This window comes from Entelurus aequoreus, linkage group LG09 (genome assembly GCF_033978785.1).
Source record: "Entelurus aequoreus isolate RoL-2023_Sb linkage group LG09, RoL_Eaeq_v1.1, whole genome shotgun sequence".
Taxonomy (NCBI): Eukaryota; Metazoa; Chordata; class Actinopteri; order Syngnathiformes; family Syngnathidae; genus Entelurus; species Entelurus aequoreus.
Genome location: NC_084739.1, coordinates 55,451,098 through 55,523,186, shown reverse-complemented (window position 1 = coordinate 55,523,186; position 72,089 = coordinate 55,451,098). Strand labels below are relative to the sequence as shown.

At 38.7% G+C, this 72,089-nt stretch overlaps 3 protein-coding genes across 6 annotated transcripts; 2 read left to right on the top strand and 1 right to left on the bottom strand.

Moving 5' to 3' along the window:
* The first annotated feature begins 1,850 nt into the window (after positions 1 to 1,850).
* sdhaf4 (succinate dehydrogenase complex assembly factor 4) lies at positions 1,851 to 5,493 on the top strand. Its single transcript, XM_062057754.1, has 3 exons — positions 1,851 to 2,042; positions 2,182 to 2,298; positions 4,969 to 5,493. Exons 1-3 carry the CDS (start codon positions 1,964 to 1,966, stop codon positions 5,076 to 5,078), a joined length of 306 nt encoding a protein of 101 aa, XP_061913738.1. The 5' UTR covers positions 1,851 to 1,963; the 3' UTR covers positions 5,079 to 5,493.
* A 651-nt stretch (positions 5,494 to 6,144) lies between these two features.
* On the top strand, positions 6,145 to 20,283 carry LOC133657524 (centrosomal protein of 68 kDa-like). 4 transcript variants are annotated; one of them, XM_062058964.1, is made up of 8 exons: positions 6,145 to 6,369; positions 8,527 to 8,813; positions 10,849 to 11,997; positions 13,982 to 14,156; positions 14,238 to 14,407; positions 16,782 to 16,895; positions 18,132 to 18,219; positions 18,364 to 20,283. In XM_062058964.1, exons 2-8 carry the CDS (start codon positions 8,538 to 8,540, stop codon positions 18,588 to 18,590), a joined length of 2,199 nt encoding a protein of 732 aa, XP_061914948.1. In that variant the 5' UTR covers positions 6,145 to 6,369; positions 8,527 to 8,537; the 3' UTR covers positions 18,591 to 20,283. The 4 variants fall into 4 exon arrangements, with proteins under 4 accessions (XP_061914948.1, XP_061914947.1, XP_061914950.1 ...); XM_062058963.1 differs by having other exon boundaries at positions 6,145 to 6,374; positions 18,364 to 20,282; XM_062058966.1 differs by having other exon boundaries at positions 6,145 to 6,374; positions 18,132 to 18,180; positions 18,284 to 18,549.
* A 13,251-nt stretch (positions 20,284 to 33,534) lies between these two features.
* Positions 33,535 to 62,025, bottom strand: LOC133657523 (ras-related protein ORAB-1-like). Its single transcript, XM_062058961.1, has 6 exons — positions 61,631 to 62,025; positions 50,370 to 50,442; positions 49,944 to 50,039; positions 47,081 to 47,176; positions 40,041 to 40,172; positions 33,535 to 35,039 (listed from the first exon to the last, which is right to left on the bottom strand). The coding sequence occupies exons 1-6, from the start codon at positions 61,642 to 61,644 to the stop codon at positions 34,839 to 34,841; spliced, it is 612 nt and encodes a 203-aa protein (XP_061914945.1). The 5' UTR covers positions 61,645 to 62,025; the 3' UTR covers positions 33,535 to 34,838.
* Between the last annotated feature and the right edge of the window lie 10,064 nt (positions 62,026 to 72,089).

The following is a 72,089-nucleotide window of genomic DNA, read 5'->3' as shown; positions in this document are numbered from 1 at the left end:
GCGCTCCGCACGAAACAGCTCCCCTTTGAGAAAATATTGGGTTTAAATTATTTTTTTTACATAAAAACAAATATATATATATATATATATATATACATATATATATATATATATATATATATATATATATATATATATATATATATATATATATATATATATATATATATATATATATATATATATATATATATATAACAGCCCTCGGTAGGTTTTTATGTAAAAAATAAAACAATTTAAATAAAAATAAAAAATACAAAATACAAAATACAAATAAATAAAAATACATATATGTATATGTATATATATATATATATATATATATATATATACATATATATATATATATATATATATATATATATATATATATATATATATATATATATATATATATATATATATATATATATATAATAGCGTCGGCATAACAACAACCACATCAGCCACCGAAACCACCAAATTGCTACGGAAATTCTAGGACAAGCTCTCTACAGCCAAAGTGACTAGTGACGTCATTTCCAACAACTCACACCATTGGTTATCTGTTGTTTTTTCACATTATGCGAAGTATCCATTTAGTGGCAAAAAGAGACACACGTCTACTGTAAGAATATTAAGGTTGGTTTGCAATTGTATGGGTGAGGGCGGACCTACGTCACTTCCGCCTACCAATCCCCTAGCAACCGGGAATTCGTTGAAAACAAACCAGCTCACAGCGAACACAGCATTGACAGAAAAAGCATTTAACGAGCGTTGTGGCTTGGAAGTCGGCGTTAAATCCTTCATTTACGCATTTTTACTTATTCGCATATCGTGTGAAAAAACGAAAATGTATTATTTGCGTCAGACTCGTTTCAGTGAACTTTAAAGCTGCTCAGGCTTAGCTTAGCTTGCTAGTTAGCTTAGCCTGCGCGCTACTAAGAAAGAGACGCGGAAGATCAAGTGTTAGTGTATAAAATATTGAGAGATTTGAGGGCTACATGTATTGTTTAAGTACAACTGTTTTTCGCCAGGTGTTCTTTGGCCGCCCTGGCTTACGTTTTCCCGGTGGTGTCCATCTTAACGCTGCCTTTGGTATCCTCTCGTTGTCCGGTTTTCGAAAATAGCTAGCTAGGCTATAGACTATATAGTATATACCGCATGTTATTTTTGTACAACAACAACTTCAGCTGTCGAACGTTATAAGGTAAAAATTCAACAAGTACAACATTAGCACGGACGGTATAGCCAAGTTGTGGTTAAGAAGGTGGATTTTTGTTCCTTATATTTACCAGAAACGAAGTGATCCGAACACACGACCCGGGACTTTGGGGGACTCCGGTGAGAACCGTCCTCGTTTTCCCAGTGTAAAGCTGCGAGCCATTTGTCTCGTCTCTGTGGGCTTTTATCACGCTTTGGCAGAACAAAATACAACCTTTTTGTTTTCCCTGTTTCCAGTTGTGGTTAGCACAACCAAAAACAACAGTTTTTCAGCATTTTGGAGGCAGAATGACGGGTTTAACCAGCGTAGGTCGACAGGTTAAAGAGTAATGGCAACGGTTTGTTTTCAACGCCAGTCTCGTTGCTATGGCTCGAAGAACCCGTATGTAGCTCAGTTGCCCGGATGTCGGCCCTCACCCATATGTTGACAATCATTGTGTGTTATACTGGTCAAGTAATATCCACAGCACTGAGACTTCCGAAGACAACACACATGTTATCGATAAAGGTACGTAAAGATAATACATATCCGATATTGTATGAAATGTATCAAATAATAGAGTTGCATTGCGTGTAAATCAGACATATATGACTCGGTTTCCAATTTATCTCGGTAACCGCACACATTTTGTCCCTGACAGCGTACCTTACATGTTTCTAAGATGGCGGCCGATGTACGCATGCGCAGTAGGGGTTCTTGACAGCTCGAAGAACTGTCTTAGCTTGGAGGAGAATTGTTACTTTTTTAACCTAACATCAAATGTCTCGCTTGTCGTTCTGTGTTTTCAGCTGCAAACATTTACTTTCGAAGAGTCCAGTCTACGAACCAGCCTTAACAGGTTGGTTGTTTTACTGTTTTAGTTAACAAGATAACCTTACATAATTTGGACGTTTTGCTTAAGTCCTACAGACTACACTGTGAAAGTCTGCAATGACGATTGACTGTTGATTGATTGCCTTATTTGGGGTTCTGTTCAGGGCGGTTCCGGGCTGGCAGTGGGTTAGCAAAAGACAGAGAACCCCTAAAGAAAGCTAAAACTCCCCAAGGGCGATTGGATAACAACGAAGAAGAGAAGACCAAGGATGTTCTGGAAAGTAAGAACTGTTTTACTTAGTTGGTGAGAAAAAAAACTCCCATACGTGTTTTGGATCCGTGAATGCATTCCTGACATCGTATTTTGTTTAGTAGTTATATTTGCTGTGCTAAACATTTGATTTTATTCATTAAGGTATTGCATTTAAGATTATAATAAAATAATATTATTATACATGCTTTTATGACACAATAATAACAACATATTATCCAGAAAAAAATATTTAATATATAATAAAAAATATTTACAGGACTGCAGCTGTCCATTATTTTTCTAATCGAGATAATCTGATAAAACACATTTATGCACCCTCCCCCCCCAACCCCCTCCACAACCCACCCCCCGGATTGTAAATAATGTAAATAATTCAATGTATATACTGATCTGATGATTAACTTGTGTGATGACTGTATTATGCTGATAGTATATATTTGTACCATGAATTGATTAACGTGGACCCCAACAAGTTGAAAAACTTATTCGGGTGTTACCATTTAGTGGTCAATTGTATGGAATTTGTACTGTACTGTGCAATCTACTAATAAAAGTTTCAATCAATCAATCAAAACCATCCATCCATTTTCTACCTTTGGGATTGCGGGGGGTGCTGGAACCTATCGCATCTGCATTCGGGCGGAAGGTGGGGTACACCTTATCCTATTTTTTAAAACCAACCTTTCTTACCCATCCAGTGTTTATACATTTGGGATCCCCATAAGTTTATAAAAAAAAAAGTTGCCTCTTCCAAACTTCAAAATGAGCTGGTTGGAATTTGATACTCCATCCATCCATTTTCTACCGCGTGTCCTTTACGGGGTCGCGGGAGTGCTGAAGCCTATCACAGCTGCAGGAATTTGAGACTTAAGTGACATATTTTGGCTTTGTTACATCGGCGATTACAGCTTTGCGGGAGTTGGCCATTTTTTTTCAGTTGCAGTCAATAAGTTCCTTCTTTTTCTTTAACTTTTTGTTGTGTGGCAGACTAACTCGTAAATGCACAACTGCATGCGAAAATCCTCCGCTGTTGCTATTTCTAATGAAAAGTAACGTATAGTTCTAACTTTTAACTGTCAGTAGACTCATGGATGCACAAAAAACTACAACATGGCTGACGGGGCGGAGACGCAGTCAAAGGGGGCTTGACTTGAGAGGGCTATGGCATATAAATAAGAATGCAAAATGGCACATTCTGAAGAGTCAGAAAGCGGCTTGAAGATGGCCTTTAAAACAAAAAACAATGACCAAAGCCCCACCATTACATCTTATGTAGACAACAAGGAAGTGTTTAAACTTAGAAAGAAATCATGATATAACCCCTTTAATCATTCAATGCATATTTTAGGGAAAATAGGTAAAACATTTATTCTGCTTGACATAACCTTAATTCATGTTTTCTTTATAGTATCGTCATACAGTAGAATTTGTATTTATTGTTGAAAATATTACAATTAATTTTAAATTAATCATTGAATTTACGGTGTATTTCTTTTTAAATATGTATTTATTTATTTTTTAAGTATAACGTATTAAATGTAAATTGTATATACAATTTTAGGGTGACCTTGTATTTGATTTCTTTGTTTTTTATATATATATATATATATATATATATATATGTATGTATGTGTATATATATATATATATATATATATATATATATATATGTATGTGTATATATATATATATATATATATATATATATGTATGTGTATATATATATATATATATATATATATGTATGTGTATATATATATATATATGTGTGTATATATATATATATATATATATATATATATATATATATATATATATATATATATATATATATATATATATATATATATTATATATATATATATATATATATATGTTTTATGATTGTTACAACAATTGTGTAATAAATTATTTTATTTATTTATTTAAAACATGTTTTTTTGCTTGATTCATTTTTAAACTAAACCTATTTTTGTGTAATGCATATTATATGTGGCTATTACATGTCCAGACTTTAAGGAAACCCCATATTTAATATTTTCATTATTTGTTAAAATGTTTTATCCTCATCTAATTGTAAATAGATCTGGGGTCAGAGTGGGTTGTCCAGTAATGAGAAAGTTCCCAGTTTGAATCCTATTTCCTCCATCCCAGTCACTCCTGTTGTGTCCTTAGGCAGGGCACTACACCCACATTGCCCTGTGGGTTGCCCACATAGGGAAGCTTGACTGACTGAGAAGCTAAACCACGACGAACCAGATTCGGTTGCCGGGTGCTACACGATGGCTGCCACTGCTCCTAAAGAGAGGATGGGTTGAATACAGAGACACAATTTTGCTGTACATACGTTGTACATGTGACAATATATATAGTCTTATTCTCTTCTAATTCATTTTGAAATTATAATTGAATTAATATAAAAAAAAAGTATTTCTTGATTGATAAAGTAATTAAACCTTTTCTGCATAGTGTGTTATATACGTGTATCTTATATGTCCACACTTTGTGGACACCCATCCATCCATTTCTAGTGCTTGTTCTTTTCGGAGTCGCACCCTGTATTTAACTTCTTTCTTTATTTTTTGTGTTATTTTATCATCTTTTGTTTGTAAGTTTGTAAACTCTGAAAGTAGATACAATTCTGAAGGAAAGTCTAATTTGCCACTGTCACCCCCAGGATTCCAAGATGATGTGAACCCTGTGACAAAGGAAAAAGGAGGTCCCCGGGGTCCAGAGCCCACTCGTTATGGAGACTGGGAGAGAAAGGGCCGCTGTGTGGACTTCTAGTTGACTAATGCATGATGCATCTGAAATATATTTAATATATAAATATTTAATTATCCCCTGATGTTAAGTTGTGCTTCAGGTGAGTAAGATGGTTGTGCTGAAAACTCATCTTTGTAAACCTGTCCACATGTTTGAATGTTAAGACAAACTATAAAAAAAAGATGACATCCTGGCCTGTTTGAGTTATTATTCCATTGTTTATTCATTAAAATCTGTTTCATAAAATTGATCGATAAAGGTTGCTTGAAAGATAGTCAAATTATAACTATTGTTAGAGAAAGTGTGTCTTGATTGAAATAATGATCCCCACTTCAGATTGACACTGTCAGATATGTTTTTATATGGTCAACTTGGGGGAAACAAAAATTGTATCGTATAAAAAAACAAAATGTCAATAAATATAAACACCTATTTTTTCTTTTTTTAAATTTCTGTTAGAACACATTTGTATTATCTAATTTAAGTGTATTAATCATATTCTTAAATTGATATATATGTTTTTATAAATGAAATGAAACTGAGGTATATGTATTGTGTGTATATTTAATGAAATAAACTGCCTGTAGGTCTGTAATAGTTAACATTATTATTAGTGTCCTTAGTTCAACATTTCAACGTGTTATTGTTCGATTACGCTTTTTTGCTTTTTTACTTTGGACAGCCCTGCACTGTATCTAAACAGTTACATAATTTATAATAGTATTTGCTAGTAATGGCCTAAACGGACAGTACATATTCTATAATAGTGCAAATACTTTCGAGACCGTGATTCAAAATTGATTCGTTATTTATGATTTTAAAAAATGTGCACTTGCCAGAAATTAACGCTAGAGGGAAGTAAAGCACCACTTGTATGCTGCGTAAGCTTCAAGCGCCGACTGAAATATTTGTATTTTTCAGCATTTGTGACCGGCGAAGTCTACAAACTATATTTGGCCTACATCCAACGGCTGTAAACGACATTTAAGAGGACAATTTGTCCATAAAATGAATGGACGGTTGATAATTTATGTATTTACAATCGTATTCGATGAATGTCGCTATAGAAAAGAAGAGGTTCGTGTAAATTTAGGACAACACGTAAACGCAGCACGCCCGAAGCAAGGGGGCTGAACAACAATGGCGAGGCCTCGTTGCAAAAAATGTAGGTTTCAAGCCAAAACACATTGACAACTGGCGAAAGGGACTCCCTTCAGCCAAGAGTGCTTCATTCATCTTACTTTTCACTCCTTATCTTTTGGACTCAACTTCCGGCGTCGCGACGTACTTCCGTGGACGTACAGAAGAAAAGGTCTGGTGAGTAGTGACGTCAAACTAAACTGCATTGTTTCTTGTGGAGAGTATCTTGTACGTTTCATTTCACCACAACGATACAAACTACTTAATGTAAATGTTGTATTCATCATTTGTGGAGATTTTTAGAATTGTCGTTGATTTACATGTTGTGGTTATAGTTTTATGTTAGTTAGTTAGTCTGGTCTGCCATGCCACATCACATGTAATGTCTTCTCATGAATAATGATTGACATAGAGATACTGCTATGGTTACCCGGGTAGCACACGTTACTGCTTGTTGCCATGGTTACACAGGTAGCTATTGTTACTGCTTGTTGCTATAGTTACACAGCCACCCTTCTTACTAATCGTTGCACAGGTATAGGGATGTGGCTGGATTTTCAATGTAGAGTCCCCGGTAGTGATTTGAGTGGGTCCCTGGGAAAATTCAACGAGTCCCCAATTTTTGATGATGATTTTATTTAATATTTAGAATGCAATTTTAAAAAAAATCTGTCATCATGTCTTTTAGGATGATTGTGAACAATAGGCAACATTCCAAAAAAAGTGCAGTTTCCCTTTAAAAGCAAGAACAGGCAAAGTGCTGATGAAAATAAATTATAATTCTTTATGTAAACAAAGAAGAGTCAAAATCGCACCAATTACAACAAAACATAATTACTTTGCAAACCGAGCCAGATATTCATGTTTGGTTTTACTCGCTGTGTTTTTCTCTTCCTGTTGCTCAGCAGTGGTCGCACAGTCATGTGCCTCTTCGTTTCAGTCCGGAAAAACATGAGCGAGGATGTCACCAACTATTATCGTCAAATGAATCTTTCAGCGACAATGTTTATAAATTATTTTTGTCAACATCGTCAACGAATGTTTGCATACCTACAACTCTAGTTACTGTGATGTTAAACTCATCCATCCATCCATTTTCTACCACTTGTCCCTTTTGGGTTTGCGGGGGGTGCTGGAGCTTATCTCAGCTGCATTTGGGCGGAAGGCGGGGTACACCCTGGACAAGTCGCCACCTCATCACAGGGCCAACACAGATAGACAATGTATTGTTATTGATGGAGAAACTGTGGCGCGTCACTGGGATGCAAGGAGAGTGAGTTGACAGCGTCCTTTCAGATATTATGTGTCAGGGACGCAGGACGCATACTTAGCAACATCAAACCAGGTACCACTTCTTACACTGAAACTCAGTTACATACGCCAAAATTAACAGTAGTTTCCAAACCAAAAAACAAAGAAAGTTTTCTTTGCCTCATTTCCTTGATAAATGAATGCAGACTCAGCAACCTAAAACATGTTCTTTACGGTCATACCGTACATTAATATAATTTATAAGTAATGTAGTGTCCCGACAGAAGCTCATAGAGACAATCTTTTTTAACTTTATTGTTGACCTCAACATGCCAACCGCAGCTTTCATAACATCGCTAGAACTGCAATGCTAGGATAGCTAGTAGCCACAACAACAACAACAACAACAACAACACTACACTACACAAAGTTGCATTCACTACACAAAGTTGCATTCACAAACTCCCGGAATTATGAGCATCAACATTACAACATTTAAGTAATATTTTTTATATTACTTCAATTATTAGTTATATTTCACTATGTATGTAAAGCGCTTTGAGTCACTAGAGAAAAGCGCCATATATATATAATTCACTTCACTTCACATTTTGCATGTTCTCTATGCTGTGTATTTCTGCACTAATTATGACAATTTGTTGTAAATTGTATTTTTATTTTGGAATGTATCACTTAGTTATCATTTCATTGCTATATTGTGTATGGAGACACATAATTCGCCGCTAGCCGCTTGTCATCCGAAGGTACAAAAATAAACACAGTGTCAGCCAGAGAGGATCAGCAGTTCTCGGCATTAATCGACAAAGGTGATCACATACTTTTTAACCAAAATTGGCCTATATAGGCCTATAGACTGACACATCCCTACTTGTCATTGTGAAAAATATAGACATTAGTAAAACAAATATGTTATTTTAAATCACTAATGGTAACTTAAACTAGCCATTGGTGTTCTTGGTCTATTTTTAATTAAAAATGTTACTTTGAGTAAACAGAAAAAAAGCATCCCTTTTTTTAAATTATAGCATCTCTTTCTTTTGTATTCATGCCATTTCAGGACCCTCCTAGATGCCATTCTGTCCGATAAACCCAGATGGATGTAGCCCGTGGAAGATGCATGCTGCAGAAAATAAACCAGGGAAAACCCTGAACCGAACAACAGAAGCCAATACAAGGGATGAGAAAGCCAAACAATGGGAGAAAGTGCTGACACGTAGAAATGTTACAAAGGCGCCGACTTCCAGGTGTCTGAATGACAGGTGTTATGTGATCAGAAAGCCTCTGTTCTCCATCGAACAACCATCCATTTTAAAGAAGACTCTTCAAAACAAGCACACACAGAAGGCAAGTATTCTGTCTTTGTTGTTTTTAAGTTTCTTAATTTCTTAAAAATAAAGATCAAACATATTTTCAAAGGAAAAAGAATACTCTGTCGGTATTCCACTGTACAGTACATTTGTGCAGGTACATTCTTTCTTTTTAGGGATCTTAAGAATTACCAATACAACCCATATAATATTATCATCATCATCATCATCATCATCAGCAGCCGTTGTCAGTCCACTGCTGGACGAAAGCCTCAGCATGTTTCTGCCATAGTGAACGATCTCTCTTGGCGTACTCTTCATGCTGGTTATTAGCCTACACCTTCCACGCTGGCTTGGTGCGGGTTGGAAGGGGTATTTTATATCAGAGATCCTTCTCCTAGACTAATTGCCTTACTGGGCTGTTGAACTTAGTCTGTCCTGTTGGTTGTCCGCGCCCCAATTACCCAGGGACCCGCTCAGCTTTATGGCGCTGACCGCCCGCCAGTCACAAGAGAAGGTGCAAACGGTTCTTTGTGTGCATTTTATAGACGTTAGTTGGGACTCACTAACCCCACACACAACCTCCCATCTCATGCCTGGATGTAGTTTAACGTCATACCCAGGACGTATATATTATAATATTATAGTTTCTTATATCCCAAATTAAAGGTATAAGAATAACAAACAAAGGCTGCCAAGTCCAGCCTTAACTTGCTTACAGGAAAAACAGGTTGATAAAACGTGTCTAAAAATGTAATTTTCAAACGGGAATCATTTAAACAAAATCAAATGTTATTTCAGCCATTACCAGGCGACTAAATGCAAAAGCACATCCTCTCAAGGGACATACTATTAACGAAGCTTGCTATAAAAGCTGTATATTACTACACCGAACTACAAAAGTATATACATACAGAAGTTTTCTAATACAAAGTAGCGTATAGGTCGAACTTAAATCAGTCAGTAGACTCGATATGGAAGCGCTAAAATTCCATTATGGCTGGTGGGGAGAAGACTTGATGGGGAGAAGACTCAGTTGAAGTGGAGGCACATAAATAGGACCGCCCACAAAACGGCGCAATCTGAAGCGACGATCAGAAAGCGGCTGAAAGATAGTCTGTAAAACATAATCTACGCAAAATTTTGACCAAAAAAACAACATTACATGTTATGTAGCTCACAAGGAAGTGTTTAAATGTAGAAAACATAAAATATGACCCCAGTGGAGAATGCTTTGCAGTCAGAATTTTTTTTTCACTTAAGCACATGGAAGAATAGGGTCTTTAGCTCAGTTGGAAATTAAAGTGCAATAGGGAATTGCACATAGTCACGATAAAGTGCAACAAATGATTACAAATAGCCAATAAACATGGTAAATAACTGTAAAATATTGTAAAGAATTAAGATTGCGTAAAAAAGTATAAACATTTGCAAACTGTATAGTACATGGCATTTTTAATACAACGCACAATTGATTATTACATCATTAATTACAATAAGTGAAGTAAAGTGCTAACGTGTCTGATTTTAAATGACCTTTATTGGCTTATATACAGTATATCGTCTTAAGTTGTATGTTACACTTCGTTGGGATCATAATTGCCCCCTTGTTTGGACATTAGCAACTCCTTTAGGTGAAATTTAAATGTAGCAAAACTGTTCAAATCTCTAATAGTGGTTGGCAAAGTATTCCAAAAGTTTCTGTCTCTGTAAGAGAGAGCAATTTGTCCAAAAGTTGTTTTTCTCTCTTGTATATGTTGCATTCCACCCTAGATGTGGCCCTAGTGGCCCAGGATAGTAAATAACTGTGTACTCATCATTAAACATTAAATTCATTAAAATGTTGTATTGCTGGCTAAGTAGTTTCGTGGTTTGCATTTTGTACCCTTACTGTACCGATAATTAACCGTAATGTGACCTTAATTCCAAGGTACATGCCAAACCATAAGGATTCTGTACAGCCCTAGTTTTTTATTTCTAAGCTCACTACTTGACATTCTCTGTGACCGGAAGTTATTAAATTGGGCTTCATACCTGAAATGTAATTTTCTCTGTATTTTATTTTGCCCTAGGAGAAATATGCATGTTTAGGTTACAAGAAAATGGATGAAGATCAGCATTCCACCAACACAAATTACCAGACTATGTCAGGAGAGGACCCAGTGAACTACAGCTTCTGTCCCAGCAATACCTCCGTTTATTCAACTTTGAAAGCAACGCACGGCTCACCGCTGGCTATCTCAGAGCTCAGAGGCTGCACTGAACACGAAGAACCTTCCTCTTCTCCACCTATTTTCCCTAGAAGAAGACCAACTAAGTGCAGCTTCTCCAGCTCCTTCCTTGAGTTCCAGAAAATGCAGCGTCCTCTAATGCCGCAAATGGCGTCTACTGGTCACAACCCCACCTACACACCACGCTCTATGTCTTACTCCAACAGAGGCCAAACAGAGCTCAAAAGACCTTCTTCAGAAGTGTGGTCAAGTAGACAAGATATGTCCTTATATGAAGCAAACTATTGGGACTGTGCTATCCCTAAATCTGTGCACCCAATCTCAAATAGGCAGACTGCAGACTGGGATCCAAACAGGGAGTACCAAGCCCTCCTCGACTACACCTACCCTCTCAGGCCTGGACAGGTGGACAGTGAGTGGGATAACTTTGACCGCCACAGAGGTTCTCTCCAACAAACAGACCTGAACTTGCAGGATTCTGGAATTGAACTGGACAACTGTTGTAGCTTTACCAGCCTGTCTGGATTGAATTTAAGCCCAAGCAGCAACATACAAACAAAAATGTGGAAGACGCTGAGTGGTGATCAGAAAATCGGTTCCTCAGATCTGCACTCATATACGCAATCTGCTGGGGTGTCTTTGGACAGTTTGGACTTTGGTGCGAGCAAAGACTTAGTGAATTATCACCAGGATGGAGGTCAGCTTCAATATTCACAACCCTCATACACCAGTGCTTTAATCCGTACAACAAGGGTTCTTCCTCAGTCCAAATGTGTTGGTGGGGACTGTTTGGACTTTGGTACGAGCAAAGACTTAGTGAATTGTCACCAGGATGGAGGTCAGCTTCAATATTCACAACCCTCATCCACCAATGCTTTAATGCGTACAACAAGTGTTCTTCCTCAGTCCAAATGTGTTAGTGGGGACTTAGACAATGAGTTCTGGTGTCTGCCAGATCAGCTACAGGAGCCGCAGTTCCTCTCCAGACAGGTCAGTAAAGGCTCAGTTTCACCAAGCACTCCAGTTTGATATGAATTTTCTGTTTCTGTTGTCAGAAGTTTTGAAAGACACCAAACCAGGTGATTTACCTTTTGGCACAATTCTTTCGCTTCTTAAGCAGTGTGTGAATTAGGTGCCTTTACTCCAGCGACTTTTACTGTGTTTTAAGCAACTACAGTGGAACATGTTTTGGTTGACGTCCCTCGGACAGGTGGACTCCCGTTTACATAAGCGGACTTGATGAGTTGATTGACATAACATACCAGCAGTACAGAGTAACTCACTAGTCAGTACACTAAGCCTTCTCCCTGTATTTAAATTACTCAAACAGAACAGTGGTAGGTATGGAAAACCTGACATAATTTCCGGACTACAAGTCTCCAATGTTTTCCCACACTTTGACCCTGCAGGTTATACAATTATGCAGCTAATTTATAGATTTTTTTTCTGGGTTCACGAGCTGAGATGACTTATCTGGTATGCTATATCATATGCCGTGTTACAGGCACTGTCTTTTGTTAAATTTGTGAATAAACACAAGTGCGTGCGTAAATATTTTGTGTTTCCATGTGTACACCTGTGGTGTATAGATGTATTCACAGCTTATACACTATACCTACTCAGTGGCCTAGTGGTTAGAGTGTCCTGAGATCGGTAGGTTGTGAGTTCAAACCCCGGCCGAGTCACACCAAAGACTATAAAAATGGGACCCATTACCTCCCTGCTTGGCACTCATCATTAAGGGTTGGAATTGGGGGTTAAATCACCAAAAATGATTCCCGGGCGCGGCACTGCTGCTGCCCACTGCTCCCCTCACCTCCCAGGGGGTGAACAAGGGGATGGGTCAAATGCAGAGGACACATTTCACCACACCTAGTGTGTGTGTGACAATCATTGGTACTTTAACTTTAACTTAATATGTACAAATTTAAATGCACAACAAATTAAGTGGGTGCAGCTTAGATTTAGGTGTGCTCTATAGTTAGTCAATTACTGTATTACTTATTAAACATCTGCAATGGACGTACACTGTCTTTAAGTTGAAGTGGAGTGGTAATTGGTTTTTTTTGCTACAATAACCAGTGGCCACAGTAATTTAAGTTAAACCTACGACGTAGTAAATTGAATGATGCGGACACGTTTGTTTCTGGATGCTTTCTAATACGCTTCTGATTTGCAGACTTTATTTGTGTAAGCAATATGTAACTACAGTATATTTATTTGATACTTGTTTATATTGACAAATGTGCTGTTTAGACTGCAATATTGTTCAATTAAGGACACTTATCACGTATATGTCTAATTCGTGTGTTATTGTGTGCTTACCTGTTGTGTAGCTGTTAGCTTCTAGTAGCCTATAGCCTACCGTTTATACCTTTTGTAAAGGATTTGACTAAAATACAAGGAAAGACCAACCGTGTGAGTTTATTGGAGGACATTTCGATGTTACCTGGCCGTCCAGCTTTGCACAAATAGACACGCTGCAAGACTGCTTGTATCGGAGCTTATATCGGACGTTTGGATGCATGCAGATATATTCCAATACTTGTTTTTTGCTGATATTGGTCTGATAGCAATATCGTCTCAGGACACCCCTTTTTAGTACTTCAGTAGCCATCGAGCAAATCTTTTTGTTTGTATACTCCGCCTGCTTGAGACCATTTATGTAAGAAAGCATTCTCATGCGGTTTTGTGTGACGCACTTTGGTTCGCTTTGTTTTTTGTACAATGTAAAAAGAAACTCAACCAAGCAGCCCAGTAGACATACTGCAGTTGGTGGTTTAGTCCTTTAGTGTAAGGAAAACAAAGCACACCTTGTTTCACACATCTGACTTCTGCGCCTGCCAACAAGTCTTTCCACATCAAGAACTAAACCACGTTTTGTATTGGGATTAAATACTTGTATACCCCACTCTATATTTATGATTTCCATATTTTCGAATTATCCTTATACGGTAACTGTTGCCTTTTGAAGGTAAAGGACTTGACAGCCAGGCTTGGTCTTCCTGTCACAGCCAGCTGGGGGTCTTTGCAGTCAGACACAGCTTCCATCTTCAACACATTAACGCTACCTGTGAAGAATTCGGTCAAAGAGGTAGAAGAAAGCAATAAGAATGTGAACGTAGATGAAAGGAGTGTGGCTGAATCAGGTACTCACAGAACAAAAGTGTTGATTATGCTACCTAGTTTAGCATTACTGCTGTCAGCTAACAACAGTGACTGTATGGCAGTGAGAAGTTCCAGGCCGTGGATAGAGTCTGATGGAGGAGGACTGACCCACGGCAGTATCCAGGATGTGGAAAACTTGGTAGAGCAACTGTGTGGTCTCACTCTGAGTGACACCCAGAGGACCATGCTGGTGGAACAGGACCATAATCCTTCTTTAATACAACAGATCTATGTAAGTATAGACACGTTTGGGAGGTTTGGGTCAGGGGACTGTTTGTATCAAGTAGGTTTTTTTCCCCAGCCTTAAAGCTATCCATACACTTGGGTAAAACAGAATCCATCCTGTTTGGGTCCCACATCAACCTTAAGAAAGTCAATGACTTCACTATAAAAGTGGGTGACATTGTTATCACCAGGAAAGATGAGGTCACCTACCTAGGTTCCATTCTAGAGGCTAATCTTTCCTGTGATAAAATGGCAACCAAGGTAATCAAAAAGGTTAACCAACGAACGAGATTTCTCTACAGAATCTCCTCTCTGGTCAACAAAAGCACCATGAGGATTCTGGCGGGAACTCTCGTTCAACCCTTTTTCGATTACGCATGCACCTCCTGGTACCCTAGCACCTCCATAACCATCAAATCTAAACTCCAAACATCCCAGAACAAGCTAGTCAGATTACTTCTAGACCTCCACCCCAGATCCCACCTCACTCCTACCCACTTCTCCAAAGTGGGCTGGCTCAGGGTGGAGGACAGAGTAAAACAACTTGCACTGAGCCTAGTCTATAAAATCCGCTACACCTCCCTGATACCGAAGTACATGTCAAACTACTTCCTTAACGTAAATGACCGCCATAACCACAACACCAGGGGGAGCTCCACTAACCACGTTAAACCCAGATTCCGAACAAACAAAGGTCTTAACTCATTCTCTTTCTATGCCACAACAATGTGGAATGCGCTCCCAACAGGTATAAAAGAAAGGGCATCTCTATCCTCCTTCAAAACCGCAATAAAAGTTCACCTCCAGGCAGCTACAACCCTAAACTAACACCCTCCCCGGATTGCTAATAATCAAATGTAAACAATCAAATGCAGATACTTTTTCTTATGCCTTCTGATCTCTCTCTCTCTCTCTCTCTCTCTCTCTCTCTCTCTCTCTCTCTCTCTCTCTCTCTCTATGTCCACTACTTGCTGTCCATATCCTACCCCCCCCCCTCCACACCCCTGATTGTAAATAATGTAAATAGTTCAATGTGATTATCTTGTGTGATGACTGTATTATGATGATAGTATATATCTGATAGTATATATCTGTATCATGAATCAATTTAAGTGGACCCCGACTTAAACAAGTTGAAAAACTTATTTGGGTGTTACCATTTAGTGGTCAATTGTACGGAATATGTACTTCACTGTGCAACCTACTGATAAAAGTCTCAATCAATCAATCAATCTATCAAAAGCCTGGTGAATACAGGAACAAGATACTTTTAACTAAGTTAAACCAACTAAGTTGCGTAACTGCCGGTTTTCATATACTTTTTAGATGTGCTAAAAATAGTGGCCGCAAAACAGTTTTAGTCTTGATAAATCAAAATGCGACTGCTAAATTATTATATTTGCATCTCTTCCTCCGAGTATTGTGTTCTGATAATCACCAAACTGTATATTCTGCATATACATGAAAACAAACGGATAAATGGGTTGCGCTTGATATTTTGCTAATTTACAGTAAGATACGTAATCCTCTGCAAACAAGCTTAGTAGATCAGCTTTGTATGAATATTACTTTTTTAATATACTTACTGTATTCGGTTGTTTGGGATACAGATTGAGTACAGGAAGTGAACAAATGTGTTAAGTGATTTCTGGCAAACAAAAATAATATTTGCTTCTTCCTACTCCTTTTCAGTGAAATTGTTAATATGTGATGTACCACATTGTATGCATGCTCGAAATAAATGAATACCATAACCATAAGTATATCACACACATATATTTCTAATTTCTAGACGAAATGTCCAAACAAACTTTAAAAAAAGTCATAATCCCCTGAATAGTATTTTTTGTGAGACATAAGAACTTATTTTTCGGCAGTAGATTTTCTGAGGAAGAAATACAACTTTTGAGCATCCCAAGTTTGTTTTGAGACACAACATTTCGTACAACTAGTATAGCTAATATTGAGTTTTAACCTTTAATTTCAAGATCACTTTCACGTTTTTAAAGCTTTAAATGTCTCATTTCAAGAAATCCTACCAGGACAATTTTGACTTGTTCCATTGGAAGATTTTTTTGCTCTTTACAAGCAAAAATACCTTGGATTATTTTTTTAAACTCTTTTTAAGAGGGGCATTTTTTCCAGTGCACTAGTATCAAGCCAATGCTTTTATTAGCCTTGGTATCACTCTGCCTACTCCGACCATACAGTATTTCAGAAAAGTGAGTACAGCCTTCACATTTGATCCACCCTGTTATTACTGTACAGTATATCTTCTGAAGAGGTGAGACTATTTTTCACAAATTTTTCCTTGAGGTGTCGACATAAACATATTCTCGCTGTATTGTAAGGTGCCCGCGATGAAACTGTGTGTTTTTTAGATCTTCTCCTCGCTCTTAGAGCAGCATATCTGCTGGCTCTACATGCTTTCTGATAAGATGGACGTGTTGGCTGCACCCACTGACGACGTGAAGAGGTTACTTTCTGAATACCAGGTACAGTATCATGCTCAATATTATTATAGTTATCATGTCAAATACCAGTTATCATTTCCAATATCAGTTATCATGTCAAATATCAGTTATTTCAAATATTATCATAGATGTCATGCCAAACATCAGTTATCATGTATAATACTGTATCAGTTATACTTTCTAATATCAGTTATCATGTCCAATATCAGTTATCATCTCAAATATTATTATAGTTGTCATGTCATAAATCAGTTATTAGGGCTGTGAATCTTTGGGCACTGCACGATACGATTCGATTTTGGGGGGGTAATGATTCGATTAAAAACGATTTGATTCAAAATCCATACTTTTTAATAACATTGAGTGCCAGTTCTATGATTAGCTACATTCCTTCATAAAATAGATAAACAGCTCTGATACATTTTGTATTACACTATTATTTTACCCAAACATTTAATAAAGTCAAATATCCAACACTTCTCTTTTGGAACGTAAATCCGTTTTGTAAAGTAAATCAGATATAGGCATCTACATCAACACGAGGATTTGCCTAAGAGGCTGGACAGGACAGATTTAAAAAAAAAAATATATATATATATATATATATATATATATATATATATATATATATATATATATATATATATATATATATATATATATATATATATATATATATATATATATATATATATATATACACATACATATACTGTATATATTTTTTAAAATCGATTTAAAATGTTTTTTAATTAATTAAGAATTGTTATAAATAAGAATTGGGATTTATGCGAAAATAATTTTTTTTTAACACCCTTATCTGTTATCATGTCTAATATCAAGTGTCATTTCTAATATCAGTTATGTCAAATATCCATTATATCGAATATCAGTTATCATGTCAAATAACAGTTATAATGTCAACTATCAGATATTATGGTTAATATCAGTTATCATGTCTGAAGTTATCGTTTACATTATCAGTTATCTTGTCAAATATTAGTTATCATTCACGCTATCAGTTATAATGTCTAATATCAATATCAAGATAGGCTCCAGCACCCCCCGTAACCCCGAAAGAGACAAGCGGTAGAAAATGGATGGATGGATGGATGTTCAAGATCAGTTATTATATACATTATCAATATCAGTTATTTACATTAGCAGTTGTCTAAAATCAGTTATCTTGTTTAATATCAGTTATCATTTACATGATCAGCTATCATGTCTAATGTGATGGTTTTGTTATCATTTCAGCAAGAGGTGAGCGTTCATCAGCCGCTGATATCTCGTGTTCTGCACACAGGTGAGCAGCTCCTCAGCTCCATGGAGGCCACCTGTCCAGGTAAGCCTCTTCCTCCTGATCATTGTGACATGTTCATCATCGAGTCACACCTTGTGTTCTTCAGTGTTAGGAAACACCTTGATGTTAATCCAGAAGCATTTTGGAGCCTTGAAGGACCAAATTGAACTTTTTTTACCCTCCAAGCGATCCAACAAGGACGATCTGACTCAACGCAGCGATACAGCCTAGCGGGACCAACGGAACGATACATGGCGCTCTTCAGGGATTCCCCCTACTTTTTCAAAACATACAAAGTCAACAAAAAAGAAGCACTGAGTCTGTGTAGAGGAAGTAGGCAGATGATGGAAAATAACTGTAGAATGAGGAAGAAGATAATTTTGTGTCTTTTCCTGCACACACAAATTAAGTAGCTCGAACAAAGATGGTGTAAAAGTGGCAAACTATCTTTTCAAATGTGATTGCAAAGTTTGCAGTCACATTTGAAAAGATCAGATTCCAAACGGATTTAGACTACCTCCTGATGTGGTGCGCAAATCTCGTGCTAAAATATCAGATTTGAAGCACTATCGAGTAGCTTATCTGTCTCACCTGAGGGCAAGAACTCTGATTTGTGTAAAACGAGCCAGTGTTGCTGATACCAGCATTGATACTTTTACTTGACATTTTTCAAGATCCTTATTCATTTTGTAATGTTGCCTGAAATTTGTCGATTATGAGGCACACAAAAATGTTTGTATGAACAAAATACTGTCACGGATAAACAGTAAATCCATATAAATATTTGTTACAATTTCAAAACTTTATATACTCCAATACTCCTTTTTTTGTTGTTGTTATTGTTTACTTGTGAAAAAGGAAGGTGACAAGCTAAATATTTAGCCTTAAGCCTGGTCGTCAAGCTAGCAATACAACCGCGCTTCCATCTGTTGTGGCTCCGCCACTATCTTTTCTAAAGCCACGAGGTCGTTCTGCTCGCTTATCTTTAATGTTGCGTTAACATACTGTAATTCCCACTGCTTGCCTTACATTTACAATAATTCATTAACTTGTTGTTACCTTGTTAAAAGTTTTGAGGATTTTAACAAAGCTGAACATAGCCACTCAAGGCGCCACCATCTTGCACCTATGTCACGTTGCAACGTACAAATATTCTGTGTTATTATGCTGTTCCTTTAATACCTTATCATCACGTATTTATACATTACCGACCTGTGGTGAATAAAATGTTTTCTACCAAAAAAAGGCCTATTTTCAGAGAAAAAGGGCACGAACTGGCAGGATTTCCTACAAATAAAAAAATAAAATTGTTGACCCAAAATGATGATTTTTTTTTGACAATGCAATGATTTCCGGCACTTGTATAAGCAGAGAAATTTAACAGGGGGTCCGCAGAGGTATCGTAGGGGGTTTGTGATATTTTTAGTTGATTGGACTTTTTATTAATTAATTGATATATATTTTTATATTCCCCGTGATTTTTCCACAAATGTAAATGTATTTATATACACATTAACATTGATCCAACACACTGTAGTGTAGTTTATAAATGGCAGTGACATAGCCACCCTAGTCAATGTACATTGCAGGTAAAATGAGTGAATAATTAACAATATTATTATATTCAAGTCATCATTTCAAACAGATAACGATGGACCAAAAATTGCTCCATATTCTCTTCTGCTTGCCAGTGTAACCATATCTGAGTTATTGTGCAGAAATATGGGGAAATAACTACAAAAGTACACTTAATCACTGAGCATCTTACAAAAAAGAAAGATCAGTTAGAATAATACATAATGAATTATACTTACAGTGATTAGAAATACATTGGAGGCAGTAACCACGGTTGACATATTTCACACACAATTTCTCCGTGATTGTTGGTCCAAAGCTAATGAAGATTTTGGCAAAATGAGGGCAATAATTTATTTTTATGGTCATTCTGTGTATTTTAAAAAAAAAATTGCGCCATGGCCTGTGTGTTTAATAGCCTGCTGGTCACCAAAAACACTACAGTGATGTAGCAGCAGAGTGCATCAAATATGTTTGCAAAATTATACTTTGAAGAAATAAAAGCAAGTTTTATTGTAAGTTTATGAGCTGGAGTATGTTTCCAACTAAATATAGACATATTATTTAGTTTTTTTTTGTCAGAAACACACAAGTCCTTGGGAGAAGTCATGGCGCCTGTTGTTTATATGGCCACATCTTCACTCTGCACCTGCTCAGAGTCACATATAGCGAGAGTATGGACATTCCGGTTTCAAGCGATCCCCTTGATTGATTGGTCAAAAGGCACTCATGTGACTGCAGGGCGCCATGTTACATACCAGTTTGAACCCGCAGCTAAGCGACACTGAATTTCCTCATTATACATTTATTTTAATTGAAGAGTGTTTGCCATGTAAATATGCCCTGTTGTGCAGCATGCAGATGAGCCACTAACAAAAAATGTGTCAAGCAGTTGAATAGGTTTCCTGCAACACAGAAAGGAGAAACATATGGGAAGTGAAGGTTCGCCGTGAAGGCTAGAGAGCCTAATGCTGGCTTAATTCACACGATGGTCAAGCAGCTCGAGCGTAGCATTAAAACAAGTGAGTATAGAGGTTGATCAAAAAATGCCTTATTGCTGTTCTGGGTGTCGTTCAAATAGAGATATAGGAAATAGCTTTCATAGAGTCCAGAAAGAAGTGGTTCATAGAGGTAATAAAGTCAGGCGGAAAACAAAAGTGGCTCTTAAAAATATCACTTTCATCATCTTATGGAATACAATCTGACCATGCTTGTGTCTGCAGGGATCACTTTGTAAAATGTTTGTTTGCACATTTGGTTTTTTTGATAAACTTTCTGTGGTGCAATCAAGTTCATTCTCGACTAGTTAGTAGTGTTTGAGAGCAGACCTAAACAAAAGAAAAGGAAAATAGATTGCATTAGTTTATGTTCTTTTGTGGGTGCTATGCCCAAATATAACTACGAAGACCTGGTTGTGCAAATAAACTAACATCATGTTAAATCCTAGTAATAATTATTTTATCGTTGGTCGAATACACCGTATTTTCTTTCTCGATTTTCATAACAGAAACTAAAAGCTTAGTTGTTGTTTTTGTGCAGAACATTATATCGTCTTTGGTGATATTTGTTAGCATCAAGAAAATATTAATTAATAAACTACATGACTAAATCTCTTGTAGGCTCAACAGCATATACTTCATCTTAACATCGCTAGCAAACATTGCTGAACAACAGGGACATTTATAGCTAAATAATGACACAAAATAAGAACTTCACACCATAAAAACAACTGCAGACTTGAATTGTAGTTGAGACTAATATTTGTAGCAGGAAATCAACTGCAAACAAACGTACCCTTTTTCTTATTAGTGCCACGATCACAGCAGCATGGCACTCATTATGTCAATCAAATACGTTACTTAGTGATGCACGAGTAAGTCCAACTTTGTATTTCACGGATTAATGCTTAGTTTGTGGCAGAGGTGGGACCAAGTCATTGCTTTGCAAGTCACAAGTAAGTCTCAAGTCTTTGCCCTCAAGTCTCGAGTCAAGTCCCGAGTCAAGACAGGCAAGTCCCGAGTCAAGTCCAAAGTCAAGACTAGAAAGTCTCAAGTCAAGTCCCAAGTCCTGCATTTTGAGTTTCGAGTCCTTTCAAGTCCTTTTAACCACAGACTAATATTTTTACACAGATTGTGTATGCTTTTAAAACGCTGTATTTATTTATTAAAACAAGTGCATGTGAAATTGCAGGGAAAAAAATAGTGCTGACATTGCAATTCATAATAGCACTATTAACCAGTCATTTTAATAGTTTAAACAATTTTAAACATTTAACTCATTCCTTTACCGAATAAACACATTTGCAAAAACAAACATTAACATACTATTGGTTGTATTTTATGAAAATAATATAACCACAGTGTAGCTGCTGACAGAAGCACATTGTATATATGTTATATAATTTCATAGTTGGTTAGAATAAATAAATACAATGTATAAATATAAGTTCATATTTACATAAAATGTGATTAAAAATGTATTTCCTTTGGTAATTGCATGCAAGTATATGTTAACTTTATTTTTGTTACAAAACCCATGTAAATTGGAGAGGAACATATTTTTTGTTTCCGGTTTGGTCACATTGTTGGGGGGACAATTAATATGTGACGGAAAAAGAGAAGCAGCATGAGACAGCAAGCTTTTGATGAAAGACGTTAATGGAGTCTCGGCTTGAAAAGAAACTTTATTCCCTCAGAGTTTGTGAGGCCAATGAGATATGTTTCTTTCTTATATGTATGTGAAATCAATGCGTTTTGGCATTATTTCGGCATTATTTGGCATCGTTGTTACGAGAAGAAGGCGTGGCTGAAAATAAATGTCTGTTTGAGAAAAATGAACAACTTGAGCCTTGATTAAGACCTCGGAGGGAGTAACAGTCAGAACTCAGCCTACATCGCGCTGAAGAGAAGGAGAGACGGAGAGGGAGCCTGTCGCAGCAGCGGAGCCGTTAACGAGCAGCTCTTTGATGAGTGACGTCATCGCTCTCAATTTTCGAAGGAAAGAAGCCGCATGCACGGACATTCCAGAAGCAATCCGTGTCCAAGGTGCAGCGTGGTTAACTCAACACCAAGTAACACGTTTAAAACGAGTTAAATATGAATGTTGGTTTAACCTGCTAACTTGAAGGGGACTTTCTAAATGCTAAAAAGGGATATCCTGCTGTGGTGTGAAGTAACTAAGTTAAAGGCCTACTGAAATGATTTTTTTTTATTTAAACGGGGATAGCAGATCTATTCTATGTGTCATACTTGATCATTTCGCGATATTGCCATATTTTTGCTGAAAGGATTTAGTATAGAACAACGACGATAAAGATTGCAACTTTTGGTATCTGATAAAAAAAAGGCTTGCCCCTACCGGAAGTAGCGTGACGTAGTCAGTTGAACATATACGCAAAGTTCCCTATTGTTTACAATGATGGCCGCATGAAGTGAGAGAGATTCGGACCGAGAAAGCGACAATTTCCCCATTAATTTGAGCGAGGATGAAAGATTTGTGGATGAGTAAAGTGCAAGTGAAGGACTAGTGGGGAGTTGAAGCTATTCAGATAGGGAAGATGCTGTGAGAGCCGGGGGTGACCTGATATTCAGCTGGGAATGACTACAACAGTAAATAAACACAAGACATATATATACTCTATTAGCCACAACACAACCAGGCTTATATTTAATATGCCACAAATTAATCCTGCATAAAAACACCTGCGTGTTTGTTACGCTAGCTCCTAGCTCCTCTGCTAGCTCCTAGCTCCATAGAACACGCCAATACAATTCAAACACCTGATCAACACACACAATCACTCAGCCCAAAAGACCGTTCACCTAACCCAAGGTTCATAAAGCTTATATATTTTTAAAAAGTTACGTACATACGCAAAAAAAAGTTGCGCATATACGGTCAAGCGATCAAATGTTTAGAAGCCAAAGCTGCATACTCACGGTAGCACGTCTGCGTCTTTGTCATCCAAATCAAAGTAATCCTGGTAAGAGTCTGTGTTGTCCCAGTTCTCTACAGGCGTCTGTGTATCGAAGTCAAAAGTCCTCAGTCAAAAGTCCTCCTGGTTAGAGTCTCTGTTATCCAAGTTCTTCCATCTTGACTGCATCTTCCGGGAATGTAAACAAAGAAGCGCCGGCTGTGTACTGTTGTTGCTGACTACGTTCGAAAAATACGTCCATTTCGCACCGACAACTTTCTTCTTTGCTTGCTCAGCTTCCTTCTCCATAATGCAATGAACATGATTGCAACAGATTCACGAACACAGATGTCCAGAATACTGTGGAATTATGAAATGAAAACAGAGCTTTTTCGTATTGGCTTCAATGTGGAAGGCATACCCGTGTTCGCCGGTCTACGTCACGCGCATACGTCATCCTCAGAGGCGTTTCGAACCGGAAGTTTAGCGGCAAAGTTAAAATGTCACTTTATAAGTTAACCCGGCCGTATTGGCATGTGTTATAATGTTAAGATTTCATCATTGATATATAAACTATCAGACTGCGTGGTCGGTAGTAGTGGGTTTCAGTAGGCCTTTAAGTGGACAATGGGAGTGTATATTTTGACAATAAACTACAAAATAATACAAAACAAACTAGTCCCCGCCGGCACTCACGCTACCGCTCCCTCTCTTCTATCGCCCACACACTCACTGACGTCACTCACCTCACGGCCACACACATACGCTACTGTCATAACATTTTCTTTCCAATTCATTAATTAGGCAACTAATTTGAAACTGGTGTGGGTGGCTCTATATATACGAGCCCACTGCAGCCACATGCAGAAATCAACAAGGAATCGAAAAGTATTAAATCTGTGACAAAAATAATATCCGCTCTGTCTAAACGATACCGTTTGATCAGCTGCTCGTCATCAAAAAAAAACAAAACATTGTTCCGTTCCCTGAACGTTCGCGCACGTCTCTCTCGCCTCAGTGCCATCCCCTGCTGGCAACTCCTAACCACTTAAGACACCTCTGAAGGTCTCTTAAATATCGTGGAGAGTAGGAGTGATTCTTAGACTTAAGAACGTTGATAAAAAGCTTTTATTCTTAAGTTTGAGAGTAGGACTAAATTTCGCAAATTCTCAGGACTTAAGTGTAAAATGGCACTCTAAGAAGTTTGATAAGTACGGCCCCAGGTCTCTAATGAAAACCATGGCACTTCCAATGTGGACTAGGTTATCCCACATACCTTGAAGGTTCATAAAAACACAGTGTGTGATTTGTGCAGTCTTTATTCTATTGGTGGAAATGCATTAAAGGCAACGTTAACCATTTTCTAGTCATGTGGATCACATTAGTCCAGGTCCAGATTAGGAACCACTATACTTGAATTTCTCAAATCTGAACTGGATTCATTTATGGAACCTAAACATTCATAAGAACACAGTTTGCGATGTGTAAACTCTTTATTCTATTTGTGATAATACAATATAGGCACATTTAACTCTTTTTAGGCATGCGGACCACATTAGTCCATATTTAAATAAAACACTGTTTTTACAAATCTTCAGGGTCTGTGGGATAATCGAGTCCACATGTTATAAACTTTAATTTTTTTAATAAAACTTTTTGTATTAATCTTTAGGGTCTGTGGAATGATAGTGTCCAGATTTTAAAAACTTTTTTTAACTATGTTATAAACTTTTTTAAATGTATCTATTTAATGAATCTTCAGGGTCTGTAGGATTATGTAGTCCAGATTTTATCAAATTTAAATAAAGCATGGATGTGTGATTGGGTGAATGTAACGTTACAAAGCACTTTGGCTATTGTGCTATATAAATACAGACCATTTACTATTATAGAGTAGCTTTTGATCTGGACCTGGACTAATGTGGTCCACATGCCTAAAACAGGATTAAATGTGACTTAATTTCATTTTCACAAATACAATTAATGTTTCACAAATAAAAAAATGTATTTTTATGAATATTTAGGTTCTGTGGGATAACCAAGTGCAGATCTAAGAACATTTAAGAACAATCGTTTTTTAATCTGGACTAATGTGGTCGACATGCTAGTTTAAGGAGGGGTTTACTGTGTCTTCCCACACAGCAAAAACACTCCGCGGCGGATCCCCCGCACAGGTATCGCGCTTTCCGGAACGGAACCGCGAAACGGACCAGCATCGGCGTCCATTTGCACTCAGGAACGTATCCGCCACGGCGGCAGGTAGCGGATCCGCCGTGGCGGCGCGCTGAATGCGCTCCGCACCCATGATCAAAGCCTTATTTCCGCGGCGGGTGCGCTGCATCCGCTCCGCACCCAAGATCAAAGCCTAACCTCCCGCCGCAGACCAGCAACGGACTCATAAAAACCCTGGCTCATCTGGCCGTTTTGGACCCCTTTATCTTATTTTCAAAATCCCTTCTGTTCTTGCTGTAGGATAAAATAGGAAACTAAAAAATTCACTAAGCCCTACTACAGCAATATAAGCTTACATATGCATTGCCTTGTATTTTTAAACTAACAATATTGTCAATAGGCAGAAACAGAAAATGGTCAATTCACTCTATAAAGTAAATATATATAATATATATTTAAAAAGTAAATATACATATTTAATCTATAAGGCTACAACTTCAAGGAAACGCTGCTCCGTGCACAGCTAACATATCAGAAAATGAATAACTGGTGAATGACAAGAAGTCCAATGAAAGGTTGTTTATTTATACATATACATCTCTATTCCTCCTGAGGAGGTGGAAGCGGGACTCGTCTCCTCGTTGCCCGATCCCCCGCCAAGTTGAACCACCTGATGGCGTGTTTGGTGACCTCAGCGTCCGTGGCTGACCTTGTCAACACATTTTTACTCACAGCACCTGTAATCAAACAAGATTACAAGACAGATACGTTTATGTTTATGGTAGGAAGCATCCAAAGCCAAGTATGCTTACACAATACAAAATATGTGATAGGTATTAAGGAGATTACATTTGAAAAAAAAAACATGACTTAAAGTTACTGGAGGTGGTTAAAATAAGGTGCGTAAACTATGAATTTGTGATCAGGGTATAGGTGTGCAAGACATCCAAAATGTTTAAACAATATCGTTATTTGGTTCCTTGATCAGAGTACTTGTTTGGCTCTGTTGGATGACGGCGGCGGGGGGCGTGGGGGGCATAAATAAATATCCATAACCCAACTTTGGGAGGTTGACATTGTTTTCTTATTATATTTGTACTATCATTCTATGTTTGTATTCGTGTAGGCCAGGGGTGTCCAAAGTGCGGCCCGGGGGCCATTTGCGGCCTGCAGGTCATTTTTTAACGGCCCCAGGGCACATTTTTTTAAAATACAATCGAAATAAATAAAAAACATTAAAAGTGGTATTTAAAGAGCAAACAGGTGAAATGTAACAAGAAAATGTAGCAATGTTTACTCTAATCACACAAAGCTGCCATGTAGGCTGTTTCTTTCTTTAAAAAATAATAATGAATCAAAATCAATGTCGTTATGAATTATTGACCTATTCAAGGCTTAAGAAATTTACCTTCGCAATCAGCTGGTCTTGGTTGTGCTTAATAGTTTCCAGCAGGCTAAGGATGTGGATTACCTCAGGCGCTGTTGACAAACAGCAGTATAAAATTAACATGTTTCAGTGTTTATCCTCATTACTCATAATCCTGACATTAGCTATTGACCTTAGTTAATGACAAAAGTTATTGACAAAGTTTGAAGAAAATATGTGATTGCTTGTGAATTTGAATTTTTCCCAAAATTTGTGGCACAGAATGACCATCCGGTATTTGTCAGTTATTGCTCACCAGAGCAGGAAATGTTGTCGGCCATTCTTTCCCCTCGCCATGTTGGCCTGTAGGCCAGGCTGGATCCAGGCTCCTCTGTCTGCCACATGTTGAGGGCTGCTGGTGAGGGGGGTGGAGGGAGTCGAGGAGGGACTGCCGTTCCTAATGAGGTGGGCATTGTGAGAGAGCCATCAGTTAACCATGACTGGTAATACCCAAGGGGCCTATCTATACACTAATATTTCAGAGATCAGTCCCTACCTTGTGTAACTCTCTGCATGGCATGTTTAATGCAGGTGCTGGTGAAGGCATATGAATGCGTCATTCCCCATGGTGAGGTGCTAAGGGAGATAAATTGGTATTAAATGGTTGTGATCTGTTAACCATGGTTACTGGATGCTGAGATATTATTTCAGAGATCAGTCTTTACCTAGAAAGTTATCTCCAGTTGAGGAGTCGAGTTGACAAGTACTCATGACTCTAGCTGGCACTCGGCGAGACGGTGGAGCTGGGAGAAGGGATACAAGGAGAGGGGAATATCTTTAGCACTAAGAATGTTAACCATATCTTTAATATTAATGTGGTGGTTTTGTTTTCGATGTTAAGAGATTATTCCTTACTGTGCCTGTGCAATTGGCTTGCCAACCCCAGAGATGTGAGGTCACTATTTCCCGGGTCTTCTTCGCTATCATCTGAGTCCCCGAGACGATGGCTGTTGGGTAACCATATCATTAGGATTATTGCAATACCAAAATTGCCAAATATAAATATAGTACAAGCATCTCTGGTCTATTTTTGAATGCTACCGGAAATAACCTTCCTATTACTGTAGAAACATGACAAAAACAAGACGGAACACACTTACACTGGCTTCCTGTTCCTTTTTTCTGGCAGCTCCTCGTTCTCTGCCTCAGATTGCAGGTCTGAGGTGTTGCAGCCCTTTCCATATTGTTGCATTATTTTTAATGCGTCTTTGTAGTTGTCTAATTGAATATGTTAAAATGAACATGAGTTTCAAATTAGCTGTAGAGCTGAACAGAATATTATTATTATTGATGATGATAAATCAGGTCTCTCTCTTACAAGAGACCTGGTCAGAACATAGACACAATAGGTTATTCCAAGCATAAAGAGAAGCAACTATGACGTTATTTTTAAACAAGAAGATTATGAATTTGCATACCCCAAGTTCGAACAGAAACGTCAAATCTTGACCAGTTTGGCTCATGCTGCTCCTCATTTAAAGCGGCCCTTTCAATTCTGTCGGTGTTTTTATAGCTGGGCCAGAAAACCATCCTATCATAATACCATCCACTTGGGACAACCGCAATGTCCCTGTTCATTATAAATTTAATCAGATGAAAAGGCACCCTTAATGTAGAAAGAAAGAAAAGGGGTATTTATTCATCGTCAAAGGAACAACGTGGACAAAAGCATGCACAGGTGTTAGTGTATACAAATAAGCAAGTAAGATGAGCTGAGATTTTACCTGAATGGTGCCCCAAGGTGGTAAGAACTATAAGAAAGGTAAAAGTACAGGTCATAATAGTCAGAACTTCAGCTCAACCGTAAAGTAGGGTTTGAAATTATGGGTGTAGTGTATACAGAGATCAGTCCCTACCTTGTGTAACTCTCTGCATGTTTAATGCATGTGCTGGTGAAGGCATATGAATACATCCTTCCCCATGGTGAGGTGCTAAGGGAGATAAATTGGTATTAAATGCTTGTGATCTGTTAACCATGGTTACTGGATGCTGAGATATTATTTTGGAGATCAGTCTTTACCTAGAAAGTTATCTCCAGTTGAGGAGTCGAGTTGACAAGTACTCATGACTCTTGCTGGCACTCGGCGAGACGGTGGAGCTGGGAGAAGGGATACAAGGAGAGGGGGATATCTTTAGCACTAAGAATATTAACCATATCTTTAATATTAATGTGGTGGTTTCGTCTACAACGCTAAATATATCCTGTGGTGTACCTCAGGGATCAATATAGGACCTAAATTATTCAATGTCTAGATAAATGACATTTGTAAAGTTACAAAAGATTTAAAGTTAGTATTATTTGCGGATGATACAACAGCGTTTTGTTCAGGAGAGAACACACAGAAGATAATACAAATAATAACAGAAGAAATTAACAAATCAAAAAGATGGTTTGACAAAAACAGACTATCTTTGAATCTCAGTAAAACTAAAATAATGCTATTTGGTAACAGTAGAAAAGAAAGTCAAACACAAATCCAAATAGACGGAATAGAAATTGAAAGAGTAAATGAAACCAAATTTCTAGGTATAATGATTGATGATAAATTGAACTGGAAATCTCAAGTAAAAAATATACAACATAAAGTAGCAAGAAACACGTCAATAATGAATAAAGCAAAACATGTTCTAGACAAAAAATCACTTCATATTCTCTACTGTTCACTAGTGTTACATATCTGAGTTATTGTGTAGAAATATGGGGAAATAATTACAAAAGTACACTTCATTCATTAACGGTGTTACAAAAAAGATCAGTTAGAATAATATATAATGTTGGATATAGAGAACACACAAATCCTTTATTTATTGAATCAAAGATACTGAAATTCCACGACATAGTGAATTTGCAAACAGCTAAAATTATAAACAAAGCAAACTATAACCTGCTACCCAAGAATATACAACAATTCTTCTCAAAAAAAAGAGGAGAAAAATAATCTTAGAGAGAAATGTAATTTAAAACATTTGTACGCACGTACAACACTTAAGACCTTCAGTATATCAGTATGTGGAATTAAATTATGGAATGCATTAAGCAAAGCAATCAAACAATGTACTAATATGATCAATTATTTATGCTTACATGTGGAAACAATAATAATAATAGTAAATAAAATAATAATAATAAAAAAAGGTAAATAAAGCATAAAATAGTCTCTAATAAATTAATTAAATAAAAAAACAGCATATAAAATATATACATCAGCAAATAACAGAAATATAGATCAAGAAAAAGGATCCTTAATATGTGCAGCAATTTTTCCCACTGACATCACCTCATTTTATATTTTTTTCTACAATTAACTATGTCAAAAAACACAGACATACCTTTTTTTGTAATGGAAACAAAAACAACATGGCGTCACACACAGCTAGTCCACAGTAAACAGGATCTCGAGCTCCACTAAAGAACAAAGAAAGAAATACACACTCATATTAATGGCAAAGAACGGCTGTTTCCACTCCGTTAACGTTACGTTGTTGACTAACGCAGTACCGTTAGCGACCTGGGCCTAAACAACACTGACAATAAAGTAATACGCTTTCGTTTCAAGCAGTTGGAAATATGTGGAATATCGTAGCATGTAACCTACACACATACTCACCGGCTTCACGCGGGAAACTTTCACATTCTGGAGTCGGGGTCCCCCGGAACACAAAACACAGATAAAAGACAATTTTACAATAGCACGGCGAAAAAATGACCGTCGTTGTGTGGGTTTTTTGACGAATAAAACTATTTTCCACTTTTCTTCGCTCGGGCCTCACCTACCGCGTGCAGCCATTTTGAATTTTCTGGATATGTGACGTCAGACGCACGTCACCATGCAAAGCATTCTGGGAGGCGGCGCTGGAAATAAAATAGCCTTTTTTTTTACAGAATATAAAGTTTTACTGCTAGTCCTAATATCAAACAACGTCATTACAATCATACATAAATGATGATGGAAACACAAAGGCTGATCTGTACTGCGAATGTAGCAATAAATCTATACTTACGTTCGTGTTCCAGCAAAGAAAGTCCAGAGATTTGGCTCATGCGCGTACACGTCTGCGGGTGCAGACATTGGTCGGCTCAGCGCGCGTAGGCGGAGCCTATAACTCTAGGCGGCGCGCGCCGGTTTGGTTTGTCGCGTCCGCGTATGCGAATCAGACACGAGTCCGCTCAGGATCAGCTGTCTGACCGTACAATTTTCAGAGGCGGAGCTGTATCCTCTAGGCCAGGGGTGTCAAAGTCAAATGGACGGAGGGCCAAATAAAAAATTTAGCTACAAACCGAGGGCCGGACTGTTCGAATGTTCATTGAAACATTTTTAAATGACGCATATAGTCTAGTGAACCTAATTGAACCTACTGAAAACCTAACAAATATATTCCAATATGATCAGATAAATAAAGCAATATTTTCTTATGGCTCTGTCAGTAATCTTTAATTTTCAACAGACACAAAAGACAAATTTCCTTTATATAAAAATCCCCATAACATGAACATTAAATGAAAGAAACCGGTATTCAAGGCACCATCAGTAGCCTATATTTTCTATTTTAGCAAAAGTGGGCTAAATTTACTTCAAAGAAAAAAACAATAATAGCAATTTTCTATCATCCACTCAACTGAAATATTTTTAAAATATAATTAAATTGAAATACAATAAAATAAAGTGCAAAAATCTATAAATCAAAAACAACACTTTGTTTAAGGAGAAGTAACATGCAGTGAAAACAAATATTAAACTTTAACTTTTAAACTTGAATTGAGTAAAAACTCTAAATATGTGATTGCACAGTAATGTTCACATTAAACCCCCCTCCTCCCTCCGTGGGAGGGAGGCGAGTTGGGTGCCCGAAACCCCCCGCTGGTTTCGGCCCGCCCCTTGGCGCGCGTGGCACGGCGGGCTCCGCGACCCGACGGCTGGCCCTCGTGGCTTGACGGCGGGCGCGTCCCGACGGGCCGCGCGTAGGGGTCAAACGCAGAAGTCTCAGGGCCTCGTGGTGAGGGGGTGGCCTGCGGGTTTCGGCCCGCTTGACCCCCCCGCTCCGCTTGGCGCGCGCGGCACATGACGGGTTCCGCCACCGACGCTCGGGCTGCAGCCCGACGGTGGTGCGGGCCCGGCGGTGACGCGCGGTTTGGGGAAACAAAGCAGAAGTCTCAGGGCCTCGGGGCCGGGTTTCGGCCCGCCCCCTTGGCGCGCGTGGCACGGCGGGCTCCGCGACTGACGGCCGGGCTGCAGCCCTTCGGCCGGCAGGTGCGTCCCGGCGGGCCGCTCGCCCCCTTTCGGAACCTTGGACCGGCATCCGCTTGGTGCGTGTAAAAGATCTGCGGTCTAAAAAAAAAAAAAAAAAAAAAAAAAAAAAAAGATCTGCGGTCTGCGGGCCGGTTCTAATAATAAATCAAGATCATCCCAAGGGCCGTAAAAAACCTTCTCGCGGGCCGGATATGGCCCGCGGGCCTTGACTCTGACATATGTGCTCTAGGCGGAGCCAAAACGAATGTGACAGTAACGCGGGTTGGGCGACTTGAAGGCGGATCCGTATAGCAGTCTTCTGCTGTGTGGGTTTATTGTATATTCACACAAATAGATTAAAGGTTCCACAAACCATAAACCTTGTTACAATGATTATTTACACAATTTGTATTTATACCTTAATAACATTGTTGTTTTTTATAGTTATTTTGCATGAGTACTTGGAATGTTCATAATGTTTCAAGTATCAGACTGGTATCGATTGTACGTATTGCTCACCATTCGAATCAGAAGCTACTGTTCACGTGGCGTCTAAGCTAAATTCAAATCTGAATAATAAACGATGTGAATGGATACATTTTAATTTTTAAGTTTATTTGTCAATTATTTGAGGTTATTCGTTGACACATATTTTTTTACAAAAAGACTTTAAAAAATATGTTAAAAAAAATTGAGGTCATGGAGGGAACGGAAGTTGACTTTGGCGCATGCGCAACATATTGGGCGTACCCTTTCGGCATTTTATTCATGTCAAGGCGGGATCTGGTTTTCTATTGGCTGCAAACTTTGTGATGACATGTCAATCATTGAGGAAATACAAGTTTGTATTAAAATGTCTTATTCAGTGTCAAACTTACGTGACTACACGTAACATATCTTTTTTCTGAGAATTGTATTCAATAAAATGTTTATTTCTCGTTTCTGTCCTGGTGTTTGTTAGAGCAGCCCATAACATTAACATTGATAATTCATGTATTCTGTTCAAATAAAGCTAGCATAAAAATGAAGTACATAATTCCACCTTTCAAAATGAATTCCGTTGCCTTTATTAAGAAAAAAAAAGAGAACATCTTATTTAAATGTAATTGTGCACTGAGATGACAACACAGCCATTCGCAAACAGACCCCATGGAAATGACAAACTCTCCAATTGTTGAAACATTAATTCCAAAACGTGTTGACTTTTTTTAACCCACATCAACAAGATTCACAGAAGTGTATTTTCAGTTGTATACAGTCTGTTTATACAGTATTTATTTTTCAGCTGAAGTGTTTGGTCGGGACAATCCCAAGAATGTGTTGAGTACTACAGAACTGACATATTGACTTTTAGTGTGTATAAAAACTCTACATATCACACACACGCATGTTTTGTCTTAACTTAGGTCCTCCACTAAGCAGTTTGACAAGGTCTCAGTCTCGACCCCTAAGATACTGGACCGGTACTTGCAGGACTTTGGTCGAAGATGCAGGGTTTGGAAAAAAACAAACAACAAAAAACACTTTCTTTTTCAACAAAGAGGTGAGCAAATTTGTTTAAAAAATACGTACAGTGGAACACGCTTAAGTCTACACATCAAGTCCAGCCAGGATCACCATGTTCTCATTACTAAAAGTGCCTGCTTATGTCAACATATTTGATGTTCAATGAAAAATGGTGTTTATGTTGACATGTTTTGGTGCAGCATTAACTTCATTATCACTAAGCAGTGTGAATCAGTTGAATTATGCAACTTTAAAACCTGCATAGCCATTTGCTGTTCAGTGCAAAGTAAACTTCAAAATAAAAGCCTGAAAACCATGTCAACAAACTGCAATTTGAAAATACTTAACATACTCCTTATGTCTCTGTGAATGTGCAAGCAATGGCTAGTTCGCATTCTGTCGACAACCGCTTATGTTGACATGAGTGAGCCAGTCCAAGAAGCGTGAACCTAATCGGTTTCCACTGCACATATGCACATTTGTGTACATACAGCACTAACATTGATGCTGTAGTTGTGTAATCAATCAAAAGAAAACAATTTAAGAAACATAAAAAAAAGCCTTCATGTGACAAAAGCCAGAAATGAATGAAACACATGAGTGTCATGAGAAGTACAAGAAAGGTCAATGAAATGATGTTTTTGTTTTCACACCAGAACAGGATGACCAGGAGATGTTTTATTGTTTTAGTAGTGTGCTACATTATAGTACAAAGACTTGTTGTCACGTGTGATTCATGTCATCCCTACCCTGTCTGATCGTGGTAGAGTTTTGAGGAAGATGGCCGCCAGGCATATAGGACTGTCCAACAGGAAGCAGCACAGCAGGAGTACTTTGGCCTTCAGCAGCAGCCTCCTGATGATGAGTTGACAGTGGTGCCGGGTGTCAGCTTCACGTTGGGCTTCTCACCTCCGCCAGCGGCAGCACCAGGGCCCATCCTCTTCTTGATTTCTGCAGCCATGGTCATGAAGGCCTGCTCCACATTGGTGGCGTTCTTGGCGCTGGTTTCCAAGAATGGAATACCCAAAGAGTCTGCAAACTCCTGGACATGAAGACATTCAATGTGAGCACGGTGACAAAAAAACTACTTTTAAACAGAGACAGAATAAGAAATCAAAACAAAATCATCGAGTATATGTGTGCTCATTTTCATACTTTGTCCCATTTTAAGAAATAATTTTACATTTAATTATTGTCTATAAACTAATGTAATGACAAGGTTCACTACTAGGGATGATGTTTGATAAGAAATTATCGAATTCGAGCCTATTATCGAATCCTCTTATCGAACCGATTCCTTATCGATTCTCTTATCGAGTCCAGATAGGTTGTTGTATATGGAAAAAAACAATATTTGGTTTAACAAAAGCTTACTTTTATTATATAAGAAAAAAATAAAATCTGATAAATAAATATTGACTGTTACCCCCCTAAAAAAATAAAATAAAATAAATAAATATTGACTGTTGTTACCCAAAGCATATTAAGTGGGATTTTTAAGAAAAACAAATATATACAGTAACACAAAAACAACCTGTCTCTGTGATCACTATAGTATAAACATACTTGCCAACCCTCCCGTTTTTAGCGGGAGAATCCCGATATTCAGCGCCTCTCCCGACAAACTCCCGACATTCAGCCGGAGCTGGAGGCCACGCCCCCCCCCAAAAAAAAGTCTGCCGCAGCTGCGATTGGACCTGACCAGCCTCCGGGTACAAGTACTGGAGTACCAATTGCTTGCCAGGGAAGATCTTCCCCAGGAAGCAAGGATTGACCGGTTTTGGGCCATGCTAGGGAGAGATGGAAGATTCCACACTCTCGTGCATTTGATGAAAGCACTTTTGTGCCACACAGCAATGCATCATCAGAGAGGGTGTTCAGCATGGTTAGAAAAATAGTGACAGAGAATAGAAAGAGGATGGACAATTCAACCCTTAACAAAGCATTGTACTTTCAAGTACAACAATGAGTAGATGTGTGTGTGTGTGTATATGTGTAAATAAATGAACACTAAAATTCAAGGCCCCCCCCACCTCCCGATATTGGAGGTCTCAAGGTTGGCAAGTATGAGTATAAATAATAATATAGTGTTAAATAAAATCAGTCCCTTGGGCACAAAACTGAAAATAATACAGCTCTCCAAAAAGTGCACTTCTGCTGCTATTTGACATAACTGTTTGTTATGATGCTTTGACATTTTTGCACTTTATTTCTTTATTGAAAGAAAATTCTATGATGAGAAAAGTTGTTTGCAAATGTGGTTACAATGCTAAAAAATGAAAAGTTAAAGCTAAAAAAAGAAATACACTTTATTGAGTTAACATTATTTCTTTATAGGGGGAAAGATGTGCTGTTATGCGCTAGGAATATAACAATTACACTACCCAGCATGCAACGGGAGTGACGAGCATCCGCGGTAGCCCCGAAAAGTGTTGTTGCATGTCATCACCCGGCAGCTAAGAATGAGGTTATGAGCACGCTGTGAAAGTAAACGTCAAGAACTAAGCCAACACGCCTCGTCTGCCTTATTTATAATTAGACAGACAACACATATACAGTGTGATTTTGTTTTGTTTACAAGGAAAGAAAAACAAAAGTTAAAAAAGGGAGATGTCATATATACAGTATGTATGTGCTGCGGTTGCTTTAAGAACGTTGCGACAGCTGCCGTAAAGGAGGTGCGTTGCTAGCCTGGTTGCTATGTTTCCAGTTGGTCGTAAAAATGTTCGTCATGTGTTTGTACCCTGCTCAAATCTCTCAGTAAAGTTATTCATTGGATTATACCTTTTGTTTTGAACTTTATTACACCTTGGAGCGCTTTTTACGGTATATTGTTTTTCCTGCGCCTAATGACTGAGCCACATGACGTCATTTCTTGTGATGTCTCACGGGGCATTTCTGGTCGGGACGGGATTGGTCCCAGGGATTCGAAAAAAGAACCAACTCTTTTTCTTTACTATAGTGGTCTCGATAACGGGTACCGGTTCTCAAAAAGGGATTCGAGTCCGAGGACTCGGTTCTTTTTTTATCGAACAACCGGGAAAACCGGTTTCGAGTATCATCCCTATTCACCACACCATTACGTATCTTTCACATTTTGCATTGTTGGATCAAAAGATCTTAAATTTTTATTTCAATTTTTGGGAGTTTTTATTTATTTTTTTAACGGTGGTCGTTAACTTTTGATCAGCTGCTGAACAGCCTATTTCAGTTTAATGCTTCTTTGCGAAAATTGCTTCCTCAAATTTTGTTCGCTTTCACTTATTTCTTCTTTGTGCATTTTGAAGGTTTACTTATAACCTTCCTAAAACCCAGCAGTGCAAAATTTAAATTCTTGCAGTTTCCAAAACTTTGATCAGAATTGTATCGTGATATTTTTTTACAGTTCAGTGATAAATGTAAAATTCAGTTTAAAATACATGCTGCATATATGGACACTAAATGATAAACTGAGTAAAAAAAAACTGTCATTTTAAAATCATCCTTTTTATTTTTTGTAAATGTACAGAAAATGGATGGCGTTTATTGACAATAAAATAAAAACAAAGTGTCGTCTACTTCCCAACTCTACATTTTGTAATGCCTTATTCCCCACTAAACTGCACGGGGTTATGTAATCTATTATTTTAAAATCGATATTAAAACAAATAAAAGTGATATTATATTGTTAGAGAAAGTATTGAGATATATCGCCATATTTGTTTGCCTACTCTTAACATTTATATTTTTAAATATACAGTCGTCCCTCGCCACATCACTCTTCAAATATTGCGGCTTCATGACATCACTTAAAAATAAAAACATATTTTGGCCTAAATGAAGTGGTAAATCATGTTTTATTTATGCATTATATGTATTACAGTGCAATTATTTGTCTTATTTCTTTCTAATTATATTGTGGGGATGGATAAAGATATCTAATTCCATTTCCAGGTTAGAAGGTGAACAATGCTAACAACACGGCGGCTAAGTCTTAGTGCGGTCCTCACTGCCACAATCAAGTTGACCAACTTTTGGCAGAACAACGTTTTTGAGCACTTTATCTTCAACTCCTGCCTCATTAACAACATCTCCACTTTGGTGAGACTTAGACGTGAGCGATATTACAACACGGACGCGAGACAAAGTAGTACCACTAAATGCTAACAATACTGCCATCAGCAGCTGTTTGGGAAATGCTGATGTTGATGAACTTAATCTTCAGCATCATCTGGTCCTCATGATATTGGTGAGCCTTTGCCATGAGCAATGTGGAATGACAATGCAGGACACGCAATGCTAACAACATAGCTAATGGTCGTAGTTTCAAGTTCACCAAGTTTTTACAGAACAACTTGGAACTTGGTTCCAGCACACGGAAGCCCAGTTCTAACTTAGAAGAATTGGCCACAAGTATTTCCAGTAGTGACCGACGACGGCCATAGCCGCAGACGTGCTACTGTGAGTATGCAGCTTTGGCTTCTAAACATTTGATCGCTTGACCGTATGTGCGCAACTTTTTTTTGCGTATGTACGTAACTTTTTTAAAATATATAAGCTTTATGAACCTTGGGTTAGGTGAACGGTCTTTTGGGCTGAGTGATTGTGTGTGTTGATCAGGTGTTTGAATTGTATTGGCGTGTTCTATGGAGCTAGGAGCTAGCATAGGAGCTAGGAGTTAGCATAACAAAGACGTAGGTGTTTTTATGCAGGATTCATTTGTGTCATATTAAATATAAGCCTGGTTGTGTTGTGGCTAATAGAGTAAATACATGTCTTGTGTTTATTTACGGTTTTAGTCATTCCCAGCTGAATACCAGGTACCGTGAGTATGCAGCCTTGGCTGCTAAACATTTGATAGCTTGACCGTACGTGTGCGTCACGTACGTAACTTTTTAAAAATATATGAGCTTTATGAACCTTGGGTTAGGTGAACGGTCTTTTGGGCTGAGTGATTGTGTGTGTTGATCAGGTGTTTGAATTGTATTGGCGTGTTCTATGGAGCTAGGAGCTAGCATAGGAGCTAGCATAACAAACACGTAGGTGTTTTTATGCAGGATTAATTTGTGGCATATTAAATATAAGCCTGATTGTGTTGTGGCTAATAGAGTATATATATGTCTTGTGTTTATTTACTGTTGTAGTCATTCCCAGCTGAATATCAGGTCACCCCCGGCTCTCACAGCATCTTCCCTATCTGAATAGCTTCAACTCCCCACTAGTCCTTCACTTGCACTTTACTCATCCACAAATCTTTCATCCTCGCTCAAATTAATGGGGAAATTGTCGCTTTCTCGGTCCGAATCTCTCTCACTTCATGCGGCCATCATTGTAAACAATAGGGAACTTTGCGTATATGTTCAATTAACTACGTCACGCTACTTCCGGTAGGGGCAAGCCTTTTTTTTATCAGATACCAAAAGTTGCAATCTTTATTGTCGTTGTTCTATACTAAATCCTTTCAGCAAAAATATGGCAATATCGCGAAATGATCAAGTATGACACATAGAATAGATCTGCTATCCCCGTTTAAATAAAACAAATTCATTTCAGTAGGCCTTTAAGGCTACTATATTGGGTGAAATGAGTGTAAAGGTGACCAAATTGATATTATTACATGATTCGAGGCATCTAAATCACTTAATTTAATAAGTCGTGAACAGTTTTTTTATGTTGTCATTATTATTGGGTTAACTAACTCAAGGACAAATTCCGCAAAGTTGAAGCGCACTTCACTCTGCAAGTTAGTGGTATAACAAGTTGACACTTAAGAAGTAGAAAATATACATCTTTATACATTTTCTTGTCAAAAAACTCAATCCCCTTTCTGTATAATTACAATAAATGAAAAAGGATCATTTGAATTGTATTGTTTGAATCAGGTTGTCCAATTAATTACTACTGTCATCTACTATCCACATTTACAGCTTGTATTTTAAGCTGCATTTTACATTTATCACTGAACTATGTGAACATCGCAATATCACAGTACTATATCGAATTGTGACTCAAGTATCGTGATACGTATCATATAAGTCTTTGCCAATATCGTCAAGTTCCTTACCTTTGCTGTTGTGTAGTCCACCACCTTCTTTGTCGTCAGGTCACACTTGTTGCCAACCAGTAACTTGTTAACATTTTCACTGGCATAGCGGTCAATCTCCTGTAGCCACTGTTTAACATTGTTGAAGGACTCCTATAATGGAAAACCCCACTGTCAACTTGGTGCTAAATTAAAGACATCATAGTAGATCATATGCATTCATTTCACATGCTTTACACTTTTACTAACTGAGCATAGGGATGTAACAATTATCGGTATTCATGAAAAACCTTGGTTAAACCCATTGGTTAGCATTACCGTTTTAATGATTGTAAAACCGTGATTGATAAATGCACTTGGATAAAATCACTGGCAGGTGAAACTGCTCATTTACTGGAGAAGGAAGCTAGCATGCTAATGGCTGACTAGCTATCTTAAATGTCAACATGAATACAAGAGTCATTAACGGAAAATTCTCAACAACCAGCTTCCTGGTTGCAGCCAGAAACTTAAAACAAGACTCACCAACATCAGCATCAAGGAGGGTGACTCCCTCATTACAGACAAAATGGAGGTAGCTAGCAGACTTAACATCTTTTTCACCAGCATAGCCGCAACTCTTGTCAACAAGCTGTCCCACCACTCTGGTCGCTTTGGTGTAGAACACATTAAAGCCTTCTACAGAAAGCTAGGAGTATCCAACGATGACCTGATGGGTGCTGGTTAGCGCCTTGCATGGCAGCTCCCGCCATCAGTGTGTGAATGGGTGAATGTGGAAATACTGTCAAAGCGCTTTGAGTACCTTGAAGGTAGAAAAGCGCTATACAAGTATAACCCATTTATCCTTTATTTCAAATTAGAAATGGTCACAGCTGATGAGGTGTTTAAAAAATTGAGCGCGCTCCACCCTAACAAGGCCACCGGCCTTGATAATATTCCCTCCAGATTCCTCAGGGACTCTGCCTCCATCATTGCCCCGATCATCACGCACATAATAAACCTATCAATTACACAAGGCCAAGTACCAAAAGATTTTAAGATAGCAAGAGTAACTCCCCTCTTTAAAAAAGGAAGCAAATTGGAACCTGGCAACTACCGACCTGTTTCTATTCTCAGTTCCATTTCGAAAGTAATGGAGAAAATAGTTTATGAACAGGTCGATAGTTACCTTGCTACTAATAAACTCATGTACAAATTCCAATCCGGCTTCAGAACTAACCACTCCACTGACACATGCCTTCTCTATCTGACCGACCACATCAAACATGAGGTGGACGCGGGCAAATACTGCGGCATGGTCATGCTGGACCTTCAGAAGGCCTTTGACACCGTTAACCACGCTATACTGTTGGATAAGCTCAGAGCAATCAATTTTAACAAAACCTCATGGAGCTGGATGCAATCTTACTTGGAGGGGAGGGAGCAGGTGGTAGAGGTGAACGGCACCGTGTCCCCCCCCCCTCTCGGTGAGCTGTGGAGTCCCCCAAGGCAGTATATTGGGACCTTTACTGTTCCTAATATACATAAACGACATGTCATCGGCATGCGACTGTGAATTGTTTTTGTTTGCGGATGACTCTGCCCTGCTGGTATCCGGCAAGGACAAGTCACAGGTGGAGAAAATCCTCAGTGCTGAGCTCTGTAGAACTTGCACCTGGCTCGCTGACAACAAGCTATCCATACACTTGGGTAAAACAGAATCCATCCTGTTTGGGTCCCACATCAACCTTAAGAAAGTCAATGACTTCACCATAAAAGTGGGTGACATTGTTATCACCAGGAAAGATGAGGTCACCTACCTAGGTTCCATTCTAGAGGCTAACCTTTCCTGTGATAAAATGGCAACCAAAGTAATCAGAAAGGTTAACCAACGAGCGAGATTTCTCTACAGAATCTCCTCTCTGGTCAACAAAAGCACCTTGAGGATTCTGGCGGGAACTCTCGTTCAACCCTTTTTCGATTATGCATGCACCTCCTGGTACCCTAGCACCTCCAAAACCCTCAAATCTAAACTCCAAACATCTCAGAACAAGCTAGTCAGGTTACTTCTAGACCTCCACCCCAGATCCCACCTCACTCCTACCCACTTCTCTAAAGTGGGCTGGCTCAAGGTGGAGGACAGAGTTAAACAACTTGCACTGAGCCTAGTCTATAAAATCCACTACACCTCCCTGATACCGAAGTACATGTCAAACTACTTCCTTAACGTAAATGACCGCCATAACCACAACACCAGTGGGAGCTCCACTAACCACGTTAAACCCAGATTCCGAACTAACAAAGGTCTTAACTCATTCTCTTTCTATGCCATCAATGTGGAATGCGCTCCCAAAAGGTATAAAAGAAAGGGCATCTCTATCCTCCTTCAAAACCGCAATAAAAGTTCACCTCCAGGCAGCTCTCTCTCTCTCTCTATGTCCACTACTTGCTGTCCATATCCTACCCCCCCCCCCCACACGATTGTAAATAATGTAAATAATTCAATGTGATTATCTTGTGTGATGACTGTATTATGATGATAGTATATATGATAGTATATATCTGTATCATGAATCAATTTAAGTGGACCCCGACTTAAACAAGTTGAAAAACTTATTCGGGTGTTACCATTTAGTGGTCAATTGTACGGAATATGTACTTCACTGTGCAACCTACTAATAAAAGTCTCAATCAATCAATCAAACGCCTTTCCCCATTAATAAACAACATATCACAATCTAAACTTATATCTAAACTATATTCACTTGATCACATTGAACAAACAGGCTGTGCTTTCTTAAGTACAGTGTGTGAGATCTATACTGAGAAGAATATGACACAGAAGTGTCTACAACAGGAAATTAACCGGCATTACGTCACATAAACCAGACGTAAAAACACTGGTTATACCTTTATCATTAAAAACCACTCTAAAATCTTAAAGTAAAACAGAAGAAGATAAACATATTTAAAAACTAAAATGAAAATAACATGGCTTGTAAGAAGCCAGAACAATATTTGTTTTCTTCTGCCAAGAAAGTATATTGTGTATATTTATTTTATTACATGTTTATAATAAAACTAGGTTAAAATATTTCAGTGTGTGCTCAAAAATTGGAGCACATTCAACAATCCTATGATAATAATGTTAACCGTGATAATTTTGGTCATGATAAGTAATACATTTTCATATTGTTACATCTCTGGTCAGAACATAAGATATGGTTCCGGCAATTCATGCTATTGGACGGTTTGTCTTAAGCTAAATATTTGCAGGCTTTCTTGTAAAAGAGTTTCAGATAAGACTTCCTTCAAGGATGAAGGCCAAGCAGAACAACTCCTTCAGCTTCTTTAACTGCACAATCATGCTGGCAGCATTGATGTGTTTTTTTAAAGCCAATGTCTGGAAAAAACACCAAGCACAATGAACCTGCTTCTTTGGTTGACATTAGAACACTGCTTGGTGACATGCGAACCTTTGCTGTAGTTTAGTTTCAAGGAAAGGTAAACTGCACTTTTTTTTATTTTGCTAATCACAATCCTTATGCGTAGGGATGGGAATCTATATAAGATTTTTCCGGTTCCGATTCCACTTTCGATTCTGCTTAACGATTCGGTTCATTAACTGTTCTCTTATCAATTCTTATTTGGGGAAAAAAAGAGAACAAAATGGTAGATTAGCATCAATTGTGTTTAGTTTCGAGCTAACATTACCTTACAAAGCCAACACTGAGGTCTTAAGAGGCACATAGCATAGAAAAAAAACAACTTTTGAAAATAAATTTAAGAAATTAATATACTTCTGTAGAATTTAACCAAATAAAACATGAGTCAATTACTCAAAAATTTAACATTTATGTTAACATTTTTAAAATGTTCAATAATCTTTTGTCACCTACCTAGAAAATATATTGGTGACATTCAAAATATGGTTTGTTCAGACTTACAAGATAAAACTATAATATACATAACATGCAACACAAGATATTTCAAGACTTATTTTGACTTAATTTTGATGATTATGGCTTAGTTTATGAAAACCTTTAATTGAAAATGTTAGAAAATGTGGAGTCTTCAAAAACTAATCCATGATCAGCAAAATTATAATAAACACAAGCTTGACATATCTCACGTTGCATGTTTTGAGGTAATATCACATACTAGTTTCACATTTGAAGGTAAATTGCTGCCATGAAATGGACTTTTATACCATATTTGGGGGCGGAATGGCGTAGTGGGTAGAGCGCCCGTGTCAGAAACCTGAGGGTTGCAGGTTCGCTCCCCGCCTCTTACCATGCCGTTGTGTCCTTGGGCAGGACACTTCACCCTTGCCCCCGGTGCCGCTCACACCGGTGAATGAATGTTGAATGAATGATAGGTGGTGGTCAGAGGGGCCGTAGGCGCAAATTGGCAGCCACGCTTCCGTCTGTCTACCCCAGGGCAGCTGTGGCTACAAAAGTAGCTTACCACCACCAGGTGTGAATGAATGATGGGTTTTTAACATGTAAAGCGACTTTGGGTACTTAGAAAAGCGCTATATAAATCCCAGTTATTATTATTATTATTATATTCTAATGTTAAGAGTTTCACCTGAATAATGAAAATGACTGAATAAAAATGTGGTTGCAGGAAAACATTCAACTTTTCTTCTACTAGAATTCACCTCTTGAAAATCAGTAGCAAATTGGTGCACATTTTAAACCACAAACTTAGTCACTGCTTGTACACTTCCATGCCGCGGTGGAAGGAGATGCTGTAGCGCCGGGCAGCAGACATGAAACGGAGCTGGTACCTACCCCCCGCCTCGGAGCCAGTCACAATCTGTCTCTTGTCTTGCTCATGTAAATGAGAAGGCATTAATTTCAATTTAACAGGCGGTGAGTTAGAACCTGCTGTATTTAAAGGGCAACTGCACTTTTTGGGGAATTTTGCCTATCGTTCACAATCATTATTAAAGACATGACAACCGATGGATTTTCTTTTTTAATGCATTCTAAATATTAAACGTAAATAAAAGCCTGCTTACAGCAAAGCCAATGGGAGCTTCACTATTCCGCTCATAAAATCTTATAAATAATATTTCCAAAAAGCGCCAACAATACTCAATTCACATGTTTACTTAAGTATTGGTGATATTGTTATTATAAAAGCTAACACAGACAAATTATTCATAGCGTGTCGCCCTATGTTTACATCATTGAGTGGTCTGCTGTTTCCTCGCTTCCTGTAAGTTTATTGTAGATCATAAATCATGCCTCTCACCTGGACAGTAGATGGCTAAATATATAATCCAACAAGTTGGGACACTTTCACAGCCATTTCGGACCTGGAACTGGCGAGGAAGATACAAGAACCGATTTTCCAATCCCATCCCTACTTATGTGATATAACAACACGTGTATCCCTTTTCTGTTCATTTTAGATAGTAAAAAACTGCTAGCACGAGGCAGCTAACAATACAGAGTAATATGATATCAGTATCGGATCTGGATACAACTAAATACATAAAAAATAGTCTGAATATTTAGTTGGTTTATAATTTCTTGATAAAGTTGTTGTATTTTGGCTTTTCCCGTTTGGGGACTCCACAGCGAGGCCCTTCCTCATGCAATATATTCGGGATGAAAAACTCCCAATCGTTTGCACCTGCGCCCAATGTAGAAAAGGCAACAACATGTACCATTACACCGCCAGGGACATTTCCTGATTAAGTAAAATTGCTAAATGAATTAGGATTTAAACAATTTTATTAAATCTAAAAATCTAATCTATTTACCTTTTTTTTCTTGGACTTGCGTGCATCACTGCAATTGCAAAGTTGCTCTGAATAAATGGTATGACTGGTCGTGCATTTGAGCTCCTTCCTTGTGACAACGCATGTGATTTATTTCGTGTGTGCGAACCCGCACAATCATCATGTGAGTTATAAAGAGGCATGACACCGCTTGAGTTGTTAGTCACTGGTCTTTTTGGTTGAACTTAAGTTGTGTTGAAATGTCTTACTTGAACATTGAACACGCATGTCATTGAAGCATGAGTTTATGACATCCAGCAAGTATTGAGGTTATCAGTCATCTCCTGACCTGTTTGTGTCAGTGTTTAGATGCAGTTCAATGAAAACATATGGAAGTTGTGCAAAGTGATATAAACATTGACTACAGTTGCACTAAATTCTTGAAATTGCCACAAAAGCGCCAAGAATGAAACCCCACAAATCGGAGCCATGTTTATTTCCACAGACTGCAGTGCGTGTGATGTCGTGTTTCGTGTGCTTGCAAATCATTTCAGGGATCTATATTCGATGTCGATGTTTTGTTGTAATGTAAAAAAATCAATATTAAAATTGGATTTAACAAAATTGGGTATCAAAACCTATGGTGTGAACATGGTATTTGCTGGCAGACCATGATAGTATGAGGTGTGAAGAAGCAGAGTTACACTGCTATCAATTGTACCACAAGCTACTTTCACAGACAGTTCCATTAAAAATGTTTTTACGTTCGAGTGCAAACAGGTAGCGCCAAATCTGTTAGTGGCGGTCCAAACTTATTTGTGGCAGGCCGTCAAAAATCAATTAATGTATGAGAAACACCGCACACTGTACACTGACTATTTAAAATATCCAAGTTTAATTTCTTTAGTATTGTCCCTTAAGAAGGTATAGTACAATGGTTGCTAAAATATAAGGAGTGTACTCCTTTTTGTGAGGTATTGTTCACTCAACTAATAAATACACATAGTTTGTAAAAACCCAATATCTGAATGTTTCTAGTGTTACCAAATGGGGAACACTCATCTTATACTGTGAAATACATAAATGGACAAAAAGACAAGTGGATAAAATAAAAGCAGTGCCATTAAACAGTAGAGAAAGTCGAAATTATTAATGTTGGACTTCAACCAATAAGAAAGTAAATAAAAATAAAATAATCATTGACACTCTTCAAAGTCTTACCCTTACACTACTAGTGTAAATTATAATTTCTCTCTTACTGTTTTTTTGGAGAATTGTTTTTATTGTATAATTGCCAGCGAGCTATTTGTAGTTCAGAGTATTAAGTAACAAACGGTGTGATACAAACCTGATCTGTGACATCATACACTACAATGATCCCATGAGCACCTCTGTAGTAGCTGGAGGTGATGGTACGAAACCTTTCTTGACCTGCTGTATCCCACTGTTAAAGGGAAAAAAGACACAATCAGCAAAATAAGAGTAATAACGTTCTGTGATTTTTTTTTTGAGCAACTGGTAACATTAAAGGCCTAATGAAACCCACTACTACCGACCACGCAGTCTGATAGTTTATATATCAATGATGAAATCTTAACATTGCAACACATGCCAATATGGCCGGGTTAACTTATAAAGTGCAATTTTAAATTTCCCGGGAAATATCCGGCTGAAAACTTCTCGGTATGATGACGTTTGCGCGTGACGTCACGGGTTGAAGCAGACATTTTGGAATAGCACGGTGGCCAGCTTAAGTCGTCTGTTTTCATCACATAATTCCACAGTATTCTGGACATCTGTGTTGGTGAATCTTTTGCAATTTATTTAATGGACAATGAAGACAGCAAAGAAGAAAGCTGTAGGTGGGATCGGTGTATTAGCGGCTGGCTACAGCAACACAACCAGGACTTTGACTTGGATAGCAGACGCGCTATCGACGCTAGCCGACGACCGCACCGATGATCGGGTGAAGTCCTTCGTCGCGCCGTCGATCGCTGGAACGCAGGTGAGCACGGGTGGTGATGAGCAGATGAGGGCTGGCGTAGGTGGAGAGCTAATGTTTTTAGCATAGCTCTGTCGAGGTCCCGTAGCTAAGTTAGCTTCAATGGCGTCGTTAGCAACAGCATTGCTAGGCTACGCCAGGCTGGACAGCATTAACCGTGTGGTTGCAGGTCCAGGGTTTGGTTCGGTGTCTCCTGATAGTAAAAGTAAAAATAGTATTGTTGATATTCTGTCTATCCTTCCAGTCAGGGGCTTATTTCTTCTGTTTCTATCCACAGTTAAGCACGATGCTATCACGTTAGCTCCGAAGCTAAAGTGCTTCACCAATGTATTGTCGTGGAGACAAGTCACTGTGATTGTCCATTTCGCGTTCTCGACTCTCATTTTCAAGAGGATATAGTATCCGAGGTGGTTTAAAATACAAATCCGTGATCCACAATAGAAAAAGGAGAAAGTGTGGAATCCAATGAGCCCTTGTACCTAAGTTACGGTTAGAGCAAAAAAAGATACACCCTGGCGTCGTGCACTGCACTCTAATGCTTCACTGTCACTTTCCTCATCCACAAATCTTTCTTCCTCGCTCAAATTAATGGGGTAATCGTCGCTTTCTCAGTCCGAATCGCTCTCGCCGCTGGTGTAAACAATGTGCAGATGTGAGGAGCTCTTCAACCTGTGACATCACGCTACTTCCGGTACAGGTAAGGCTTTTTTATCAGCGACCAAAAGTTGCAAACTTTATTGTCGATGTTCTCTACTAAATCCTTTCAGCAAAAATATGGCAATATTGCAAAATGATCAAGTATGACACATAGAATGGATCTGCTATCCCCGTTTAAATAAGAAAATCTCATTTCAGTAGGCCTTTAAACTTGTGGTTACTTCACTTCTGACATATATTTGCTAATATTGTGCTTTTCTACTTCAGGCACTTGTCATCAAACACATTTTAACAGCTGGTTTACATGCTAAGCACACAGATATCAGGGTTCTGCTAGTCAAAAACTTGAACATTATTGTGGTATATTAATGTAGTGGTTGTTTGATTTCCCTTCAAAGGTTTAAAAATAACTTTAGTTATTAGGGGTGTAAAATTAAAGTAATCTGTTCTTTCGGTACGGGTCATTCAGTTCATTACATTAAGTGAGGGAAAGGGAATTTCAGGAGTCTTCTCGGCATACAAATACAGTTCTGCCTTTGACTATCAGGAGTCATGGCTCGCGATGTGCCAAAGACAAGGCAGAGCTTGAAAACCCTCTTCCGCCATTAAAATCTCCTGTTTGGTAACATGTCCTTTCCTGCGAAATATTTAAATGGACACTGACATGTAAATAAAATAAAAGCAGTGTGTGGCCATTGATCAGTAGAGCTGGAGAATGCGACTACAAGCCAAAAAGGTTAATATTACTATTATTGGTTGAAGTGCATTAAAATGTTTTTATGAACTACGTTCCCATCCTCACCTATGGTTATGAGCTCTGGGTTATGACAAAAAGGACAAGATCACGGGTACAAGCGGCCGAAATGAGTTTCCTCCACCGGGTGGCGGGGCTCTCCCTTAGAAGCTCTGTCATCCGGGAAGAGCTCAAAGTAAAGCCGCTGCTCCTCCACATCGAGAGGACCCAGATGTGGTGGTTCGGGCATCTGGTCAGGATGCCACCCGAACTCCTCCCTGGGGAGGTGTTTCGGGCACGTCCGACCGGTAGGAGGCCACGGGGAAGACCCAGGACCCGTTGGGAAGACCATGTCTCCCGGCTGGCCTGGGAACGCCTCGGGATCCCCCGGAAGGAGCTGGACGAAGTGGCTGGGCAGATGGAAGTCTGGGCTTCCCTGCTTAGGCTGCTGCCCCCGCAACCAAACCTCAGATAAGCGGAAGAAGATGGATGGATGGTTTAGAGTTTATGCATAATTTAAAAAATCATCAAAGCGTTTTACACTAAAGCTAAGCATTTTTGTTTTGAATTTTGTTTCCTTACTGTACCGAAAATTAACCAAGTTGTTACCTTAAAAACCAAGTGAAAGGAAAAAAAACAATGGACCAGTGGGAGTCTTCAGCTTTAACACTTTTCAAATACAGTTTAGAATAAATACTTAAAACTATACAACTTGACGAACAAAACTTTAGTTGTTCTTTAGTTAATAATACATTTTTATTCTAATACATAGCAGGGACTATTGAATATTAAGCACTTGAAAAATGGTGTGCAACGTACAATCTGAAGTTTAATGGTCTTTCCATCTAGTTCTATGGTTCGTATTTTGAAGTCCACCCCAATTGTGCTGATGTAGCTTTCTGTGTATGTGTCATCCTGTGGAGAGAGCAAAAGAGTGAGTCACGATTTGCTTCACTGAACACATACAGTACAAATAGTACCACCACTTTTAGTGCTGATAAGGATAAGTTGCCACAAAAACACAATCAGTTGTAAACACACTGTAGCACGTAACTAAATATATGCAGCTGTATTTTACAGAATGTCAACATTAGCACCATAGCTTTACAGAAACCCTCACTGCATTCTCATCCAATTAGACAAGGATGATTGCTGACTTGAGGAATGCATGCTTTCACATCGGCTTTAAGAAGAATAGAAAAATAATAATAAGAAAGGTCTGCATATATCTTTGGAGAAACTTACTGCAAATCGGAGAAGAAGGCAAGACTTTCCAACACCAGAGTCGCCAATAAGAAGAAGTTTGAATAAATAGTCGCTGTAATGACAGAATACAAGGAATTTGATTTAGAGAATACCTTTTGAATGTGTGTCATGTTCCTTTCTTAAAAAACATTTTAGCTGGACAAAAACAGTCAACACCACCACACAATGTTTGAAATGTTGACCGTACATGCATGGCTTGCAGAAAAAGCTCAAGTCTGCTGCGGTGAAATTGTGGCATGTGACCTTCTCATGACTGAGACAGTGTTGAAGGGGCAGCTTCTACACCCCCCACAAAATGTGAAGAAATTATAACTCAGTCAAGGCCCATAACCTAACATTAGTATTTCCCATTATCTAGCATATATTGTTATCAAGTTCTAAGAATCTCTTTTTTTTCCATCTAAAATATACTATGTATTTATCAATTCCGCCCGAATGCAGCTGAGATAGGCTCCAGCACCCCCCGCGACCCCGAAAATGGATGGATGGATGGATTTATCAATTGGTTGATGTTAGAGATATTTTTTTATTATTTAATCAACATATTGGTTAACATATATCCTGCACCTATTTAGTTCCACAATTATTAACATACCAAAAAAATTTAAAAAAATACATACAAATACTTGTAACATTACATTACACCCCTAGTAACTTGGAACACGTTAAACACAAAAACTGACGAAACTTTGAGTAATTACTGAGACATTAGGAAAAGGTACAGTAAGATTGAATGAGTTCTGCGTCTTCCTACTCCTTTTTCAATACGTTTGTGTAAGTGTTAACATCTGATGTACATCACTGTAACTTTGTTCAGCATGATCTAAATAAACAAACCTATCACCTAAATGACCATGTTCTTGTAGTAGAGTATAAACAATTGATTACACAAAGACAAAAAAAGTTGTCGATACCATTAATAAAGAGATCAAGTTGTTTTGATAAAGGACTCATAAATGATAAATAAATGATAAATGGGTTATACTTGTATAGCGCTTTTCTACCTTCAAGGTACTCAAAGCGCTTTGACAGTATTTCCACATTCACCCATTCACACACACATTCACACACTGATGGCGGGAGCTGCCATGCAAGGCGCTAACCAGAAGCCATCAGGAGCAAGGGTGAAGTGTCTTGCCCAAGGACACAACGGACGTGACTAGGATGGTAGAAGGTGGGGATTGAACCCCAGTAACCAGCAACCGTCCGATTGCTGGCACGGCCACTCTACCAACTTCGCCACGCCGCCCCCACGCCACGACTCATCCCACTGATAAAAGAAGTGAATGTTACACAATTACAATACCTCAAGTAAAAATATAAGTAGGGATGTAATGAATAACGGTATGAATGATAAATCACTGTAAAAGTCCCAATGATTATCATAATCATTTCAAATCTTAATTATTGTAAAACTATTGTTGAATAGCACACTTTAAACTCACAGTGATAGTGCTCATTTCTTGGAGAAGCAACTTGCGCGTTAATCGCTGGCTAGCTTAAATGCTAACATGAATACAAGACACAATAATGCCTTTCCCCATTACAAACATTGTACACAACTTGAACTTGTTTAAACACATTGCTGTATGAGCAACTAAGATATTCAATTGTGCTCAATGAACCAACAGGTTGTGCTCTCTTAAGTCAGTGTTAAATATGAACATCCATACAGGGACATGTCTGCAACAGGGAGTGAACCCGTGTGACGTCAAATAAACCAGAGTGAAGTACAACTTCCATTTTTCTTTTATCATTACCAATACAACAGCGTTTTGTTCAGGAGAGAACACACATAAGCTAATACAAATAACAGAAGAAATTACCAAATTAAAAAGATGGTTTAACAAAAACAGATCCTTAAACCTCAGTAAAACTAAAATAACACTAGTCGGTAACAGTAGAAAGAAAAGTTAAACACAAATACAAATTGACAGAATAGAAATTGAAAGATTAAATGAAACCACATTTCTAGGTATATTGATTGATGACCAAATAAACTAAAAAACTCATAAAAATATACAACATAAGGTGGCAAGAAACACGTCAATAACGAATAAAGCTAAATATGCATCGGGCCAAAAATCACTCCATATTCTCTACTGCTCGCTAGTGCTACCATATCTTAGTTATTGTGCAGAAATATGGGGAAATAACTACAAAAGTCCACTTCATTCATTAACTGTGTTACAAAAAAGATCAGTTAGAATAATACATAATGTTGGATATAGAGCAAGGATCCCCAATCTTTTTTCACCAGGGACCGGTTTAATGTAGGCATTATTTTCACAGACCGTCCTTCCACGTGTGGCAGATAAATATAGCAAATAAGTGCATGAACAATGAATACATGAAAATAAACTCACTATAACATTCAATTAGTATCTGATGGGTTATAAGTGATACATCACATTCAAGGACAAGAGCATGGGTATATAGTAAAGCTAGACATACTTGCCATCAGTTCCAATAGATTTATGTGGATTTCTATTTCCATTCTAAAGGTTATGTATTCATATGTTGTGCAATATTTCATCCGTAGATACACTAATGATAGCTTTTTTGGTCCAATTTTCCATGAGTAAATACATCTGTTATTGCTAACTTCTTGTGTAATAGGACTGTGTGCAATGATACCAGCACTTTAACTTACTAGGCCAAAGGGGATGTGTATTTTCTTCTTTTAGCACAATTATTATATGCAACAATTTAGCACTTCTCCATCTGCCTTATGCACTTTAACTACTAAGGTCACTTTGTTCCTGATCTGCCCTGATCTTAGGTCATCAACCTGCCACGGACTGCAGATGGAACCTAGCGTTTGGCTACGATTTGGCAGCTTTACATTCTATATGTTTATTAATGTGCATTGTCCCATGTAACAAAGATGTAACAAATATAGCAAATGGCAACTTCCAATCAGGAGTTTTATAATACATCTATGAACAAGCTTATTGGTGTGTCTGGTGGGACTGGCGAAAGTTAAGTAGGAGAAAATGCGGTCGGTTATAAATGTAATGTCTCTGTGTGGCCCGGTAGCAAATGCGTCACCCGGACCGGTGGTTGGCGACCACTGATATAGAGAACTTTATTTATTGAATCAAAAATACTGAAATTCCACGACATAGTAAATTCGAAAACAGCTAAAATATGCACAAAGCAAACTATAACCTGTTACAGAAGAACGTACAACAATTCCTCTCAACAAAAGAGAAAAAATATAACCATCCATCAATCCATTTTCTACCGCTTGTCCCTTTTGGGGTCGCGGGGCGTGCTAGAGCCTATGTCAGCTACAATCGGGCGGAAGGCGGGGTACACCCTGGAAAAGTTCAGAGAAAAATGTAATTTAAAACATTTGTATGCAGATAGAACACTTAAAACCTTTAGTATATCAGTATGTGGAATTCAATTATGGAATGAATTAAGCAAAAAAATAAAACCATGTACTAATATGATCTAATTCAAGAAACTCTTCAAACTTAATGTGTTTACGAAGTACAAAGAAGAACCATGATAAACATTCTGAATTGATTGATAATCTTATTTATCTCACCATATGAAATACACCTTAGGGGTAGGATTAAATAAGCTCTGCTTCTTCCTACTCCTTTTCGAACATGTTGAAAAGAAAAACTGTAAATTGTGATGTATCATGTTGTATGCATGCATGCATGTTCGAAATAAACTCAAACTTAACACTGTAAAACCTTTACAATTTAAAACAAAAGAAGATAAACATAATTAAACACTAACATAACACTAATATGGCTCTTAAAAAGCCAGAACAATATAAAATACATATTTATTTTATTGTTTTGTTTATTTCAAAATAAATCTTGGTTGAAAGATTTAAGCACATTCAACAATACTCTCATAATCATGATAACCGAGATAATTTTGTTTGCATTAACCGTGATATGAAATGTAACCTCCCTACCGTAGTTCAACCCTCAGTGGTGTGCCGTCAGGGCCACAAGGCCTTCTCTGCTGGCCTAACATAACCAGAAATCATGATCATAATTAAAGATAAAAGTATTTTTTTATTTACTCTCCCTAAATATCTAAAAGTATTCATATTCTCTTCACTTCATGTCTTATTATGCTCCTTCCAGCGCTGTTGTTTTTAGTTTATAGAGTTTTTATCCAATCAGAATTCAGCTAGCTTATGTTGCCATGCTGTACCAAATCTGCCTAGAGCCTTCAGATTCAGCAACGCTGGCGTCACTGGGACATACAGTTGACAGACAGTTGTGATAGCCAATCAGATCACGAGTTGTTGTCAGTAAGCACTTCTAGATTGCCTAAGGCAGATATATAGTGATGTTATGAGCTAAGTAACACAAGCACTCCATTACCCAGCATGCCACAGTAGTGAAAAGCATGCGCAGTACCCACGTTTAGCCAGCAGCGGGATGTTTGTGATGAGCACCTTGTGGAGTAAACTTTAAGAACTAAGCCAACATGCCACATCTGCATCTTTTATGATTAGAAAAGACAACACGTATATTTGCAAGGCCAATTTAAAGGAGGATATTTAAAGAGAAACTACATCTTGTGATACAATGTCAGCCAACCACGGAAGCTCGAATGGTTTCTACAGATTGTGAGTTCAGATATGTTATTTCTTTATTTTTTCACGTTTAATGTTTTTTGCAAATTTAATTTTGACAGTCAGATATGTTATTTCTTTATTTTTTCACGTTTAATATGTTTTTTGCAAATTTAATTTTGACGGTACGACATAAGATATGTTTTAATTGCTGATGCGGGTTTATTGATTTTTAAATGCGCCAGAAAAGGCAAGGCAACTTTATTTGTATAGCGCTTTTCATACACAAGGCAGACTCAAAGTGAAATGAAAGAAAATAAAAGCAAAATTAAAATGCAGACAATAAAAATAAAAACAGTGCGGACGTTAAAAGTTAAAAGATTAAAAGATTTAGCTGAAAGCTAAGGTGAACATAAAAGTTTTCAGTCTAGTTTTAAAAGTAGTCAGAGTTGGGGAAAGTCTGACATCTTCAGGAAGTTTATTCCAGCTATTTGTTGCATAGTGACTGAATGATGCTCTCCCTTGATTTGAGTTTACTCTGGGAACCGCTAACAGATTGGTCTCAGAAGATCTTAGTGATCTAGAGCAGTGGTCCCCAACCACCGGGCCGCGGCCCGGCCAATTGGTACCGGGCCGCGCAAGAAATAAAAAAAATTAAAAACAATTTAAAAACAATTTTTTATTTATTAAATCAACATAAAAAACACAATATATACACTATATATCAATATAGATCAATACAGTCTGCAGGGATACAGTCCGTAAGCACAAATGATTGTATTTCTTTATGAAAAAAAAAAATAAAATAAAAATAATCTCACTATTGCAGTGGGACTATGTTGGACTAAACAGGAAATACAAGTATATGTTTTGGGCCCTAAACTTCCATTAGTATCTCACAGAAGTCATGCTTTCCTCCCGAACGGGATGCAGATAAATGTTTACAGTACATGTAGAGTAAGAACAGTACAAGCAGGCTGAGAACCGTACGGTCACATTTACAGTGTCTAATATTTATTATGTCTACAGGTGCATCTAATGAAATTTGAATTACTTAGAAAAGGTCATTTATTATAGTATTTCATTTCAGAAAGTGAAAGTTTACTTTCTACAGATTTACTAAACTAAGTGTAATATTTTAACATTTCATTATCAATCATTATCAATATTTTTGGGGTTATAACCTACAGCTTAGAAAATTATATCTCCAAAAAAATTGTTAACTTGTCAAAAATATTGTATTTACCTACTAGTTCACACTCTAATCACTTAAATGAGTCTGCTAATCTGCATTTAAAAAAGTAGCATTCACAAACAGTAAGTGAACAAACGGTCAGTCATAGCTGAAGTATGAAGAAGGGAAAGGATTACCAGTAAATAAACTCTGCCTCACCCTACTCCTTTTTTGACATGTGGAATTGTGCAAGTGTAAACATGAGATGCACTATAATGTAACTCGTTGAGTACGTTTGAAACAAATCACAAAACCATAACCAACGGTGACAATCTTTTTTGTGATTGTTGTGGCTTAAAATAGATCATTTTGCAGAAGCTTTTTTTAATAAGTTGCACAGGGATTGGTTGAATTTGTCGCAAGATCCTTGAGAGTCTAGTCTGGCAAGCGTATTTAAAAATCTAAGTTAGCATATCATGCAAAAGTTATTCGATTTTAGAATGCTAAATTAAACGGTGATATGTCACGACTAGGCAGCTGCCTCGACCTTCTAGAACTTCTGAATGTTATATCCTGCCCTCTCTTGCTTTAATCACGTACATTTCGCAGCACATAACACCCACACACAAGCATTAGCTAGTTTGTTTAGTGCTGTGCGATCAAACGATACATATTGTAGTATGACATAAAAATCTATTGTACAAAATAATTCTCTATTGTTTGTATCGTAATTTTAACGTCTGGGCTGCTGTTAATGTGACTGCAGCCACACTGCTACTTTGCGGAAGCATTTTTACGTCACTTGAAAGAACTTTATGGCGAGAGCCGGCAGGAGTACGGATGTCAACAATGCACAAATCTGCTCGTAGCAGAGACGGAAAGCACAATGGAATATAAACCAACAAAACCTGAAGAGGAATTGGTGCCAAAAAGAGGGAAGAGAAACTAATTTGTTTAACTTTGGCTTGGAATAAAACAGTCACACCGACCAAACAACGGTAATCTGTAAAACATGTCGCTAACAAGTCTTTGCTAGCGACAAGAACGGGTCTATTCTTTTCTATCACTTGAAGACGCGACATTACAGAGACTAAAATTACCTCAAAACCACAAATTGAAGAAAAACAAAAGGAGCCAAATAGAGTTGTTGCTTAAAGGCCTACTGAAACCCACTACTACCGACCACGCAGTCTGATAGTTTATATATCAATGATGAAATCTTAACATTATAACACATGCCAATACGGCCGGGTTAACTTATAAAGTGACATTTTAAATTTGCCGCTAAACTTCCGGTTCGAAACGCCTCTGAGGATGACTTATGCGCGTGACGTAGCCCGGGGAACAGAGGTATGCCTTCCCCATTGAATACAATACAAAAAAGCTCTGTTTTCATTTCATAATTCCACAGTATTCTGGACATCTGTGTTCGTGAATCTGTTGCAATTATGTTCATTGCATTATGGAGAAAGAAGCTGAGCAAGCAAAGAAGAAAGTTGTCGGTGCGAAACGGACGTATTTTTCGAACAAAGTCAGCAACAACAGTACACAGCCGGCGCGTCTTTGTTTACATTCCCGAAAGATGCAGTCAAGATGGAAGAACTCGGATAACAGAGACTCTAACCAGGAGGACTTTTGACTTCGATACACAGACGCCTGTAGAGACCTGGGACAACACAGACTCTTACCAGGATTACTTTGATTTGGATGACAAAGACGCAGACGTGCTACCGTGAGTATGCAGCTTTGGCTTCTAAACATTTGATCGCTTGACCGTATGTGCGCAACTTTTTTTTTGCGTATGTACGTAACTTTTTTAAAATATATAAGCTTTATGAACCTTGGGTTAGGTGAACGGTCTTTTGGGCTGAGTGATTGTGTGTGTTGATCAGGTGTTTGAATTGTATTGGCGTGTTCTATGGAGCTAGGAGCTAGCAGAGGAGCTAGGAGCTAGCATAACAAACACGTAGGTGTTTTTAAGCAGGATTAATTTGTGGCATATTAAATATAAGCCTGGTTGTGTTGTGGCTAATAGAGTATATATATGTCTTGTGTTTATATACTGTTGTAGTCATTCCCAGCTGAATATCAGGTACCGTGAGTATGCAGCCTTGGCTGCTAAACATTTGATAGCTTGACCGTATGTGCGCGTCACGTACGTAACTTTTTAAAAATATATAAGCTTTATGAACCTTGGGTTATGTGAACGGTCTTTTGGGCTGAGTGATTGTGTGTGTTGATCAGGTGTTTGAATTGTATTGGCGTGTTCTATGGAGCTAGGAGCTAGCAGAGGAGCTAGGAGCTAGCATAACAAACACGTAGGTGTTTTTATGCAGGATTAATTTGTGGCATATTAAATATAAGCCTGGTTGTGTTGTGGCTAATAGGGTATATATATGTCTTGTGTTTATTTACTGTTGTAGTCATTCTCAGCTGAATATCAGGTACCGTGAGTATGCAGCCTTGGCTGCTAAACATTTGATAGCTTGACCGTATGTGCGCGTCACGTACGTAACTTTTTAAAAATATATAAGCTTTATGAACCTTGGGTTAGGTGAACGGTCTTTTGGGCTGAGTGATTGTGTGTGTTGATCAGGTGTTTGAATTGTATTGGCGCGTTCTATGGAGCTAGGAGCTAGCAGAGGAGCTAGGAGCTAGCATAACAAACACGTAGGTGTTTTTATGCAGGATTAATTTGTGGCATATTAAATATAAGCCTGGTTGTGTTGTGGCTAATAGGGTATATATATGTCTTGTGTTTATTTACTGTTGTAGTCATTCCCAGCTGAATATCAGGTACCGTGAGTATGCAGCCTTGGCTGCTAAACATTTGATAGCTTGACCGTATGTGCGCATCACGTACGTAACTTTTTAAAAATATATAAGCTTTATGAACCTTGGGTTAGGTGAACGGTCTTTTGGGCTGAGTGATTGTGTGTGTTGATCAGGTGTTTGAATTGTATTGGCGCGTTCTATGGAAATAGGAGCTAGCAGAGGAGCTAGGAGCTAGCATAACAAACACGTAGGTGTTTTTATGCAAGATTAATTTGTGGCATATTAAATATAAGCCTGGTTGTGTTGTGGCTAATAGAGTATATATATGTCTTGTGTTTATTTACTGTTGTAGTCATTCCCAGCTGAATATCAGGTCACCCCCGGCTCTCACAGCATCTTCCCTATCTGAATAGCTTCAACTCCCCACTAGTCCTTCACTTGCACTTTACTCATCCACAAATCTTTCATCCTCGCTCAAATTAATGGGGAAATTGTCGCTTTCTCTGTCCGAATCTCTCTCACTTCATGCGGCCATCATTGTAAACAATAGGGAACTTTGCGTATATGTTCAATTGACTACGTCACGCTACTTCCGGTAGGGGCAAGCCTTTTTTTATCAGATACCAAAAGTTGCGATCTTTATCGTCGTTGTTCTATACTAAATCCTTTCAGCAAAAATATGGCAATATCGCGAAATGATCAAGTATGACACATAGAATAGATCTGCTATCCCCGTTTAAATAAAAAAAATTCATTTCAGTAGGCCTTTAAAGTCACTGTTTATGACATGCTACCCCGCAGACCCAGAAATTACAGACTCTCTCTAAAGTCATATGTGTAGGCATGACTAATATTCAATGTAGAAAAGAATGGCTGGTTCTTGGTGTTGTTTCACGCTATCTTATTGGGTAGCTTAGCTATTAGCATGCCTGCTCCTGGCTTGATCTCATTGTGTAACATGTTTAGCCTCGACCTCCAGTGACAATGATACTTGAGACATAATGAAATGCAGTTTATTTCCCACTTCGGAGGTGATGATTATTACCTTAGGGGAGTGGCTCCGACAACGTACGGAAATACAAAATAAGCTGCAAGCTTGTCAGTCGGGGGACTAAAAAATATACAGTGACAGCCAGAGAGAATCTACGTTTTTGATAGACATGAATCACAATGGTAATCACATACTTTTTCATGAAAATCAGTCAATTACGAATGGTGGCTATTGGATCGGAACATCTATAAAAATGACTATATCGTTAACAAACTGAATAAAACTACCTACAGTGGATATTTTTGTCTATATTGCACAGCTCTATGTTTGTTATCAGCAAATGAGGGCGATTTGTTTAAATTTTAGCTGCTAACATTAGCTATCTTTGAATATATATTGAATATATATTCTATCTTATAAAACAGCATGAGTGCAAACTGTTTATCACTTCTCTGGGACAGCTTTTGTTTGAGTGTATGCACTACAGACCTGTATGTATATTATGAATGTAACAATAAACAGTAATAATGATTACCGCTGTAAAATTCCTGACTGGTAATATTGTCGTATTAAATCAAAACGATCGAACACCGAGATTGATAACTGCACTTTGATAAACTTACAGACTGACTGGTGCTAGCTCGCTAGCTTAAATGCTAACATGATGACAGGAGACCCCTATGAAGAAACATGCCCTAGTCCAAATTTATATGAACACATTACTAATTGAGCAACTGAGCAGAGGTTAATCTAATCGTTCTGCACTTAACTGTGCACCCGTAGACACGATGCCCGCTAATAATAGCTGTTATTACGCACTTTTCATTTTAATAAATATTTAAGTGCTACAATACAAACCAACATTTAAAACAATAAAAGTTTAGCCAATAAAACAGATAAAATACTAAAGACAAACACTATCAGTGAAGCATAAGAAACACAACACATGCAAAATAGTGGGTTTCCAACAGTAAGTGTATTTATTTTAGGTATTTAAAAAAAAATAGATTTCAGTGTGTGTATAAATACTTTTTGAGTTCATTCAACAATACTGCAATAATAATAGTCCTTGATCATTTTCAGCACCAGTTGTCTTACCGAGCTACAACTACAATTTAGGACAATTCTTCAGCAATTTAAGTAATAGTGAAAGATAGACATTTTTTAGTATAATATGTCCTCATAAACCACTATTAGAATAAAATGCTAGCAGTGGGGGTTGGTTTGAAAAAAATAAACCTAACCAATATAATTGGACATTATTTCACATTGTATGAGATACTGAAAATGTTTTTTTAATTGTAAGACACAAAAAAATATATATATTGGCATGTTTTATTCTCGGAAGTAAATCTATAAAATATCAATGTTTTAGCCTAACTACTGAAAATGAATAAATGACATTCGAATAATAAATTCGCTTCCAAAAATATTCTAATTTATTAAGATGCGCTAGTATTTATTAATGCTGTCAGGATGTACCACTCTTCTTACCCAATCCAAGCCTCCCACATCCACTACACGACACTTTAACATTTATTTTAAATAAGCCATCCCGTGCTAAGCATTTTAAAAAGAACAAAACATCCTGTGTTCATGAAAGACGTACATGGCAAGATCAGGTGGACGAGGAGCTGTCAGCTGACGTTAGCCTAGCCTAGCCTAGCTTAACCGTCAATGCCCATTTGCCTGCTTTTATACACACACATCTAAAGAAGTGACGCTGCCTTTTTAATGAAGGTACTTACTATTCGGGATTCATTGTGCCTTTGTTGAGAAGTGTGTTCAGGTGTGGTAAAGGGCTCCTTCAGTTCGGCTGTGTGGAAATGGGAGCGGTGGCTAGCATACGCACTGACCGGCTGCTTGTCGCTGAGGGGAAAAAAATCAAAATGGCTGCAACTGCTACCAGGAAGAGTAGCCAACTCAGCTTGTTTACAGTGGGGAATAGCACAACTCGTAGCTTGGTTGCTCCTTTACAGGCGACTACGGAAATATGACATTAAACTTCAACGAACGGTTTAAGCGTCAAATGCGAAGTGGTCCCTCTCGACCTCGGGGAAAATCGTTACTGCATCTGCAACCTGTCAGGCTGAAACCGATGACATCAGTAGTGAAACGTGGCAAAGATGACTCTGCGCATGCCCATTGCTCACGTCTTATGACAAATGACGTCATCATAACTTGTCAACAAAAAATACTTTCATAAGCAATTAGGGGAATATTACAATTTACTGTTTATTAATATTACTAAGTATATACTGTCTCACACGCCATCAGACTGTACAACTCTGGGATAATAAAAAAAACATTTTTTTTAAGTGCAATACATTTTCATAACATGGTCACTACTGCCTAGTTTCTCTTGTTATATTCTTATTTTTACTGTTATATTTGTATTCTTATTGTTTAAGAATTTTTATTCTTATTGTTATATTTTCAATTTTATTTCCATTTATACCCCCATTATTTACGTTTTACTTTAATTCGTTCTCAATTCTGTACACTGCTGCTGGAATTGTAATTTTCCTGAGGGAACTCTCCTGAAGGAATCAATAAAGTACTATCTATCTATCTATCTATCTATTTCAGTCTCTTAATTTACTGGACTGACTTAATTTCTGTGAGAATTTCAATATTCTAAAATTAGATAAAGTCCTCAATAATATAAATATTATTAGATATTACACTAGTTTGCTTTGTCACCAAACAATACGCTTGCATGTAAATGTTTTGATAGCTTGCCAAGCAGTATATTAATCTACACTGAATTATTTTAGCATCTTTAATGTACAACTTGTACATCCTTTTATTTTTATATATGTGGTCATGACTGAAAAACGTTTCGAAACCCCTGAGAAAAACCCACATGGCATTATATATGATACAAATAAATCTGCCATAGCACAGTTAGTGTTTAGTGCAATCTTGCTAAGTGCTATAGTATACCAACTGTTAACAGCTTTAGCTATTTTCCTGATATGAAAAATATCTACCTTCATGGCACGATAAAGAACAGCATGACCACTTTTTGGTACTTAGTGCTATGTTAGTAGGTGCTATAGTATACCAACGGTTAGCATATTAGCATTTAGCTATTTTCCTGATATGAAATAGTATCTCCCTACATGGCATAATATACGGCATATATACTTGCAAAGTGCTAGCATCCTAACTATTAGCATGTTAGCGATTCCCTTTGTATCAAGTAGCATCCTAAGTTATGATTATAATGATACTTATCATTGTGGCTGTAGTTTGTCCCACTCAGGAACCTAAATAAGATATCAAATTATTTTACAATAAATAACAACTGCAATGTACCAACACAATACATTATAAACTGTTTTCATCCCAGATGTAACATTCAGATAAAGTTCCTGTTTGTCCAAAGTGGATAACAATTTTATTTTATAAATGTATAAAACTTTACACAACCTTATTTTGATGGTAGGTTTATCGTCGACTTCAGGAGGCATCAGTCCAGCCACACTCCACTCTTCATCAATGGCACAGCAGTGGAGATCGTAAGCAGCACTAAGTTCCTGGGGGTGCATATAACTGACAATATGACCTGGTCCCTACACACCGGAGCTCTTGTAAAAAAAGCTCTGCGGCCCATGCACTTTTTGCGTCGGATGAAAAGAGCACAGCTCCCTCCCCCCATTCTTACCACATTCTACAGAGGCACTATAGAGAGCCTACTGACCAACTGCATCTCTGTCTGGACTGGAGCCTGCAGTGCCTCAGACTGGAAGTCTCTGCAGAGAGTGGTGAAGACGGCGGAAAAGATCATCAGGACTCCTCTTCCTCCTATCCAGGAAACCGCAAAAAGCCGCTGCCTGACCAGGGCTCAGAAAATCTGTAGAGACTCCTCTCACCCCCACCAAGGACTGTTTTCACTGCTTGTCTCCAGAAAGAGGTTCCCCAGCCTCTGTAGCAGAGCCTCCAGGTTCTGTAACAGCTTCTTCCCTCAGGCCATAAGACTCTTGAACACATCATAATAATCCCCTCAATTCCCCCCCAAAACGGATTAACTCGCTGGAATATAAAGACAATATAACATACATCCATAAACGTGAATGCATATGCAAAAGTGCAATATATTTATCTGCACAGTAATTTATTTATTTATATCTGCACCGTATTGCTCTTTTATCCAGAACTACAACGAGCTAATGCAACGAAATGTTGTTGTTATCTGTACTGTAAAGTTCAAATTCGAATGACAATAAAAGGAAGTCTAAGTATTTTGATAGTGAAAGAGAGAACATCAACAATAAATGGAGAGAACAAAGAAACTTATATTCAAAAAATTGTGAAGTTATTCATGGCCAAGTAAAAAGTAGGAATGTATCAATTCATAACTGTTTTGTAAGTAAATTGGGCAGAAGAGGCAATGCTGTAAACCTGGGCCGCTCCAGGCTAAATTTTGGCCCTGAACACAAATGTATTTTGAGCCAAGTAGTGAAATCAGTTTGTTTTTTTAATTGATTGAGAACAGCAGACACGATTAATATCCAATCAATTCCTTATGTTTGACAAATCCTGATCAATCAAAGTCACTTGGAAAAAAGACAGGGAGGCTCATTCAAACCCAGCTTGATAGTGTCATACGTCGCATGGCATGTCATTAATGCTGATGTCAGCTGCAGAGTGCTTAAAATGAAGAAGTAAAAAACAACTGAATCAGAAGAACGAAACATAGCACACTGATAATTGCTGACGTCAGGTAGATAGGAAAGTTCTGATTGTCATATTATTGGCAACCAAATAAGCAAAACGTTTTTTTCTCAATAATACTATGGGTGGCTCTTGAGAGTAAATATTCATCTTAAATATGCATAACAGTGTGTGAGAAAAGCTCCATGTAAATCTCTGGTCATTGTCAATGTGTAGATTACATCATGCTTTGATGCAATGTCCCAAATTCTTCCATATCAGTTGGAAGCACAGTTTTTAATGATCATTTAAAAGAAGGCATTCTTCTCTTCACTTCCATTTACCTTGTGTTAAATGGGTCCTAAAACCAACTTTTCTTACCTGTTGGTTTATGTGTATTTGGGAAATTTGGAGGCTAGATCACAGAGGCATGGCGGAGATATTTATTAAACAATCTTGCCTTCTTCAAAATAGGAAGTGTTTTCAATGTTTACAAAAATCATAAAATGACTCCTTGAAGATAACCTTTGTTTTTTTACTACCTAAGCTAGGGGTCGGCAACCCAAAATTTTGAAAGAGCCGTATTGGACCAAAAATACAAAAAAAACAATTTGTCTGGAGCCGCAAAAAATTAAAAGCCTTATATAAGTGTTATAATGAAGGCAACACATAATGCAAGTGTGTATATTAGCTATATTAGCCTACCATCAGAGGCTGACGCAAATCTTCGTTGACAGAAAGATAAGTAAAGGAAATTAATTTAGCTCAAATATACCTACAAATGAGGCATAATGATGCAATATGTACATACAGCTAACCTAAATAGCATGTTAGCATCGATTAGCTTGCGATCATCTCTCTCTAGGTCGTCCTCAGACGAGCCTTCCATCGTTGCTTCCAGTCATCCCGATTCTCCATACATTTGGCCAGTTCCTTGGTACTCTGAGCTCCTGCATCCTTCTTGAGTACATCCACGTATGTTAGTGTGGGACGTCCTCTTGACCGATGCCCATGTGTTGGTTCCCACAGTACCAATTTGCTGGCTGGCAGCTCCTGATGCCTTTGGCAGTGCCCTGCTAGTCTCATTCTCCTTACAGCAATCTTCTCGCTCACCCTTGGTATTCCCCTGTAGAGGACTCTGTTGGTTACGTGCGCACTCTTGTTGATGTTATGCACTGCACGCAGCATCCTGGTGTAGCAACCATCCAGAGACCTCTCCAGGGTTGGCTTCAGGGTCCAGCATTCGCTGCCATAGAGGAGAACGGACTCAACTGCCGCGCAGAAGAAGCTGAGTTTGATTTGGCGGGGGAGGTTGGAGCTCCATACACTGGTCATGCCGTTCAGGGCCCTCCATGCAAGTGCCTTCCTCACTTTTAAATCCTGCTCAGTTGAGTTGACCCATCCGCCCAGGTATTTGAAGTCCTCAACTTCTTTCAGCACAGTGCCTCCTGCTGTTATCAGAGGTTGATGTTCTGGTGGAACATTGTAGGTCATGACTTCAGTTTTCTTGGCATTTAGCCTAAGGCCAACCTTGGCGCACTCTAGCTCTACCCTGTGTAGGAGTTCTTGTGCTTGTTCCACGTTGTTGGAGAGCAGACTGATGTCATCCGCATAGTCAAGGTCTGTCAGGACCACTGCCGGTTGTCGACTCGACTTCCTTGGTGTCAGCGTGAAGCCAAGTTCCTGCTCTCGCCCATTTATTACCTTCCTGAGCGCATGATCAAGGACTGACCAAATATGCCTGATCAGCACTCCAACGAGTCAATAACATCAACAAAGCTCATGTAACCCTAGTTACGAACTAGTAATAGAGGAAACAGGTGAGTAGTAGTCAATGGTGTAAATATCGAACTGGACTAGTATCAGAAGGATCCTAGTGTTTTTAAGAGCCAGTGTTGCATATCAATAATGACACAGACAACGATGAACTTGAATGTTGAATGGCCAAACATGTATTGAAAAGTGCACATAGAAATTTACAACAACTGCAGTATATGAAAAATAATGAAAAAGAATAAGAAAAGCCGGCAGAATAGAAACCCTTTTTTCAAAGTTCCCAAAGTTTGTTTAAATATGTCACGTGGGGGGGTCGCAGCTGGCTGCGGGGTTGTTCTTCCCATGCAAAAAACGGCTCCGGACGACAGCGTGAAGGTGAGCTTGGATTTATTCAACATAAATCACTAAAACTATCACACACGCAAACAATAAAGCAAAAAGGCAAGCGTGCCTAAAACACATGAAGCTTAATTACTTGGCACAGATGACATGGCATAATCAAACACTTACTTGACATAAACGCGTGACAAACACAATGCAGGCAGAACGAGTGATGAACAAAGGTAGACTTAAATAACAGTGACATGATTGGAACAAACAGGTGCGTGACTCAAAACGTAAAACAGGTGCGTGACATGACAGGTGAAAACTAATGGGTGACCATGGAAACCAAACCAAACAAGGAAGTGAAACCAGGAACTAAGAAAGTGTCCAAAAAAAACAAACAGCACATGGCCAAAACAAAAACATGATAAACAGACATGACAGAACCCCCCCCTTACGGACAGATCCCAGATGTCCAAAAAACAAAACACAAAACAGGATCAAGAGTCATGGGACTGTGGGAGGGGGACATGGCGGTGGGTCGCCAGGCCAAGTGGCCCCGAATCCACCGAGGCATAGTCATGTGGCGGCGGCGAGTGGAACGCCGCCGCCGCAGGCGAGGTGGACGACCCGGGAAGGGCCACACCCGTGGCCGACGAGAAGGTGGGCGCACCCGGCGTGGCGGACGACCAGGCAGCGGCCACATCCGTGGCAGACGAGAAGGCAGGCGCTTCGTCGATGTGGCAGTAGCAGATGACGAAGCTTGGCGTGGTGCGTCGGGCGGCAAAGCTTGGCGTGGCATGACCTGGCAGCGTGGGTCTTGGTCTTGGCAGCGTGGGTCTTGGTGTTGGTCTTGGTGTTGGTCTTGGCAGTCTTGGTCTTGGCGGTGTGGGTCTTGGTCTTGGCGGCGTGGGTCTTGGTGGCGTGGGTCTTGGTCTTGGCGGCGTGGGTCTTGGTCTTGGCGGCGTGGGTTTTGGTCTTGGTCTTGGTCGTCTTGGTCTTGGTCTTGGCAGTCTTGGCAGTCTTGGTCTTGGCAGTCTTGGCGTGGGTCTTGGTCTTGGCGTGGGTCTTGGTCTTGGCGTGGGTCTAGTACCGGAGCTTGGCAGCGTGGAGCTGGAACCGGAGCTTGGCAGCGTGGAGCCGGAACCGGAGCTTGGCAGCGTGGAGCCGGAACCGGAGCTCGGCAGCGTGGAGCCGGTGCCGGAGCTTGGCAGCGTGGAGCCGGACCCGGAGCTTGGCAGCGTGGAGCCGGAACCGGAGCTTGGCTGCGTGGAGCCGGAACCGGAGCTTGGCCGCGTGGAACTTGACGTGGTGCAGGTGGCCTAGCTGGGGGCTGTGGCTTGGCATGGTGACGGACTGGTGGTGGCGGCCGGGATGGAGGTTGCTGCCTGGTTGGGTGCAGCTGAGCAACCCCACCAACACAGCTCCCGGTCCCAGCCCCCTCCTCAAGGAGCGGATACCAGACGCGCTCCCTGCGGTCTGGCATCTTCTTTAGGGGTGGGTGGAGGGTGGTCAGGAGGGGGGCAGAATCCTCCCCATTAAATTGTCCAAAATGTCTATTTACCACCCCCACTTTAGACTGGGTCTGAACAAATTTAAATTTTGAAAAAAAATTCTCAAAAGGATTACTTTTTGAAACAAAGTCCTTAGTGGGCGGCTGACAGAGGGCGTAAATGGAATCTAAAAAAAAGTCTTGGTCTCTGACGTCATCACCAGTGGGCGGGATGACGTCATCAGCACGGGTCTCCTGCGGCGGCGAGGAAGACAGGGCTGGTTGGGGAATCTTGTTGTCCGGAGGAGGATCCTGGGGGAACGACGCACCATGCTGGCGAAAAGAAGCCTTTCTGGCTGGCCTCCATCTTCGCCAGCGCGTCTCCATCACCTCGTCATGGCCCGTCTGCGGAAGAACGTCTGCTGCCTGCATAATGTCACGTGGGGGGGTCGCAGCTGGCTGCGGGGTTGTTCTTCCCATGCAAAAAACGGCTCCGGACGACAGCGTGAAGGTGAGCTTGGATTTATTCAACATAAATCACTAAAACTATCACACACGCAAACAATAAAGCAAAAAGGCAAGCGTGCCTAAAACACATGAAGCTTAATTACTTGGCACAGATGACATGGCATAATCAAACACTTACTTGACATAAACGCGTGACAAACACAATGCAGGCAGAACGAGTGATGAACAAAGGTAGACTTAAATAACAGTGACATGATTGGAACAAACAGGTGCGTGACTCAAAACGTAAAACAGGTGCGTGACATGACAGGTGAAAACTAATGGGTGACCATGGAAACCAAACCAAACAAGGAAGTGAAACCAGGAACTAAGAAAGTGTCCAAAAAAAACAAACAGCACATGGCCAAAACAAAAACATGATAAACAGACATGACAAAATAGTTCGTTGGGGCCCGTTTCTCTGTAGCTAACAGTGCACTGTATAACTATTGTCCTACCGCACAGACCGTGGGGGAGGGGACGTCAACACTGCACCACAGTGTCCAAATTCTCAGGTAGCTCGCCACCCAGTATGCACTGGGAATCGGATCGATGGATCTCGGGAATGGGGGGAAATCAGTGTTGGAGTTGGAGAGACTGCGGAGCCTCTCATCCACCTGGGCTGGAAGGGCGATGTCGTCCTCTCCACACAAGGTGCTCCAAGGAATTAAGATGGTATTTGAATCACCCAATCAAAAAACCTGACCTAACAATTGATCAGACAAGACCCAATAGCTTGTATTATTCACACACACTGGTTTCAACTGTGTTCTTAAATAACCATGAATTAGCTTAAATACTTTTAACTAGCATTAATTAGCTCAATCATGTCATTAATCACCAATCATGTATCTCAAATGCTTTGGTTTACAATGTATTTGTTTTCAAAATATGAAATATCAAAATAAAAGTTAAGCGCTTATTATAGTTCTTTTTTTCCAATTGTTCAAATATTCAAAAATGTATGAACTGTTTCTTTAAATACAAAAATACAAATACTATTTAAATGCACCCTTAAGTTCACAATTAAACGAGGTAGGTTAATTGCACAAAGTTCACATTAATGTTCAAAATGGACTTTTGTGTAGCAACTTGGAGGTATATAAGGTTAAAACGTGCTAAATATCTCCCTTGCTAGCACAGGTGAGAGATGCACTAAAAATTACCCCTTCAATCACTAAATCAAAAGTACTCAGTAATCTATTACTTCAGTAAAACAAAAATAATCACAGTGTTCCCAGCATGTGCTGTAAACATAAACAAAATAAATATCACCAACACTTATGGCTCAAATAAAACATCACATCATTGTTATTCACTCACCGCTGATCAAGTGAAATGACTGCACACAGGATATCAGTCAGTGAATATTACACTCGGATGTCACACTGCTCTACAAGGTTCAAACAACACAATATACGGATCAAAAGTTGTATAACAACATTAGAAATGTGGATGGATCGAATTGCAAGCTTATTTTCAAGCCTTACCGAGTGACAATCATGGAGACAGGTAATTTTTACCTCTGCAATTTCTGTTAAGACACCATGTTTGTGTCAACATTTTTATGTATATTGTGTATTTTCTATTTTAACAACTTGTAGAGCAGGTTAAAAATATAAATGAATAACGTAAAATGCTGATTAGTTTGTACCTGTTTTAACACTTAGTTATTTAACTGAAATTAATGTATCGTTACTAAATGAATTATTTTAACTCAAATTAATGATTTCAACTTCAGGCATATGGTGTTTTCAAGCCTGGGTTACACCCTCCCCTCCTGAACTCATGTACGTCCCTGTACATGGTAACAAATTAGTTATTAGCAATAACTTAAACTGTTATCATTTGACGGGATGGGGCAAGGGGATTGTTCTCAGCCTCACTTAGAGCATCGGCCAAAACTGTGGTAAGCCCATGGAAGAATGATTTCACCACTGTGACCAAGGGATTTCCGAGTTCGACATAGTCAAGACGCTTTGAAGGCTGACGACTTCTCTCTGATTTCCTGACAGAGGTATCCATGCCTGTTTGTTTCTCTGTCTCTTCAGTTGCTGTTTCCGTTTCATCCAACTTGTCCATTTCTCTCTCCTCAGCTTCTTCATTTCCAGGTAAGTTGCTGTTTTCGACAGAACATTTAGTATCAGGTAAGTCACTTTCATTTGGGTTTAGTTCTTGTTCAGTAGGAATGATTTCTTCAGTAGGTAAGTACTCAGTGTCACCTTGAGGGCTGGTAGATTCGTTAAGCACCAGGGGACTATCTGATGTACCATCAGACATATCAGGTGGGTTGTCACTTCCAGGATTGCAATCAACATCGTGGGAATTTACTGAATTTTCGACAGGACATATGCCTGGAGGTTTAGCCTGCTTTGTATATTGCTCAGTAGACATAGATGGATCAGGCGGTACTGTACTTTCATGGATGGTGGGGACCTTAGGGTTTGGTGATTCTCTAAACCAGTAGACTGGAGTGAGATTATTATCCTCCTCTTCTTCTTCCAGGGAATGATCAGCATCCACAGCTGGGTTTGCACGAGTTGCTGGTCTGCGTCTTGCAGACTGCTGGGCAGGCTCAATGTTTTCCCCTGCAGGCAAGTATCCACATGGGAGAAGTAAATCTCTATGCAGTGTCCTGAGAGGACCATCCTTGTTTTCGGGTTTGACCGTATAGACAGGGAGAGTACCTGCTCTGCTCACAACTACATGGATAGTTGACTCCCATTTGTCTGAGATCTTATGTTTCCCACGGATGCGGACATTTCTGATTAATACTCGGTCTCCAACTTTCAAGTCTGAGGCAGTTACACGCCTGTTAAATCTTGTTTTGTTCTTATGTGCTATCTTAGCAGCATTGTCCATGGCTATTTTGTAGAAATGATGTGACAGGCTTCACTCCATACGAGCTATTTCTCAAATTATCATTACTGTGCACTTTAACAAATGTCTTTGCTAAAAGTTCTGCTTTTTCTTTATTTTCTACCACACACCGTGTCCCATCTTTCATCACATGATTGTTATGTTCACTTCTGATCCCTGACATTTTCTTGATCATTCCCCACACTTGGCCTAAAGGAGTAGTTCTATTTAATGATTCACAAAACGTTCTCCAATAGTGTTTTTTTGTCTTTTTAATAACGTACCTTACTTTAGCTTGGTGCCTTTTATATTGGATCATATCTTGGAAATTATGTGTTCTTCTCAATATTCTAAATGCTCTATTCCGTTCTTTTATTGCGTCTGTGCACGCTTGTGTCCACCACGGCACTATCTTCCTTCTTTTCCCTATACTACTCCTTGGTATGCTTTTTTTGGCTGCTTCTATTATGCACTTTGTAATATCTGTATTTAGTTGTTCAATATCTTGATTTATATGCACTTCCTTTAATGTCATGTCGGTACTTTCCCTAAATTGTCCCCAATCACCGTGATTATACTTCCATCTTCCT

Coding starts and splice junctions, on each gene's coding strand:
- sdhaf4 (XM_062057754.1), top strand. CDS start 1,964: ATGTCTCGCTTGTCGTTCTGTGTTTTCAGCTGCAAACATTTACTTTCG. Junction 2,043..2,181: donor CTACGAACCAGCCTTAACAG/GTTGGTTGTTTT, acceptor GGTTCTGTTCAG/GGCGGTTCCGGGCTGGCAGT. Junction 2,299..4,968: donor GACCAAGGATGTTCTGGAAA/GTAAGAACTGTT, acceptor TGTCACCCCCAG/GATTCCAAGATGATGTGAAC.
- LOC133657524 (XM_062058964.1), top strand. CDS start 8,538: ATGCCATTCTGTCCGATAAACCCAGATGGATGTAGCCCGTGGAAGATG. Junction 8,814..10,848: donor AAAACAAGCACACACAGAAG/GCAAGTATTCTG, acceptor ATTTTGCCCTAG/GAGAAATATGCATGTTTAGG. Junction 14,408..16,781: donor CTTTAATACAACAGATCTAT/GTAAGTATAGAC, acceptor TGTGTTTTTTAG/ATCTTCTCCTCGCTCTTAGA.
- LOC133657523 (XM_062058961.1), bottom strand. Junction 47,177..49,943: donor AGACCATTAAACTTCAGATT/GTACGTTGCACA, acceptor TCCCTTTAACAG/TGGGATACAGCAGGTCAAGA. Junction 35,040..40,040: donor TGGACTACACAACAGCAAAG/GTAAGGAACTTG, acceptor CTTCATGTCCAG/GAGTTTGCAGACTCTTTGGG.